General features: G+C 47.7%; 1 protein-coding gene across 2 annotated transcripts; it reads left to right on the top strand.

Moving 5' to 3' along the window:
• Window positions 1–17,215: 17,215 nt before the first annotated feature.
• LOC126521456 (beta-1,4-mannosyl-glycoprotein 4-beta-N-acetylglucosaminyltransferase-like) lies at window positions 17,216–49,960 on the top strand. Of its 2 annotated transcripts, none has more exons than XM_055066026.2 (3): window positions 17,216–17,367; window positions 39,142–39,602; window positions 42,083–49,960. In XM_055066026.2, exons 2-3 carry the CDS (start codon window positions 39,207–39,209, stop codon window positions 43,040–43,042), a joined length of 1,356 nt encoding a protein of 451 aa, XP_054922001.1. In that variant the 5' UTR covers window positions 17,216–17,367; window positions 39,142–39,206; the 3' UTR covers window positions 43,043–49,960. The 2 variants fall into 2 exon arrangements, with proteins under 2 accessions (XP_054922001.1, XP_050026116.2); XM_050170159.3 differs by lacking the exon at window positions 17,216–17,367 and adding an exon at window positions 28,719–29,090.
• The last annotated feature ends 22,129 nt before the right edge of the window (window positions 49,961–72,089 follow it).

Here is a 72,089-nt window from a genome sequence, read left to right as displayed (position 1 = left end):
CCCGGCAAAGCAAGAGAAGACTGGTAACAGAACAACTTGTTTATTCTAACATAGCAAAAGAGCGGCCGGTCAGTTCGACCGAAGTGGAGAGACGGGAGAGCACGTAACTCAACAGTACAAATCGGAGCCTCTCTCCTGGCGTCCGGGGGCAGCTGCTCTTATACTCTCGGCGTCGCGGGCCAGAAGGAAGGTCACGGGATGAGCCCACGCGACGGCGGAGCATGAGCCCACGACGGCGCGCACGGTCGAGCCGAGAGACATGGTGAGCCGAGTGTAGTGACGCATCGCCAACCCGCCGACGGACAGACCTCCTGGCACCTCACTTGGGGAGCTCCGCTCCCCGGCTGCCGCGCTTTGACAAGCGTGGGCACACACACACACACGCACATACGAAGACACGTGGCACTGAAACACGCCTGGACACGCTTGGCGGGGAGGCGTTGCGGCGGCGTCAAACGGGCCAAAATGTCCGCCGCTTTGAACGAAGCCCCGGCGTCCGTTGCATCCGCGCCGGCATTACCGCGCGTTGTAGGCGAAACGTAACAGACCGCCCCGCCGGGGGAAGGAGATCCCGATGGTCAGGGGACTGCATCCGCTGTCCGGAGGGATGTCGCTCGATGATGCTCATAACCGAAGTCGGGCGTCCTTTGGCGTTTCTTGAGCGCAGCGCACAGAGAAGGCCTCGTTCTCACGTTCAGGTGCACACAGGACACTGCAAAGTGACTTCGGGAGAGTTGACATTTCTCGTTTCCGGCAAGCGTTAGAACTACGCCGAAAGTCAACCGCTCAGTCAGCAAGCACGGCACAACCCTCACTAAGCCCTGCCAGGCTCTTTCCCCTTTTATACTGCTGCCTAGTTCCTTACAGTAGTTTAGCAGCACTCAGAACGCGTCCACAAATCGGAAAATTGCACTAGAAAGCACATCATCACTTTGAAACACTACACGAAAGCAATAGGTTAAAAAAAATCCTGCCTCAGGAAGAAAAACATCAGTAACAAGCAATTTTGAGGCTGATTCCCACGTTAGGGGCTTCGACTTAAGCCATCGGCGTTACCGTTGAGACTCCCCTTTTTGTAACGCACCTCAAAGGAATATTGTTGCAAAGCGAGGCTCCAGCGCAGGAGGCGGCCATTTTTGGGAGAGATGGTCTGCAGCCATTGGAGAGGGCAGTGATCCGTCTCAATGATAAACCTCGAGCCAGCTAGGTAACATGACAATTTCTGAACGGCCCACACGATACACGCACACTCTTTCTCGGTGGCGCTATACGCCTGCTCACGACTCGTCAGCTTACGACTAGCATACAGGACGGGGTGTTCTACTTCTCCATTTTCCCGTTGGCACAGTACAACGCCCATGCCTCGCTCACTAGCATCACACTGAACAACGAACCCTTTTGTGTAGTCGGGCGATCGTAGCACAGGCTGGCTTGTTAGGGCGCTCTTTAGGGCGCTAAAAGCTCTTTCCTTTGTCTCATCCCAGACGACTGTTTGCGGCTCTGTCTTTCTTAGAGCATCCGTCAAGGGAGCCGCGATATCAGAGTACCTGGGGATGTACCTCTGATAGTAGCCGGCGACACCTAAGAACGACCGAATATCGGTCTTCGTGCGCGGTTGCGGGAAGTCTCGCACAGCGGCCACCTTTATTTCAGAGGGGCGGCGACGACCCCGACCAATCACGTGTCCGAGGTAGACAACCTCGGCCTGTGCTAACTGGCACTTGGGAGCCTTGACTGTCAAGCCCGCATCGCGCAGGCGGGTTAGCACTGCCCGCAAGTGGGCCATATGCTCAGGCCAGGATGCGGAGAATATCGCTACGTCGTCTAGATACGGTAAAGCGAATTCTTGCTGTCCCCGCAACACTTTATCCATGAGGCTTGAAAAGCAGTATGGCGCGTTCTTCAAACCAAAACTCAAAACTTTAGGACGGAATGTCCCCATTGGTGAAATGAACGCCGCATACCTACTAGCCTCTTCTGTAAGTGGAACCTGCCAATAACCCCTGACAAGATCTAGGGTGGAAATAAACTGAGCGCTACTCACTCTCTCAAGGCGCTCCTCGATGTTAGGGATCGGATAAATTTGATCCTTAGTGATGGAATTAAGCCTGCGGTAGTCGACGCAAGGACGAGGTTCCTTGCCCGGTACCTCAGCTAAAATCGAAGGGGAGGTATAATCACTCTCACCCGCCTCAATAACACCGAGCTGTAGCATTTTCTTTACCTCAGCCTCCATAATATCGCTCTGGCGGGGTGACACCCGGTACGCCTTGGATCGTACTGGCTCTGGGGAGGTAAGTTCTATGTCATGAGTAAGGACAGAAGTCCTACCAGGCCTCTCAGAGAACAGACCTTGAAACTCTTGTAAGAGCTGGTGTAGTTCGGTTTTCTGCTCAGGCGACAGCGATGCTTTACTTATTAAGTCACTAATGACTTGATCGGTGTCTTTCCTGTTCGTCACTGAGCCTAGTCCCGGAAGCTCTACCGGAAGCTCTTCGGGAACGTTTACCATCATGCACACCACTGCTTCCCGTTGCTTATAGGGTTTGAGCAGATTACAGTGGTAAACTTGCTGTGCTTTCCGCTTTCCTGGCAGACTCACCACGTAGTTAACGTCCGACAGTTTTTGAACAATCCGTGCTGGGCCCTCCCACTGCACGTCGAGTTTGTTCTTTAGCGATGTGCGCAATATCATGACCTCATCGCCCACCTCAAAACGACGGGCCCTGGCTGTCCGATCATAATAAACCTTGGCCCTCTGCTGGGCCTCTGCCATTGCTTCACCTGACAACTCCTGTGCCCTTCTTAAGCGTTCGAGGAGCTTAAGCACGTACTCTACCACTACTGGGTCGTCGCCCCTGCCTTCCCATGATTCTCGAAGCATGCGAAGCGGAGATCGCAGCGAGCGACCGTACACCAGTTCAGCTGGCGAAAACCCCGTAGCCGCATGCGGTGCGGTCCTTAATGCAAACATCACTCCAGGCAGACACAGCTCCCAGTCAGTTTGATGTTCAAAACACAATGCTCTCAACACGCGCTTCATGACGGAGTGGAGCTTCTCAACGGAATTCGACTGGGGGTGGTGCACTGAGCTGTGTAACAGCTTTACCCCGCACCTTTCGAGAAAGGCTGTCGTCAAAGCGCTAGTAAACACTGTACCCTGATCTGACTGGATTTCTGCAGGAAAACCAACTCGCGCAAATATGGACAGTAGTGCATTGACTATCTCAACTGAGCTGAGTTCTTTAAGCGGCACTGCTTCAGGGAACTTTGTCGCTGGGCAGATCACAGTCAAAATGTGTCGGTACCCCGTGGCTGTTACCGGCAGAGGTCCCACTGTATCAATAACGAGCCGTCTAAAAGGCTCCGTAATGATAGGTACCAACTTCAACGGCGCCCTCGATTTGTCCCCTGGCTTGCCCACCCGCTGACAGGTGTCGCATGTCTTCACAAAGCGGTCTGCGTCCCGAAAACACCCTGGCCAATAGTACTCTTGCAAGAGACGGTCCTTAGTTTTCTTAACTCCTAGGTGTCCGGACCACGAACCCCCATGCGACAAACGCAACAGATCCTGACGATAGCATTGAGGCACGATCAGCTGATCGAACTCCACTCCCCTGCGGTCTAGATACTTCCGGTACAGGACCCCACCTCTTTCCACAAAGCGAGCATTTTTCTTGGCGATACCTTCCTTGATAACGCAGCGTATGTTTTCTAGGCTGCCATCCTTCTTTTGCTCGGCTATCAAAGCCGACCGGCTGACTTTTAGCAACCTGTTAAGTCCGTCTGACGTAGGCGCGATGAGCAAATCTGGAGACAGCTCTTCTAACTTTCCCGTGTCGGGATTTTCCTCTCCAGTATCTGGTGCCTTTAATGCTACAGGCTCAATTTTATTCAGTTCGGGCGTGCTCTGAATACCAGCTTGCTGCGCCTCTGACCCTTTCTCATCGTTCAACAACGTCGGTCCCGCAACTACCGCCTTTGCAGCGAGCTCCCGAACCTTCGATCTGGTTAAGGCCTGAACGCTAGCCTCACCAAACAAAAGCCCCTTCTCGCGCAGGAGGTGATCGGACCTGTTCGAAAATAGGTACGGGTACTGGGGGGGCAGCATAGATGACACTGCGGCCTCCGTCTCAAGTGCTCCGAAAGGTCCTTCAATAAGCACTTTTGCTACCGGCAGACACACGCTATGAGCTTCCACTGCTTGCTTGATCCATGCGCACTCGCCCGTGAACATATCGGGTTCTACGTAAGAGGGGTGAACTACATCCATCGTAGCTGCGGAATCGCGAAGCACTCGGCACTCTTTCCCGTTCACGAGGAGGTCTCGCATGTAAGGCTCGAGAAGCTTGATGTTCTCGTCAGTGCTGCATAAAGACAAAAACACGACTTTTGTTTTTGTTTCTGGACACTGCGCCGAAAAGTGACCCGGCTTCTGGCACGTATAACAAACGCGCGCTTGCCTCGTCTCGAACCGCTTTCTGCGTTCGGCTTCGGTTGCCGCCATCTCCTTACGTTCGGTCGGACTGCTTTCACTTGCATCCGAACTACGTGTGTCCCCCTTTGCTCTCATGGGTGTGAACTTCGGCCTCTCAAACTTGGAGCCAAATTCACCCTTTTGACCGTCCTTAGCTCCGCGAGCCCGACGCGTCACAAACTCCTCGGCTAACTCAGCGGCTCTAGCCACCGTACTAACGTCTGGCCTATCCAAGACCCAGTACCGCACGTTCTCAGGTAACCGACTATAAAACTGTTCTAGCCCGAAACACTGCAGAACTTTCTCGTGGTCACCAAACGCTTTCTCTTCTTTGAGCCACTCCTGCATGTTTGACATAAGCCTGTACGCAAACTCTGTATATGACTCACTTCTGCCTTTCTCGTTTTCCCGAAACTTCCGACGGAACGCCTCCGCTGACAGCCTGTACTTTTTTAGCAGACTCGATTTCACTTTGTCGAAATCCTCTGCCTCCTCTCTATTCAAGCGAGCGACTACGTCGGCCGCCTCGCCGGGTAGCAAAGTGAGCAAGCGCTGTGGCCACGTTTCCCGAGAGAACCCCTGCTTCTCGCACGTTCGCTCAAAGTTAACCAGGAACAAACCAATGTCCTCTCCAAGCTTAAACGGCCGCATCAGGTCAGTCATTTTGAACAATACTCGTTCTCCTGCACCGTGTGCCTGACTTCCATTACGAGCGCGTTCCATCTCTAGCTCGAGACGCTTCATTTCCAAAGCGTGTTGACGGTCGCGCTCTTCTTTTTCTTTCTCTTTTTGTTCTTTTAGTTCGCGCTCCTGTTTCTCTTTTTGCTCTTTAAGTTCGCGCTCCTGTTTCTCTTTTTGCTCTTTAAGTTCGCGCTCCTGTCTTTTTGCCGTCTCCCTCTCCTCAATGGTCTCAAGGCATTCCGACAGCTCGTCATCCTCAGCTTCTAACTCAAGAATAGCCCTTAGCAGTTCTGGTTTTCTGAGTTTGTCTGAGACATCCAGACCCAACTCTCTTGCAAGCTCCAGCAATTTCGGTTTGCGCAACGACTTCAAATCCATGGCTGCTCTGAATGCTGCTTTCTCTACTGCCTACTATTGTCTTGCCGCAAACTAACCCGGCAGCAACGACAACCACAATTACCAGCTCTGTTTCTGACACTAACAAAAGCCTGGCAAAACTCAGAAGAAGAAAGTCCCGCACTCACCAAACCTCGCAGCCAAGAATTCAGCGCAGTCGTTCCGCTGCAGGCAACCAGTCATCACACAGGGCTCGTTGCACTGCTCCCGGATGGTCGTTGTGCTGCTCAGCATACATTCAACCGCATCTCTTCGCTGCTGGCCTCCGTTGTCGCGATCTCACCGCTGGCAACCAGTTGTTGGGGTCTCGGTGCTGACGCCCGTTATTGCCAATGGGTCGCAAGCCCCAAGGGTAGCGTTGGCCTGGCGGCCTGGGGCACTGGAAGCATCCGAAGGTCCCGGCAAAGCAAGAGAAGACTGGTAACAGAACAACTTGTTTATTCTAACATAGCAAAAGAGCGGCCGGTCAGTTCGACCGAAGTGGAGAGACGGGAGAGCACGTAACTCAACAGTACAAATCGGAGCCTCTCTCCTGGCGTCCGGGGGCAGCTGCTCTTATACTCTCGGCGTCGCGGGCCAGAAGGAAGGTCACGGGATGAGCCCACGCGACGGCGGAGCATGAGCCCACGACGGCGCGCACGGTCGAGCCGAGAGACATGGTGAGCCGAGTGTAGTGACGCATCGCCAACCCGCCGACGGACAGACCTCCTGGCACCTCACTTGGGGAGCTCCGCTCCCCGGCTGCCGCGCTTTGACAAGCGTGGGCACACACACACACACGCACATACGAAGACACGTGGCACTGAAACACGCCTGGACACGCTTGGCGGGGAGGCGTTGCGGCGGCGTCGAACGGGCCAAAATGTCCGCCGCTTTGAACGAAGCCCCGGCGTCCGTTGCATCCGCGCCGGCATTACCGCGCGTTGTAGGCGAAACGTAACAGCACCCTAAAAGACCGCAATGAAGTCTGCAATGAATTTGCTTCAGTAGAGATACCAGCAGTCATGAAATCTTTGCGTACTCAAATAGTAGAGGAGTTATACGTGAATATCTTGGGAATTATCCAAAGATTCCTCAGCTACCTTGGGTCTCCACAAGAAAAGTGCGAAATTACCTATCAAGAAAAGGGTATGGCAAGGAAACACAATCTTTCCAATGCATGCTTAGATGAAGTATTCAAGCTATTAGACTGAAAGGACTTGGTAGTAAGGAGCAACGGCTAATAACTCTCAACCTTCGAATCGCATATGGCATTGTCCTGTTCAGCAACACAGGGGATGAATTGCAACAAATGATTGAAGACTTTAACCAAAAAAGTGCAAGAGTGAAGTTGAAGACAAAGGTAATGTTACAGGAATTCATGATCGCCAGTCAGCCTCCAGAATCTCTACAGGAGTACGTTTATGTCAATTACTCACAGGGGATCTTGATCATGAGAAGGAAATTTACAGAAGAATAAGAATGTGTTGGAGTGCATACTGCAGGCATTACCAAATATTGAATGGAAGCTTACGACTGTCGTTGAAAGGAAAAGTGTGCAATCATTGGATTGTACAGGTGCTAATTAACACACGGAGCAGAAACTCGGAGGTTATTATTATTATTTGTTTTGAAAACATATATACATTTAACAGGTAAGTGAAAGCGAAGAGCAGGCTGGCAACTGCCACGGAGGTTAACAAAGAAGCTCGAGAACAAGTTAAGGACCGCATAAGGAGCGATGGAACGAAAAAACGTTAGGCGTAACGTTAAGAGACAGGAAGAGAGCGGTGTGTATCAGAGAGCAAACGGCGATAGCCGACATTCTAGTTGAGAGTAAGAGAAAGAAATGGGAGGTGAGCGTAGGGTGGATAACCGGCGGACCATTAGAGTCACTGAATGGTTGGCAAGGGTAGGGAAGCGCAGTCGAGGACGGCAGAAAATTACGTGGGGTGACGAAATTAGGAAATTTGCATGCCTAAATTGTAATCAGCTGGCGCAGGACTGGAGTAATTGGAGATCGCTGGGAGAAGCCTTTGTCCTGCAGTGGAGACAAAACTATGACGACGATGATTGTAAAGCAAAAGTCAGAGACGTACATTAGATAGATAGATAGATAGATAGATAGATAGATAGATAGATAGATAGATAGATAGATAGATAGATAGATAGATAGATAGATAGATAGATAGATAGATAGATAGATAGATAGATAGATAGATAGATAGATAGATAGATAGATAGATAGATAGATAGATAGATAGATAGATAGATAGATAGATAGATAGATAGATAATCACAGGACTAACAGGCGAGAAATTGATACGACCAAGACGGTTAAACCAGCCTAAACTTATCAGTTACGAAGAACCGACAAGGAAAGCCGGGGGCAGTCAGTAGAGAGCGGAAAACAGTGGGCAAGAAGGCAATAAAGATAGAAAGGGCGAGGAAGCATTACTCGTCCGACCGCGCCACGGCCGCCATCATCTGATGTTTGATTCATGCGACAAAGTCGCGTTTTCGCGGCAGCTGCACTCAGCCATATTCTATCGAGCGCAGCTACTATGGGAGAGGAGGGCGAAGTGAGAGTGGGGTCTCGGGCGCCGCGTAAATAAACGATTAGCCATATTTCTAGGCTGGGGCTCGGCCTAGTCCCACGTGCATTACTTTCCTGCCGCCGTGCATCTCCTGTTTCCTTCGTGCAGCCAAAGAGTGCGGCGGTTCACGCAAAACAGGCGGCTTGCACTCGCTTTCTTGTTTGTTCTCTCTTCGAGTTTTGTTTTTTTTGACGCACAGGACTATCTCTTCCTGTCACTTTCTTGGAAGTACGCTTTTATCCGCACGCTCAGTCAGGAACCACCGCGTCATGTTGGTGACGCCTTGTTTACATCATCTTTCCCGCGGCGCCGCTGGTCGCTGTTAGTCCAGGCCCAGGCATAGCACGAATTACGTTCAAGTCGTACATTGTGGGCACTGTGCGCCACCGTCCCTACGATGGCGTACGTTTGACGTGCATGAAAAGCAGTATTAATATTCGTGAAATTCATCTATGCAAAAGCTATTGTGAAAGCAAACAAACTTCAGTAGTGCATGTTCATTTCTATGCTAGGAATGCGTTGACGATATTAACTTGCTGCCACGGGGCAAGTTCCTCATAAAGTCAATTTCTTGTCAATTTACTCAAGTCAGTTTTACTTTTGGGCGTCATTACTTAGGCTTGGTGGCTTCATTTCTCTACAATAATAAGTGAACCCTCTTCAAAGACTGGCATATCCGTGTTCGGCTTGTCGCTTTTTTCTGTCGTCTTCTGTCTTCTCGCTCTTTTTGTGTTTGTGTACGTGGTCAAAGGGAGCTCGGCAAAGGGTCTTGTACATTATTTATAATAAATTATAACAAAAAATGATAACATTACTTGTTATTAGCGTCCTTCGAATCTCATAACAATTGCCAGATTTACGTTCACATTACAATTTTTAAGAATCAGAAAGAAAAACAACAGTAAGCTAATCCGGTGTCGCAACTAAAAAAAATAAATTTCACGAAAAATGAAGAAATTCCGCACTGCTCGCAGATGTCTCTCTGCTGGAAGGAGCCGGAACAGGTCAGGTGGCTGACAAGTTCTTTACATCCTACCGGCAGCGGTAAATATCCGTACTAACGGCTGTCATATTTAGAGACCGAAAAAAAAAAAACAAGTTGAAGCACACGCCATTATGACGGAGTCGTTGTGGCAGGCAAAGATTTAACGGACAGCTTCCGCCATAGAAGGCGAAACAGAACAATTTAAATGTTAGGTGTCTTCTTTATCTGGTGTTGCCTCGCTAAGCCTTCGAAGACGCTCACGATGCTTGTGAAACATTGAAGGTGCGTTGACCGCGTACATAAGTTACAGTTGTGAATCGCTCTGAGCCCTTCCTGATGACCTTGGGAATTAATTCGGAGGGTCGCATGAAAAATTAAGCTTACCTCTAAGGCACTACAGCAACTCAACAGCGGCGCACACACTTTTGTCCCGAGAGCTGGCATTCTGTTTAGCGAAGCAGATGACGTCGACGTGATTTCGATGACGTCATCACCAGCATCTCTGAAGTCAGAGCATGCATTGTTTGCACTTCATCAGCGTAGCAGCTGTGGGCAGATGGACTGCTAAGTTAGTAAAATGTGCATTATGGACAGCTGAGCTGAACAAACAAATTAATGATAAGGACATCTTTTCCTTGCAAGAACTACTACGTTAAAAAAATGAAACAAACAAACAAGCAAGCAAGCAATTAAACACATAAACCAATGCCGTATTTAAGCTATATTAAGAAAAAAATTAAGCACACCTAGAGTAACTTTTCAACATCTTCAAAATTAAGGAAGAAACATGCTCGCCTGGTTCAGTGCTACTTGCTCTTTCCAAAGCAATCGCAAATCGCCCGGCAGCACGCTCACATTGCCTGATTCAAGCAAGTAACGCATCTATTCTCTCAGGCCTAAGGAGCTTCTCTGTGTTTGAGCAAGTTCGAATAACAGGGACAGCCGTTATCCCATGGGCCCAGCTTACTACGAGAACTTGCGTACCATAAGAATAGGGATACTACATCAAAGGAATATGTCGTACGACAAAATAATAATAATAAAAAAGGCAAAGCATATGTACGCGTCACGTAACGCCAGCCGCGTGCTTCGTAATAACCATTATTTTTGCGCAGCGCTGCACCCTTCCGCTTCCTCGTCTTTTGGTTTCACGCCTGCTTGACAGTCTACAGCCTCCTGCAGGCGCGATTGGTTGGTAGTGCTCAGAGCATCTTAAAAATCGTTCTGCAATCACTACACGTCCGTAACCACGGCCGTTACCAGCGTACAGGAAGCCTCGAGCTCGCCTCTTACCGAAGCCACCGCAGCGACGCGGGGGCCTCCGGGGACCTTCTCCGTCGGCGTCGCCGCCGCTGGGAGGCGGCTTTCAAAAGTTCGGAGTTGGAAGAGCAGCGCTTTGGCCCGTCCGGCAAGCCGAAGTTGCCGCCCGAGTCCAATGACTTCGAGCCGCCACTTGAGGCCACTACAACCAAAACTGCCAGACGATTCTTTTTAATAAAGTTTATTTCCTTCTTTTGCGATTGCTCTCATCTACATGGAATGCGAGAAGCAAGTTTGACACGCAGGAACACGATTGCCTCTAGGGTATATTACACAGGGGGCATTTGCCATATAGAGTTGCTGATAAACCTTGCTAGAGTGAAAACTGACGCGGCGGTCATTGAAGCTACCATGCAAATTATGGGTATATAGGGCATTTACTTGTCTAAGTTTTGAGCTTGTGGCTTTATATATTTTTATGGCGTGAGTTGTTATGCCTTTATCTTTCTAAAATTCCCAGCAATTACACTTTTTGTTAACGGAGCAAGAAAGTAACACTCTGCGCACATGGGTAATCATTGCGAATTGTTGCATTTACAAAGCAAACCGTGTACTAACCATTGTTGCCATGTTGGACGAAGCACCAGACTTGCCGCTCACGTAGAAGACAGCGCCAGAGTTCCGTGAGGTAATATTTGCAGAAAACGTTGCGGCCTCGGTCTTCGAAGAGCTGAAGCACCTCGGCGTTGTGACGAGGGCCCTCTAAGTTTACAGATCAGATAAGCCGAGATTTATGCCGACAAAGAAGGTCTTTCGAAGCAGCGTACACGAAAAGAAAAAAAAAAATAAAGAGGATAAAAGCGTCATGGCGACGTAATGAGGTGCTGCGAGAATTTTCTTAGAATGTGATCAATACGGAGCTATGAGGAGGTCCGGGTATAATTGGTTTCAATTTGGTTCTTCAGAAGATTGCCTTCAAGAATGGCTCGTACCTACCGCTCCGCTCCAACAAGTCTATATACAGGCGGAACCATGATCCCCTGCTTCTATCTTGGGTCGTCTGGATGTCCTCCATTCTTCCGAGACATCGACCACCTAAGATTGCGGGACGCGTATTCGGGGCGAACGGGACTATAGTATGCGCGCTACCAGTTAAGGAGCCTAGCCTGCTCCCACCCGCTTGTCCCCTTGCCGCCAAGATTGATCGCCTTCTCGGCTCCTCAAGGCTCAGCCACGTGCCTTCAGCAGTGTCGCGCTAATTTGCATCGATCGAAAACCCTCGTTTCCCGTCGAACAAATGCAAATCAGAGAAAAAGAAAAAAAGAACGCACAATGAACACTTGGATAGTCCCCAGGAGCAGCCACCATCGCCGAATTGAAAACAAATTTACGTTTCACTTGCTTGCCCCTTTTCGCTTTCTTGTGACTTAATTTACGCTTCTTCGGCACGCTTGTTTCTCTTGAACCATTCGAACTCATAGAAGACGGGATGGAGGTAGGTGATTTCAGGTAATACTGCGGCTCGGCTGAAAATTATGGCCAGTGAAGGTGAGCCTTTCGCGGATGCAAACAATGTGCGTAACAGCTGCAATGAGCAACGCATTGTATGACGAGGACCCGCCGCAGCGCTTAATGAAACGAAGATTAGACGATTTATTGTGACTATAAGGGTTTAGTTATTTCTTGTTCGTTGGGTTACTTTCTTGCCCCCTTTTCGTTCGTCTTTTATCTAATTTTGAAGATAGCCACATTGTAGCTGATACGTGCTCCTCGAGTGCCCTTTGAATTACCTCTTCTGTGTATCTCTCACAACTCTCCTTAGGTGTTGCATCGTACTGTGAACATGCCGCATGAATTGCCCAGCTGAAATTTAAATCCAGATCGGGATTGCGCTGAAAGAACTTGCACACCCGTGTTGTCTTAAACTGCGAAAGGACGTCTTCTAAAGAATTGTTCAGTGTGCTTTAACCGCGGCGTTTTCCCGCCAACGAGTGGACTATTGATGTGCTTCGCAATGTTATTGCAACAGCGGTCTCAATAACGCTTCTATGTTTTCTTTAAGTTTTGGGGCAAGCGCACCGTATGCATATGCCGCGTTTTATTATGGTATCGGATTACATATGGTCCCATTCTTTTCTTATATGACGTGCACGTGTGTCGGGCCATGTCGCCACGTCGAAAGCAAATCAGCGTCATGTCTTGAATGCGGCACTTAGGCTAGCATCTCTTTGTTCATGCGCCTCTAGTTCTCCGATAAAGTTAAACCGTTTAGCACTGCACTCAGCCCAATCGAAAACCCCGAAGACACACGTTAGGCTTTATATTGCTTCCGTGAGTCGCCTAACACGCCTATATACGAAACGTACTTGGAGCCCGCCCAATAAAGATGTGGCACATCTCCAAGTTTTACCCTGACATAGCAAGCTGCGCATGTTTCTGCCTTGCTGTAAACTGACTGGGCGAGATTTCATTCTTTTTTGTGTGCATATATTCATTCTACACTGTTTGCTTTCGACGGTACGTTATCCGGCATTCGTTTCTGTATTGCAAGTATTGTCATCACTGTTTATAATCGTGATGCATGGCGAAGTTCATCGAACGCACAATTACTTCAATGTATACCAGTTGCCTTTTTTTTTTTTTTGCGGGCTGTGTTACATAAAATGCAACGACCTTAGCGTAGCGCCCGACAAAGCCGGGCCCGATCCGAGAAAGCGCAGAGCGAACGAAACGCGGCAGTCAACAACCGACGCTTATTCCTTGTGCTCAATAGTTGAAGCTCGCGTTGGAACTGTTAACGTCACTTAGACGATTCCAACAATTCGTGCGTGCAATGCACGCTCAAGTGGCATGTCTCCGTGCACAGCCCGCCCGGACGCCCGCTGCACACTGCACGCCCATTCTATATGCGGCGTCGCTCTTTTAATGCAGTGAAACTAAAAGCCTCACTTGGCATCTAAACTCTGTTTCGGTTGTGTTCCCGAAGCTTAGCAGTTTCAGAGATTGGGCAAAGTTTGGTTGTTTTGTGCCCAACACTGCAGCAGATTTAGAAAAAGCGAAGAGAGAATTCGATTCCCCGTCAATGGAAAAGCACGGACTAGCACGGTTGCACAAAAAAAGAAGAAGAAAAAAATCCGGACCGAGCAAGACAGATTTCCTGTTCGCTGCGTTGAGAAAGAGAACCCGCACGTGTCGATAACGCGGCGCCTAGTGATTACATAAAGGATCCGCTTTACGCAGGAAGCGCAGCGGATCCTCTTTCCGAATCAAATAATTTTTCTTTTCATTTCGTTCTTTACTTTTTTTCTTTTTTCATAGGTGTTTTTTTTTTGCATAGGCTTAACTATGATCAGTGCACGCCTGCTTTACTTCCCTTATTGTGTAGGAACACGTCACTCGATTTTCTTGCGATGCCCCAAGCATACAACTGCTTACAATTTGGAACACTGACTTTCATAACTTACGGCACTTTCTTTTTCCCCGATCCTTTCTCGCCCGTTTGCACGACAACGCTGCTTCGCCCATCTGAGATAAAATGTGCGTCAATACCCTGGTATACGACACAGATATTATGGGCGAATGCCTGATGCTGCTGTCGTGGGTTTAATTGAATATTGTTGTTCGTGCATTCAATAATAAAATGTACTTTTCCGCGCGTTACCTATGGCTTAATGGGCACTAAAGGGAAATGATAAATCAGTTTAGAGTGATACAGTAACCGTACACAAAACACTAATTTCGGAAAAATGTTGCAGTAATGGGTTGAATATTATAGAAGAGAAAATTAAAGTCAAAGTTCTAATTTATTTTCGCTTCAACACACCAGCGCCTCTACAACGTAGCGTCAGACATCTAAAAAATATGGCGGTGGACGAATATTTGAAGTTTCGAAATTTCTTTGCACCTTTTCAACCTAATACCAAGCCTCTCCTCACGGTAAGAGTAGCTTCTTTTTCGTCTTGTGCAAGGATAATTTACTAATAGACCAGCCGCGGTGGCTTTGTGGCTAAAGCACTAGGCTGCTTAGCACAAGGTCGCAGCGGCCGCATTTCTATGGGGGCGAAAGAAAAAGACGACCGTTAAAGAACATCATGTGTTCTACCTTACTCCGGAGCCCCCTATCCCCCTACGGCGTGCATCATAATCAGACTGTGGTTGTGGCGTTATAGTTCAATTGATTAAACGCTCAGATAGCAGAGGAGACAGAGCTTCGGCAACACAGGCACAAGGCTTCCAACCACCCATTGTCGTCGTCTTTCTCGAAGCAGTGCCTGCTGCTCGTTCTTCTCCAGTACAATCGCCTCCCCGGAGAAAAGGAGCCGTCTCGGTGACCTACGGGCAAGATAGCACAGGTGGATCAAAGTACGGCTTGAGCCGCTGAACGTACACGATTTCGCGCCCTCGGCGGCGCTTATCGGAAGGCGGCACAAGGGGTTCTACCAAATAGTTCACCGGAGACGTTTGACTGACGACACGGTAGACCCCGGTACTTGGAAACAAGCTTGTGTGAAAGTCCACGGCTGGTAACGGGAACCGAAAGCCAGACTAGTGAGTCAGGGGCATATGGTGCCAGAGAGGAGGGAATATCCCGAAGGTGTTTCTGTCACTGCTGATCTTCCGAAGTAAATGTGCGGGCAAGCTTTCGGCACTCTTTCGCGTGTGCAGCAGCTTCAGACAGGGTAGTAGCCTCCGTTGTGTCAGGGCGATACGGAAGGATGGTGTCCATCGTGCAGGAAGGCTCGCGTCGGTAAAGAAGAAAGAACAGGGGAAATCCTATAGTGGTCTGTGTGGCGGTATTATAAGCGTACGTCACGAAGGGTAGAATTCGGTCCCAATTGGTTTGGTCAGATGCGACGTGCATGGCAAACATATCGCCAAGAGTTCGGTTAAAGCGTTCAGTCATACCATTAGTTTGCGGGTGATATGCAGTAGCAGTGCGGTGAATTACGTTGCATTCCTTGAACAGGGCTTCTATAATATCAGACAGAAAGACGCGGCCTCTGTCGCTCAGCAACTCTCTGGGGGCTCCATGGCGAAGTATGATTTTACGCAGAAGGAACCCGGCAACATCCCGCGCAGATGTGTTGGACAGAGGCGAAGTTTCCGCGTAACGCGTTAGATGGTCTATCGCCACTATCACCCAGCGGTTGCCATCTGAAGTACTCGGAAGGGGCCCATAAAGATCAACTCCGACCCGGTCAAAGGCCCGTCCTGGACAAGGCAATGGTTGCAGCGGAGCAGCTAAGGCATGAGGGGTATTCTTGCGGCGTTGGCAAGCGAGGCAGGAGCGGACATATTGACGGACGAATCGGTACATCCCACGCCAGTAATAACGAATTCGCAGGCGCGCGTACGTTTTTAGTACTCCTGCATGTGCGCATTGCGGGTCATCGTGAAACGCTGTACGTATGTCCGAACGTAGATGCCGAGGAACCACAAGTAACCATTTGCGCCCGTCCGAGAGGTAGTTACGGCGGTATAGGAGCCCGTCACGAACAGCGAAGTATTGTGCTGGGCGACGCAACGCACGGCCAGTAGAAGGTGCTGATGGGTCTGACAGAAAAGCCAGCATAGCAAGAATCCATGGATCCTTCTGCTGCTCCGAAAGCGTATCCGTGGTGGTGAGGGAGGACTCTCATATTCGTACTTTCTGATAATTGGGCTGGCCTGACAGTGGGGAGCGAGACAAGGCATCCGCGTCCGAATGTTTACGGCCAGAGCGGTACAGCACTCGAATATCATACTCTTGGAGGTGAAGCGCACATCGAGCGAGGCGACCTGAGGGATCTTTAAAGGACGACAGCCAGCAGAGTGCATGGTGGTCCATGATGACGTCGAACGGGCGGCCGTAGAGGTAAGGACGAAACTTAGTTATGGCCCAAATTATAGCCAGGCATTCTTCTTCTGTAAGTTTAGCTTTGTAATCCCACTTGTTATGCGCACTCACGGGGTCGTATGACGACGTCATGGTCGTCGTTGCCGTTGAAGACCGGAGGATCTCGTTGGCGTAGAGCACCGGAGCAGACGACAGGCGATGCCATGAGAGGATCGGGCTGCGCAGCATCCTGAGGCATGGCAGAAACGGTAGGGAGCGACCGGCTGTGGAGTTCCGGGTTTGGGCAGTACAATATATATATAATATTGACGCGTGTACTTATCTTTATCGGGCGACCACGTTTCACCGCCTAACAAATGTAATCGCACAGCGCTGGATGCGCCTGCATGTTTGCGAATTTTCTGGAAAGTTATCGATGCTTCCATCCGGCTGTCTGTTGTCGCCGAACCTTGTGTTATCTGATTTCATCGCGTGACGCGAATGGTGTAGAACTTTGTGGAAGGCACGCGGGTCCGAAGGATTAGTCTGGAACATTCGATGACTGCTGTATAAAAGCCGACGCACTTGACCCGCTGATCAGATTTCCGACGATCGCCGACCTTGTTCGCCGCTATCGTTGTGCTATAAGTGTAGCCTGTTCTTGTGGGCACAGGTTCGCCCAATAAAAGTTAGTTTTTGCCTTTCACAGTATCGCTACTGTGTTCTTAACGTCACCACCACGTGACAATATAGATATTGTGCTGGAGAAGAACGGCAGCAGGCACTGCTTCGAGAAAGACGACGACAACGGGTGGTTGGAAGCCTTGTGCCTGCGTTGCCGAAGCTCTGTGTCCTCTCGCTAAGTGCTCTGCTACCTGAGCGTATATATATATATATATATATATATATATATATATATATATATATATATATATATATATATATATATATATATATATATATATATGTATGCTTGAGTGAGTGAGTGAGTGAGTGAGTGAATAAACTTTATTGCAGGTCCGGCGAGGACGCGAACTCATCGCATACCCGGCTAGTCCCACGTCGGGACCGGCAGGTCTAGCTCACCGGCCCGGTCGCAGGCACGCCGGACGGCCAGGATTTGCTTTTCTAGAACGGGGCTACGCAGAAGCGAGTCCCACTCCTTGATGAACTTGAGGTATGTCGACCCACACTCCCAGAGCATGTGGAGAGTGGAGGTCTGGCCGCAGGACGGGCAGGCGTCGTCGCGATACACGTCGGGGTAAGCCTCATGGAGAGCGGACAGACACGGATATGTGCTGGTCTGTAGAAGCCTAAGCGAAACGGCTTGCGCCCTATTCAACTTGGGGTGAGGGGGTGGAAAGACCCTTCTGGACATGTAGAAATATTTAATAATCTCGTTGTGAGTAGCGGGAGCGTCCCTGTGACCGTAGAGAGGAGGGGGAGTCAGTGCTTCTTATAGAGGAAGCGCGGTCGGTGAGGTCACGCGCAGCCTCGTGAGCAGACTCATTGAGGTTCGGGGGAGCACCCTCGAACGACCCTACGTGAGCGGGAAACCAGTGAATTGAACGGTTTGTGAGAGCATATGGACTCGAGCCGCTAAGAAGACGAACAGCTTCTTTGGCGATGCAACCCTTCTGAAAAGCCCTAACTGCCGTTTTGGAATCACTATAGATTTCGGGCCCACGACCGTCTAGCAGGGTGAGGGCGATGGAGACTTGCTCGGCGACTCCGGGGTCTGAAGTGCGAATCGAGGCGCGATTGTAAATCTTGCCGCTCGAGTCGACCACAACGACGGCAAAGGTGTTCCTGTCACTGTACTCCGCGGCGTCGACGAAGCTTGCTCTAATGTCGTGTTGCTTGATCTGTTTGAGGATGGCTGCTGCTCTGGCCTTGCGTCTGCCCTCGTTGTGGACGGCATGAACGCTTCGGGGCACAGGGGCCGAACTTGTCTCGAATGCACCTAGGGATCGGGGTACTGACCATCGGAAATTCCGCAGGGTGGTAACCCAGCTCTTCGAGGATGCGTTTACCTGCCGCTGTGGTGGTCAGGCGACTGAGTTGCGCGCGTTCTTGGGCTTCAGCGATCTCCTCGGCTGTGTTATGTAGCCCCAGCTTCAAGAGATCCTCGGTATGAGTCCTGATGGGTAGCCCGAGAGCCCTCTTGACTGCTTTGCGGATGAGAACGTTGAGCTCGTCTCGCTCCACTCTGAGCCAGTTGCGCATCGAAATCGTGTACGTGAGGTGGCAGAGTACGAAGGCATTGATCAGCCTGAGAAGATTGTTTTCTTTCACGCCTCGATGCGGATTTGCGATTCTGCGTACGAGGCGGAAAGCGTTGTCCGTCTTTGCAATGATCTTGCGGAGAGCAGTTCCGTTCCCGCTTAACGCATGCACATGGTTAAACGCACATGTGCACAAGTGCTTATAGGCGCAGAAGCAAAGCATTGCGGCCATCCCACAAGCCCATCGACCCGCACTTTCTCTTCTTCGCAGACTTCATCCTTGCATCTTTGAAACTTCCTCCATGATTGACATGCCTGCCAACGCGACGTGTGCTGCGTTGTAGGTGCTAGACAGGAAGGTTGCTGGAGAGAAGCTGAAGGAGCAATGGCCTGTAGATTTACTTTGGGCAGTGTATGCTGTTGTTGCTGTTATCTTAGACACAAAGGAAAGACATATGAGAAGAGAGGAAGGAACAAGTGGGCAACTACAACCAGAAAGGGCACAGCATCTGCATACTACTAAAGGTGAGGAGAAAGAATTAAAAAATGGAAGAAAAAAATACGATGCGTCACATGACTAAAGCGAGACAGGAACAAAGAATACAGCATGGTACTTGGAACAGAACAAGATATGTAAGAGAATATCGCAGAAAATAGACAAGGAAAGAACATGCGGTAAATGTTACGTAGTTCGTGCGCCTTCCCTTTCCCTCCACTCTTTTCGTTCGCACAGAAAGCTCTGCGGAGACGTCGATTCTTCGCAAACTGGCTGCCAAGTCGAATGCTTACTTCAGTTTGCCGAGTCAATCACGCCTTGCTTCAGGTAAGCAAGACCCAGCTAAAGCGACGAAGAAAAAAACAAAATGAGCGAAACGATTGCAAAGCGTTCAAAAAAAAAAAAAAAGGAAGAGTGCTTGCGCTGCCGGAAATAGGTGACCGTAGGAAAATAATGCCGAGTGCTGCGGGAACCAGTCCCGCAAGAACAGCGTCCGTCGTCGCCACCGCGTTCTCTCGCTGGCCTCGCGTTTGCCTCGGCTTCCTGCGGTCGGTGGGGAGGTGGCTCCACCGTGCACTCGCAGTCGGGCAGCAAGGCAGATGCGCGCGCGCGCGCGCGTTTTCTGCTCATATTGTGCCTGCGGTGAAGATTGATGGCGAGCGCGGAATGGGCAGCGCGCGCGCAAATTGCCTGGGGCGGCGGCGGCGGCCAGTCTGCAGTAACCAGGGCGCGACATCCAGTCGAATTTGGGCGAAGCGTCCGCGGCATGCCTTGGCAACCTCTGGGCCGGCCGGCCGGCTCGCTGGCGAGGATGACAAAAGGGAAAAACTCGAGGTAGAGAGAGAGAATAGGGAATTGGGGAAAGCACGTAATCTTCCGCGTCGGCCAGTTTTCGCCGATGGCGCTTCGGTGGGTCTCTGTAAAGAGAGAGAGAGAGAAAGCAATGAATGAAAGTGCAGGGGATGGAAAGGGGAGAGCTGGGGTGCCTCATATGGTGGCGTAAGCGACGGCGTCAACCGTCGGTGGCATAATGCTGGCGGACCGCGACTCGCCCTGAAATATTTCCGTCTCGGCCAGCGGGAGGCCGAGCTCTACCCTCTCAGTATACAACCGCTCGCCCGCCTTCTGTGACCCTTTTGCCGTTTCTTAGTTCCTACCCGGCCGGAACCGAAAGTGTGGCATTAAATATGCAGTGCGTCCGCCCCAAAGCGACGTCACTTTTCCTAGCTGCGAAGACGGTGCCGCACGGGCGCAGAGCTCAGGGGAGGTGGCCTGTGAAGGGCATGTGCCGCCTGGCTTTTTTTTTTTTCTCGAGGCAACAAAGCTCTGCGCGCATGGTTTCGAGATATCCTACATTGCAGTGGGACGAGAACGAATCAAAGGCTAGAGAGTTTCAGTGGGTAAACTAGAGGTACATGGCAATCGAACCTGCCTTTTTATTTGATTTCTCTTGTTTTCTTTCTATTCTCTTCGGGTATTCGTACACGGGTTTCGCAACAGATGGGCTGTCACGAGTGAAAGTTAGGACACTCCCGGTTCCATGTTGTTTCCAGATTGAAGCTCATACGCCCAGTGTTAGCCAACTCAACTCTCCATTTTTTCCTGTGACCCCCTTTGTCTTTCTCATTTTTTTTTTTAGATTCCATTGGTGCTGGTGTCACAACGAAGACGCCTCGAATAGTATAACCACACAGTCAAAAAAGACGATACCTATGCGTTCATGCTGATGTGCTCTAATTTGGCAAGCCCACACAAAAAAGCGATATATGTGCGAGAAACAATATAGAAATAAAAGCAGGAAAATATGGCATATATATATGCATTGAGTCATGAGACTATAGAAAAAGACGATATCGCATCGGAAGTATAGCCAGACATTTTGTGACAACGCCTCGTCACTTCAGTGTTAAATTATTGGTAAGTAAAGCATAGCGGGCGAAGCAGCTTTGGTAACTCACTCCGTAGTCTAGAACATTTCGATACTCCACCTCTACTAAAAAAAATTGGTATCAACGCCATTCTTCGACAAAATAAGTCACTGCGCAACATAGACACTCCAACGCAATGCTTGAGAAGCGCGGTGTCTTTATTCAGTACGGAGGATGCGCTGTGCTCAGCTTGGTGGAGTAGAGGAAGAGCCTCCAGCCAAAGATTGTCTGAGAACATAGGGGGTCAGTGATGAGCCCACAAGTTCGACGTGGGGCGGCATTGCAACAATATTTTCATGGCATTTCAATTTCTTCCCACATGCTGTGATGGGCCACTTTGGAGCGTAAGTACGCAATACGTTCCCAAAGGCTACCATCGATGTTCGAGTGATAAGCAGCGAATACAGTATCTTTCTTCGCAAACTACCGTTTTAAAGTAGCAAAACGAAAATAGACACACCGTTAAAAATAGTTGCATCATCGCACGAGGGTCCTGGTAAATGTTTACATGCCCTTAACGTTAGCGTCACATATTACGGGTCAAGGTTAGCAATGAGGAGATAAGGAGGACGGAAAAGTTACGACGGATACTTTTTTTGAAACTTATTAAAGGGTCATTCGCATAGGAAACAAAAAGTCATTCTCGCGGAACTAGCTCGCCGATGTACAGTACGCCATTAGATTAAAAGTGTGGTCTATGTATAATATGCTAGGTTCTGTTTATTGCGTTATGCATAACTAGCAATACAGCAAAATAACAATTCTGAGCCACGCTATTAGGAACGAAGCTAGCGCAATATCCATGTGATCCCAATGCCCCACCTGTTCTGTGGTGTGCGCTTTGTTGTGTTAGGCGGCGGGCGTGGGTGATCACTTTGAGAGTTTGAAGAGGACGGCGCAATCCGAGAACGCTGCCTCGCTCTGAGATTTGAACGCTTCTAACCATCGCGTGGTCAAAATTAGGTCGCGTAGCCCTCGACTCTCTGAAATACGAGTGGTTCCGTTCAGCGAAATGGTATAGAAAGCAATTTTTACGAATTTCTACCGGTATCGGCAAATCAACGGTGACATGTGCTCCACAAGATGTATACTAGGCACGCAGACATCGAAATGTTGGCACGTACCTGTTGTTTACAAACGTATACACACAATCTTTCTTTTTAACAGTACGTGACTTGGTTTGTTCCACGTTTCCTTCCCGAACTTGACACTGCGTGAAGGATGTTTAATCGACCTGTACTTGTTCGTCTTCTCTTTTCCTTTAACTTCTCTCTATCTCTAAATTTGACATCGACCGAACCCACTCGTTCGTCAACGTGAGCCTGGTGTACAAACGGGGTAACTCAATACTCTGGCCTCCTTCGGCGTTTTCCGCAGATCGGACGTAGAAGTCCGGTCACGTCGCGCTTGTCTTACAAACCACTCGGAAGATCGGTTTGTCTGTGCGCGTTCCTGTCCTTACCCATCTACACTTCCAACTTTGACTCGATTCCGGCTCTTTCTTTTCTTTTTCTCAGAGCTGCAAAGGGGGACCAGGCGCAGTGACACGAAACACTTAGGCTCATGAAAGCTTTTCTCGTTTTGGGAAACGTTCGAGAAAAAAGAGCCACGTCTAGCTTATTAGCAAGCGTGTACCACTCGCTTTAGCAACAAGATGTCTACTCGACGGCGTCTGCCTGTCCTTGCAGATGACTGTAGCAATATATATATATATATATATATATATATATATATATATATATATATATATATATCCTCTGCAGTAGTGAACTGATTCAATGAGCGTAGCGAACGTGGTGTTTTTGCACATGAATTCCTAGGCGATGTGGACATACTTTGCCACAGAAGACTAGCGAATAAAAAATCGTTCATTAAATTTTTTATTATAGCCTTGTGGGTAGTTGTTTATATGACAAACCTGAACACACACACACAGACACACACACACACACACATATGTATATATATATATATATATATATATATATATATATATATATATATATATATATATATATATATATATATATATATATATATATATATATATATATATATATATATATATATATATATATACACGAGGTAAGCGAAGACGAATACGAATAGTTAGACTGTTATATTTCATTGTTATTCTGAAATCTATTCGTTAAAAGGAAATATTTCACAACAACCGACTGTTACAGTCTGGTTACTCTTCTCTGTCTGCTGAACGAAGTGTCGTAAATTATAAGACTTAAAACAAGGACAATACCTTTCGAAGCAATGCAGAAACAATATCCGTAATGCAAGCTTTGTTTTCGGTGTTGCGGGGAATATGGTGGCGCTGGCTAACACACCTTGGGCTAGATCTTGTACACACGCATGACTACTCAAGAATGTCGGAAGGGCCGTCGCCATAGCACAATTGCTAGTGCAACAAGCACGTAACGCGGAGGAGGTGTGTTGGGTTCCCATCTGCAGCAAAATGTTTCCTTTTTCCCTGCACTTTAATTTCACTTTAGCTTATATTTCGACATTTCAATCAGAAACTACAAATAATTTCTCGTATGCTTTTCTTTTCCTTATTATATGTTGGCTTTATATGGATGTTAGTCATGTGACTAACCAAAATCAGGCCCCTCGGTTCCCCTTCTTCTCGTCTATTACATGACAACCGGTTATCTTTTGCTTGTGGTTTTTTCCCTTGGTGTTTCTTGCGGTCTCTAAAACTCTTTCTTTTATGCTAAAACCATTGATGTTTCCTTGTAACAGGCCCTTTTTTGTGTCTGCAACACTGAAATGCCTAATTAGCTTTGTTTATTTTCTTTTCTTTTCACTTTTGATAGTTTTTCCACGACCATTTGTTTAGCGTTTGCAAAGCCAGTCATTCAGCACCCCGTCATTCTTGGCAAGCCCGTTTTCAACCTGGCTCTAAATATGTTGAGTGGCTATTCGTGCAGTTCTTTTAAGTACAATTATAGTGATCATTAGTTTAAAATAAATCTACATTTTGACTGTTATCAAATTATACCGAAAGAAAGGTTCTTGCTGTAAGTAAATGCATGTGAGATTGACTACTCGATTCTACATTGAATACTTACTATTTGTATTCGATTCGTATTCGAAAATAGTTTTTATTCGCCCACCTCTAATATATATATTCGCGTGTGCGTGTTCATGCGTGTGTTCGTGTGTGTTTGTTGTCCCCGTTTGTGATTATTGCAGCTTCTGCACACGGTTCACGCAAGAAACATAACGAGAATCTAGACCAAAGAACTATGGTTTCCTCTGCGACGATGGAAACAAGCATAAGATAAAGTGAACTGGAGGAAAATAATCACCATATTTTTGCTCGCCCGCTAAATATTTGCTGCAATGTGAAGCTGGTTTACTGAAAAAATGTACATATAAATATTTCACTAAATTCTAAGCCTATTGTTTCCGCGGGCGGTGCAACGCCGCAAGAAGTTGCTGATGAGAGAGCACTTGTGAGGCTTTAAGATTCTAAATGTGTCCATTGTTAGCATACATACTGATGCACATGTTGCCCTGCGCCACAACGAGATCCACGCTATTGAGTATCTGCTCGCATTCGCCCTTTGTCGTGCGTCCTTTCCAAGGCGGCCTGGTGTATAATGATTCACAATTCTGTTATGCACCACAGTTTGTTCAGTTTCGTACAATAGGTGGTGTCGAAGTCCACCTCGCAGCAACCGCTTCCTCGGAGTAACGGAAACACATCTCGAAAGCTATGCTCCTGGAGGCTGCATAGACCGGAAGCGATTGCATGAGCCGGAAACACGTGTTGACCGCCACGTTTCGCACACAAACTGTGATCTGTGGTAACGTCAACTAGATGCGAGTAAATTGCTGATAGATTAAGTACGTGCCGAGAGAAAGAGAGGGGCAGGAGAAGGCTGGGGAGACGGAGGTCACTAGCTGTGCATACACTCATACAATTGGTCAATGAGGCCCAGTCGATTACAAAAAATTATATTATGTAGACAAGCCGCACACTCTCCCCCTATGTACGGTAGCAAACTGAATGTTTGCCTGGTTGACCTGCCTTTTTCTCTCTCATGCTCAGAGAGACTTATACTTGAGCTCATAGAGATTTGAGCTGGTGTTGAGGACAGAAAACGATACTTAACTATTTGGCTCAAGAGTTTTAACGTCCTAAAGGCACAAAAATGCAATGGCTCCTAGCCCCGTATGGCAGAGATTACAAGCACCCAGCAAAGTGAAGCGATCAGTGCTTGAATTCTTGCTAATCACGCTAACAACATACAGAACACCATGTCAAAAATTGTCGTCATCAATGGCTCATACCCCCAAGCAAGCAAAAAGTGCGATGACTCATAGTCCCGTAAGGATCATGGCTACTCACTTTGCAGGAATTAGCTGTGATAACACTACCCCTCTTGTCATTGTCGGTTATTTCAATGTGGATGTGTCGGTACCGAAAAGGTAGCGGTTTACGCGTTCCGTGCTGCATGCAGACATATCCCTTGCGATGCCACACCGATCCGGCCCAACCGACCACCCAGCGGCGTACGTGCATCGATTTGACATTATCAAAGAATGTGATTGCAGCTGCGAGTGAAATAATGACCACCGATCAAGACAATAAATGAGTATGCGTACCTTTCGTCACAATGACCATCCATCAAGAGAATAAATGAGTTCGCACCTTTGTTCAAAATTATGTGTCACCTCCGTGGCGTGTGCTAAACAGCTTCGTTGGTCAACCACATTCACAGAGTGCTATGGCTCATGATTTTTTCTCTCGCTCGCTTCTTCTTTTTTATCTTTCTTTTTCTTTTCTTTTTCTTTTCTTCTCTCTCTCTCTCTCTCTTTTGCTGATAAACACAACCTTTGTATGATGTAGCCTGCTATTGTTGCCACAATTGTACTAACCTCCCGACAGCTTTTATTACGGGACCTCCGATTCTGGATTTATACATTACCTGTGTTTTATGTGTACTACTGATGAAATGTTCTAATGGATGAAGAGCATCGCTTTGTATTAGGGTGCTTCACACCAACGAACTTGGTCACATTTATGACCCATGCTTCCAGTGTGCTATATCTACATAGCAGGCCTCAATTAGACGCGCTCTGCTTTGACTTAAGTAAAGCATTCGATGTAGCTTGCCACGAGCTTTTCATCACAAAGCTCACGCCAATGTACATACCCTCTTCCATCACTGCCCTGGTATCTAATTAACTAAGCAATAGATAGTGCTTCGCTGACATTAATGGACAAAACCATCTTAGCTATGAGGCCACTAGAGGAGTTCCTTAACGATCCATTCTTGGTATTTTTTCCTTCCTACCATTCATTAGTGAGTTTTCGTCAGCACTTCAACACTATTCATTACTTCTATATGCTTATGACTTATTAAGATTGTCAAATGTTTTCGCGACTGCATTGACCTCCAAAAGGACATCTTTTCGCGCTCAAACTAGTGCAGAGACAATAAGTAACTATTAAATGCTTCCGAAACAATGATATTGACTTTTACATGCAGAACACACAGTGTGCAATTTTAATACACCGTGTGGGTATCCATTGCCCAGGGTCGATGAAATAAAAGATCTTGGAGTGTACTTCGACAAAACGCTAAGCTTCTCTTCACTAAATGTGCAAAGCAATGTGTCCTTCGTACTCTTGGTATTATTTGCCGTGTATGGCATGACTTCCACTCCACTGTTGCTTTTCTGAAATTGTATTTTACTGTGTGCCTTCCACCACTAGAGTATGCCTCTTTAGTTTGAGGTGGAACGTGCAAATCTAATTTTGACCTCGTTGAACGCGTGCAGAATAAATTTATATCTATTTTCAAGCACCGCTTTTGCTGTACTGGCGACTATAGTCCAGCCCACTAAAATATGCCTCAACTCACACCTCTAAAATCAAGACGTATTAAATCAGAGCTTCTGTTCCCCAATAAGGTGGTCCATGGCTATATATGCATTGTTCAAAGCTTCTTGATCATATGCAACTTTTTGCGCCGCAGTATACCAGGCAGCATTGTGCGCTTTCTACGCGGCATTATGGCGTTAGAGACTGTCCAATGGCTCGATTCCAAAAAAAAAAACAATAAGTATCATGCCTTTTTTGACATTTCAGAGCTCACTTCCTGTGTTTTGTATACATGTAGGTAATCATATTGTATGATTGCCTACCTTTTACGTCGCCTATTATGTTTCCCTATTTTTCTAGGTTTATCTCATTGATTTGTCCACCACATTTATTTGTCTTCTTTGTACATTATGTGTCGCGTATTACTCTTTAGGTGCACGAGTACGAAGGCTCCGTAGCTATTCCGCGGAACTATAACAGACATGTTATTTATTTATTTATTTATTTATTTATTTATTTATTTATTTATTTATTTATTTATTTATTTATTTATTTATTTATTGTATGTAATCGCACTGACCTGCTTATTTTCAAACTCCTTCAGGGTAACCCCACCTGCCCCAAACACATATTACGTTTCGTATTACGCGCAAGATCACCAAGGAACATATCAGACCTTTCCGTGTTCCTGCCTCTCGTCACCAAATACTCAGAGGTCCAAATACAAAGTCTTCATGATGTCGATCTCTTTTATAACTCATTGTCATTGTTATTTTCCGAGCGTGGCGTTATTTCATAGTTTCACACATTCAATTGCACTTCTCCTCCTTTTTCTCTTGTATTTCATTTACGTTTTATTGTATGTACACCATTCTTTTCATAATTGTTCTTTTTATTCATTGTGTTTGTGTCCTGTAGCTCTTTTCTTTAATGTACGTGTGCGCCAGCACCCAAACCTCAGCGTTGTTTCTAGGCAAGTTGATTGATTGATTGATTGATTGATTGATTGATTGATTGATTGATTGATTGATTGATTGATTGATTGATTGATTGATTGATTGATTGATTGATTGACTGATCGATCGATCGATCGATCGATTGATTTATAATCCACATTTCGCAGCGTTCATCTGGAGCTAAATCTCGCTGGCCACTCACCCCTGGTATGTAGTCAAGCGTTAACAAGCGTGGAACAACCTTCCTTTCGGCTCTGTCGCGTTAGCTCAGTGGCTATGTCCTTACGCTGCTGAACACGAAGTCACGCGTTCGATACCGCCCGTGGCACCCGAATTGCTATATGGGCGGAATGCAAAAATGCTCGTTTACTACATTTAGTGCGCATGAAAGAACCCCAGGTCAGCAGAATTTATACGGTGTCCATCAGATCGGGGCTTTGACACCCGTAAAGCAGCTGAAATTAATGTTTTTACGCCCCCTCCCCCCCCCCCCCCGTTCCTTCTGCATTTGAATTGAACTCCTACCGCAGTGGTCACTGAATTCATATTTGTGGCTTGTAGCTACGTTGCCGAACTGAGTGCGCGCAAATGAATCTGGATCGCGTGTCCTGTTTATGGGCGCTTAGGTTGCGGCCACATGCATGAGCTAGCGCATGAACGCTAGAAGTGAGCCAAGACTGCTAACATTTATCAGCTGTAACTGTGATCAGATGTCTCTGCGCGGAACTCCAGGAATATTACTCTAGCAATCGTGGTTTCCTGTTCCTCACAAAGCAACGTTCGGCAAGCGGGAAAATTGCTCAGGGATTCTCATTGAAAAGTCTTTCTTAATATGGCGGCAGTGCAACAGCCTCTTGCTAGCGCTCCTAGCGCGTAAATGTGAGCACAATTATCTCTCAAGCTGTGCTTTTATTATGCAATAAAACAAACTACCACATTAACATTAGGGCAAAAAATATACGAACTCCCATATTTTTACGTACTGTGATAATTACGGTGGTTAGCAGAAATGTGAAACTCACGAACATGCAGCGCCATCTGTGCACTAGGCAAAGAAACAGCGCTGCACCTGTTCTAAAGAATGCCAGAGAAATGCAAAAGGGACTCGAGCAGCGCGGTGGTCGGTGAGGTGTTTCTTCGCTGTGATTTTGTTTTCTTCCTCTCGCTAATGATCACCGTTTGATAGCCAGGTAGCCTTCCATTGTCTCTCGCTCGCAAGAATGCCGCTGGCGCAGCTTGTCGTCGCAACAACAATAGCGGCGAGGTAACCGGGTCAGCTGTGGGAAACGCGACTCCCACAGGTCCGCTACGACATGCAAGCCGAGTTCTACGTGCGAGCCACGGGCTCTTGAGTGCGGTGCCGGCTGAAAATATGCTCAAGAAACGCCGATAGCGCACGCTGCATCCACGGGTGTGGGCCACGGCCACAACAGGATGCTCTTTGCTGGTAAGTGCACCTAGCGTGGGCTGCGTTTTCTGTGCTGTAAGCCGTTCGCTTTCAAATACGATGCGGACTAGCTGAGCCGTGGCCATAGTGCGCGCAATTTTTATATACATTGTTTACTGTTTACATCCATTGTTTTTCATACATTGCATACATTGCTCATACATTGCTCGGCGCTCAGTCATTTTTGCTGCATTGTGTATGGCGATGGTCTTTTGAAGTTTGCGTGTAATGTGCGGACGTTATCGTTCACGTAAAGAGTGGTGCCGTACGGGTGGCCACCGCCCATGCACTCCACGAGTCGCAACTTTACAGCTCCGTAGCGCGCGGCATTTAATGCCTGCGGCGCCGTCAAGGGGTAGTAACCATCGCCGCGTTTTGTTGCGTGCGCAGAGGTAACTGCGGCGATAAAGCCCGTGGTTACTCGTCGGCGCTGCAATTTTAGTCGTCGGCGCTGCAATTCGTAACGACGATTTGACTGGTATAGCGATGTTTGAAAAACTAGCGCTCATCGTTTCGTAGGCGGAGGTTTTGATGGGGTAGCAAATGAACCTTGCACTTTCACTTCCAGGCCCCGGCGCCATATCTCTCTGGCGTCACGGAATTGACTGCTTCATCACCCATTTGAGCATTCCTTGGGCAGGATAAGGTCACTGTAAATCGCGATATTGGGTTTTCATTGGTTTTATAATTCAGCGAAGAATATTTTTTTTTTCAGATTGTTAGGTATTCTCGTGCGATATAGTGTAAGAGGATGACTTCACAAGTAGCTAATGAGAGAATTTCAAAGGGACGTCACCAATCGTCCTTAGGGTTAGGGACAGAGCTCACGGAATGAAGCGCGTCAGGGAGCGTTCAGTAGAACCCTGCATAGGCGCAAAGTACTCGGGAATACTGTGTCATGTCGCTAGGAATCTGGCCACCAAAGGTGACGCGGATTCCGATCTAAGTGTACGCGCCAAAATTACGTCGATGTGACACGAACCGCAGCCCTAAATCAGCCCTAAATTTAGTCAGCCCTAAATTGACGCGTTTCATTCCGTGAGCACGGTCCATCCTAACATGCTAAACGTTGTCTCATGGCAAGACTGGTGTAATCGCCAAATCTAGAATTCCAGTAGACACTTCTAAATTTTTCTAGTGTCCCTTTAAACGCAGTGCGCTCTCGAGTTGTTGCTTAGCATGGGCGATTCGCGTGACATGTTTCTCTCTGACATACTTATTGTTAAAATTCTAATCAATAGGTTCATTAGCTGTCAGCGGCGTTACTCCAGTATCGCTCTTATTTAATTAAATTGTAAAGGTTAGATGTTGCATTTATAGGGCGCCTTAGCCGGGCTATACGTCCTATGTTGCAGTCTTGTAACGAACTGTATTTGTTTGGGCAGCGATAACTAATATGTTATGGCGGGTTGATCGATCCTTGGCCTGTTTGATCGGTGTCTGTCTGCGACGCCTGTACATAGAAAACGTGTAATTGACAAATTGCCTTGGTTGAAAGGCCACCTCAAGAACTTCGAAAGATAAAGATGACCTTGTTTATTGCACCACGATATAATGATGCTTTTAACAACTTTAAAGTGTCGTGGAATTGAAGGTAGCAGGTGCTGTGTGTGGTCAGCGTTGCTATAGAGGAAGCCACATAATTGTGAAATAAAGAAAAAGATTGAAAGAACGTTTTCAACACGAATTTTTGGATGCCGCTCGCGGAGGTCCCCCAGCTGCACACTGCAGCCTATACATGTATAGACCTACATGTTGAACCGCGATCTCGCTGCCGTTAGGGAAACAGGCCTCTTCGTTGTATATATTCGCAAGCACATATATGCCTTTTGGGAGGTGGTATATATAAACGAAACTAAACGTTCTCTCGGAAGAACGCTCCCTTCACGATTATAACGAACGCCCCGACTTCCAAACCCACGTACTCACCCCGCCTGTCCCTGTTTGAATGCTCTTTCGCGAAACTAACGAGAGAGGAAGGCTTTTCAGAATCTAGTGGCCGCTCGACAACCGCCCATTCGTGGCGCGGTGCATCCGGCTAGCGCAGACGACTTTATTCCTTTGTTTGCTTGCTCTCTTTCTTTCTTTCTTTCGCGTCTGCACATTCTGCGCGCTTATGCTACATTTCATGCATAGCAGGAGCAACGCCACAAAGCAGGGCTTCGTGCGAATAGTAGTTTTTTCATGCCGAATCGAATACGAATCCAATAGTGTCAGAAGCGAGTCGAGTCAAATATCGAGTATTTTTCGAAAACTTTCCGGACATTCTACAGCCTTTCTCATCGATAATATCAAACAATTTGATATTCACAACATTAGAAAATTCCTATCATTACACTGCACATTATAGAACATGCTTTGTTTTAAGCACAGAGAGAACATTAGGAACAATTAAGCAGTTCGTTCGCTCGCTCGGTGTTCTTTGGACATAAGTGGTCGTGGATTATCATATGAAACTTAGAAAGGCAGCCTTGGTGGCATGGTTAGTATCTGTGTATACATTCGCGACCAAATCAGAAATGCGTGCTGTCTGCTGCATCTACAAAGGGCACATGTACCAAGCACTACCCACTGCTAATGGCGGGTCTTAAACGCACGCACGCACGCAAAATACATTCTGTTGCGAATGACTGTGTTCATAGTCTGAAAAATCTGGGTCTGGCTGTCTGGGCGACGCAGCGTGCCGTAGTACATTATATCCACTATAGATGGAATAAACCTTATCGCATTTTTGCTGCAATTTTGTTCGATAGTGTGCAGACGACGACGTGAATATGCGAAAACTATTTTAAAAAATTCGGATCTTTTAACATTCAATATTTGATTCGCGAACCAATTAGAATATTGACTATTCCATGCGAACACCGAAACGAATAGGACAGTGTTCGATTCGTTATTCGAAAGTTTGTAATATTCAGACGCCCCCACTACTTCTTTCACACCCGCCGTGGTTGCTCAGTGGCTATGGTGTTGGGCTGCTGAGCACGAGGTCGCGGGATCGAATCCCGGCCACGGCGGCCGCATTTTGATGGGGGCGAAATGCGAAAACACCCGTGTACTTAGATTTAGGTGCACGTTAAAGAACCCCAGGTGGTCGAAATTTCCGGAGTCCTCCACTACGGCGTGCCTCATAATCAGAGAGTGGTTTTGGCACGTAAAACCCCATAATTTTTTTACTTCTTTCACCGCACGCATTCCGACACCCTCCTACACACACACACACACACACACACACAAAATATGCTTCACTTCTAAAACGAAGATCTCTCGATCTTCGTTTCATAAGCTCTGCGTCATTTAATCCGATGTGAATGCTAAATCTCCTACTTTTCTGTCGCAAAGTATGGCCTAATTATTGCACGGAAGGCGTCGCATATCTGAACATAATATTCAGCACCGAACAGCGGACGGGTCGGCGACCAGCGCCCACAGCGCACCGCTTGCGCTCGCCACCAAAACACTGTAGGTCGCATACTGCAAACACAGAGGTGCACAAATGATGCGTGATTTGAAGTAAGCTTACGTGCGCATGTTCTAGTTATTCCTTAGAAAGCGTCGCAGATATAAAGCGAATACACTGCGAGCCAGACTGTGACCGCGCTTCACACTGTAAACTGATTTGCACCCTTAAGGATTATTAAAGGTGCAACTCAGTCTAAAGTTATCTCTATACCCGTTAGAGTGTAAGAGTTATTAGGAGTTAGGGTAGAGTTATTATTATTATTATTATTATTATTATTATTATTATTATTATTATTATTATTATTATTATTATTATTATTATTATTATTATTAAGAGTTGGTAGACTTGTAGTTACAGGCAGAAAGTACACTTAACCCGCCGTGGTTGCTCAGTGGCTATGGTGTTGGGCTGCTGAGCACGAGGTCGCGGGATCGAATCCCGGCCACGGCGACCGCATTTCGATGGGGGCGAAATGCGAAAACACCCGTGTACTTAGATTCAGGTGCACGTTAAAGAACCCCAGGTGGTCGAAATTTCCGGAGTCTTCCACTTCGGCGTGCCTCATAATCAGAAAGTGGTTTTGGCACGTAAAACCCCATAATTTTTTTTAGAAAGTACACTTAGGGGGGCAGATTGGTTTACAGTGTATACTTGCATAGATTCCGCGGCGTTGTTTGCTAAACAGGAAACCAAGTACGAGAAAGTACAGGAAGTGTATATAGTACAGACGTAGCGCCGGCAACAGGTATTATTTTGGGAAAGAGGAGCGCACATTTTTAATGCGAATCTCTGCTTCCAACTTGAGAGTACTCCATTGAAATTTTTTCATGGTGCCGACAGCCTATAGGGTTGGCTGCTTTCTCGTCTTTTTTTTTTTCTTTTTCTCAATTTTTTTAAATTTCTGCCGTACCTATGGCTGCTAACAGGAGTATTCATAAAGATTATATGCTGTTTCCCGAAAGGTTGCTTTTTCTGCTGAATCACCTTCTCATGGAGCTAGTATAACAGTTATACTGGCGGACAGCAGAGGTAAGATAAGACAAGAATGCCGCTGTCCTTTCTTGTATTGTTCGAGAGTGCTTGGCACGCACTTTCAAGTACTGAACCGCAGCTTAATGTTACTGAAAAAAAAAAACACTGTCAATGACTCCTTTTACTGCTCACCAAAGTACTGAAACTTAGTAGGCAGCAACTAACATTGAGGTCAGGAAAAGCGTATTGAACAGTGGAAAACACGACTAACGTTCAGATAGAGAGAGCAGCATTGATTCAGGGCAACACCGCTGCCTCACGATGTACTGTGCAGGATGTAAGACTGACGTGGATATTAATTTCATTTGTTTTCTTTTCTATCTTCCGTGTAGCGTTTTCTTCAGGGCAACACCGCTGCCTCACGATGCAGGATGTAAGACTGACGTGGATATTAATTTCATTTGTTTTCTTTTCTATCTTCTGTGTAGCGTTTTCTGTCGTTATCTTTCTGTACATACATTGGGCCGCCCTACGGCGTGGGGTGCCAGAGGTTTGGTGGAAGGCCTATCAGCACTAGGCAAACTGTACGAAATCATGAAAAGTGCACGCGAACACGAACTTTGACTCCTGACCGGCGATCTCTTGTCGTAGGGAGCACATATCAACGTTTCGAATGAAGCACGAGATTACAGCGTGACCACTGATTGGGGAATTTTCGCTTGTAAGAACAAACTTGGGGCAACGAGATTACAGAGAAAGGGGAAGGACCTCGGACTTTATGGGCAGAGTGAAGGCGTAAGTTGATCGTCTGCCGTGCCATGTTCCAGAGAACATCTATTTTTGGAAAAAGTTGGGTAGTTGCGACCTAGGTGTTAGCACTTGATTTGCCGTGTTTTCGCCATTGGCACTATTTTTGTTTTGCAATCTTCCGTTCCCTGATTTTGGTTTGGACAGGTTCGGGCCGCGCGTTTCAGCTTTGGAAAACTTCTCAAGGTAAGCGCGCTGTAGGCTCTTAAGGACGCATTTTTTTTCGGCAGATGCTTATTCGCGCCGTCTGCGGCGAAATTTTCGTGACATGTATGTTGTAGCATGCATGCTTTACAGCGGTGCACGAACAATTTAAATGAGCAAATTTTAGTTCATTGAAGAATTCAAGATTAAGCCTAATCCATGTACAATGCAGTCACGCTAGGTATAGCTGCCCTAGGTACGCGCGAAATGTATTGGCATTGCACTGTACTAACAAAATCGTTCGTGCTACGTGAGCCAATGATTTGTATACTTGGGGCACCAGTGTATTCGATGGCACCCCTTTTGAGCATGCTTATGTTGTAACTGGTGCCTGGCCTTCGATTTCGTCTGGCACCCCTGTGGGTGACTTCCCATTGCGAAGCACCTTTACGCTGGCACTTAAAGAAAGCGAATTCAGTGAGCTTTCGCTGTGCTAAATTCCAATTTATTGTGTAGTATCACGCAATTTTAAAAGGGATCGCATCGAGCCTGCAATGGTATTACATGCGTGCCGCTGATTTCCTCTTTATATTTTCTTGAATGGCGCATGCATGTTGAAACAAGCGGTATAACCCTGACAGTCGCTGCGAAGCTGAGCGTGAATTGAGCTGTATTCTGTGTCTGTGCGGCTGACGCTTTTCTTCAGCCTTTTCTCTCGTACCGAGCAGCAACAGAAAACACGACCTCCGAAATGTTCGGCGCGTGCCGCCCGATCTCGGAGGTAATGTATAGGTCGCTTTGTTAGGCTTGGAGCTACACAGCACCGCTGTGGCGCTCTAGACGCAAGTGTGGGAACGTCTGTACGAGGCAGAGCGTCCGTCTTCCGCCGCTTATATGGCCTACCGCATGGCGCGGCGTTGTGAGCGCGGCCTTCGGTATCAAAATAGGCCCGCAAGGTGGAGGGGAAAGAATACGTTGAAATAGCGAGAATAGGCTGGTGGAGAGTGCACGGCGGCACGAGAGAGAATGTTTGTGAGTCGTTAGAGAACGACCGCTGCGCATTATACCTGCAAAGGCGCGCCTGGAATCTTTGTTGCTGCCTCTAATGGCCGATACACGTACGCGTTCGCTCGATTCTGGCTCGTGTTAAACAGGGTTCTGAGCTGAATGGATGTAAAGGGATGCACTTTTGTGAGTTTCTCAGCTCGAGGAAGGCTTACTAAGCATCGGTAAGACGTTAGCCGAATGTAGCGGTAAAGTTAGGCGCTTGTAATGAATGTTGGTGCGGAGAGTCAGTTCGGGCATCTTAACTTGTTCCTTGCGTTTCCTCGTACTTCGAGTTTGTCCGTGAAAACTTCCCTTTCGTGTTACTAACAGTGGATGTTTCTTTCCTTTTTATGCTTTATTTCTCTAATTAGGAGTTACCTGGGAACACTCCCCAAATAGGCATCGCACTGTGTAAATTATGTTCACAACTGACGCGCACTTTTCTCTGAGGTTGACGGCACGTAGAAGTTACGTCGGTTTGAATGCTAATTAGGTGTTCTATTTGATTGCAGACAGTATACTGTGCAGCACCGTCAATGATGTGTGACTACATCTACAGAGGGAAAAGGGGAGAAATTTGCTGTGAGGAAGCTTGTTATAAAATTCCGAAAGGAGCAATGGATTAGGTCTCGGGTTTGTAAATAATTTAATACGCGTGTATTGACCCTTCTCGCGAAGCAGTTTGCTCTGGAGAAACGAGATGGCGCTATCGGCGGCGCGCCGCACGTTGCCTCGGCGAAAGAGCAGGAATACGAAACTGTTACCGCTTCTGCGCGCGCAGCTGTCGGAAATGCAACTTGGTTTTATCTGACCCAGTGTCAAAAATATGGAGCACTGCAGTAAAGACGTGTGAAGTAGTTGCCTGCAAAAATTGTGACTGACATATTAAGGCATGAAATGAACCCAAGTTCACGGACCGCCGCTACACAAGGACTGCCTCTGTTGCCGGCTCTTCGCGATGCACGGCTTCCCTTGACTATATATATATATATATATATATATATATATATATATATATATATATATACTCAAATATTTAGGATGGGAAGTAACTTGAGAGTTCTTGATAAGTTTTCTAACACACATTAATGCCGATACATGACATACTCAGGAATCAAACTCTTTATTTGAAATCACAGTTCCAATCCAAGTCGATGGCGAATTGTTGATGGAGTGCTACTAAAATGTTTAAAGAATTGTGTTCGTAAACTGGTAGAACTCATCCTTTTAAAGGTTCTACTGGACTACGTGAGCGTGCGGTGACGTCAGCGCACTTAGAGAGAATTTGCTTGCGCTACACCACCTGACCGGTGTGTACTAATCTCTGTTGGGCACATATTTACTTTCCACCTGCTGTCCCTGAACCCAAGTGCTTGAAGAAATCCAGCGCAGCCTAAACCGACAGCCGGGTAGTTATCTTCACATTTTAATGGAACGTGTTCTATCGTTTCCATAGCTCTACCGCACTAGGCACGTGCTTCTCCTTCCTTGGTGTACCTCGCTTGATAACTACGCGTTCTAAGGCATCCCGACCTCGCTTCGAATAGAGCTTCCCTTTGAGTTATCATGCATTGATTAGTTTTACTCGTAGCCGGTTGCTTTTCCATTTCCGCCACCTAGAGCAGTCCGAGCACGAGCGCCATCCGACGTTGTCGCGCGGAAGCGCCAGCTTCGCAACCTTGCTTCGTCGTTCTACAGATGGCGCCGTCAGTTCACGCTGGGTAAAACGCTGGGTTATTTCAGCCTTCGGGATTCGCGGTAGCTGGCTCGGACGTTCGTCTCAAACACCGCGCGGCTCTGCGTGGACTCGATCGTAGGCGGCGACTCAGTCTCGTAGTGTCCAAGGCAGCCCCGATTGGTGGCGGGAATTGCGTAAAAGCACTACTTGCGCTTGCGTGGCGCGCAATCGCTTGTGTGACTATTGTTGAAGCATCGGAAGCGGTGCATGCGGTCGAGCGTAAGAAAAAGGTATTCTTTGTCAATCTATGGTATACCCTAGATTGCATTTCTCTCGCATTTATAAATTCGAGAGAAACTCGCACACTCACACCGCTGCCATGTAGCCTTACTCTACCACGTGACCGGCGTCCCACACTTACGCTTTTCTTCACCGTGACACTCCTAACGCTAATGCTTAAAAATGCAGGAAAGAAAAAAAATACAATGCAGTGCGCGAAAAGGCATGGTTATAAATGGTAGAATGCATGAGAACCTGAGTGTGTAGGTAGTACAAGGGGGAGTTCTCCACTTGCTCCAAACAATAACAATGGCATTTCGATTTAAAACGTTTACGTTGCATTTCTCTTTAGTTGCGGGATTTTTGACTTGGCAGGAGGTGGAATAAAGCAGTATCGTGTTGCTCCGAAGCTTCGGCCTTTTAGCGAAGTGTTCTTATCCGAGCTAACCAAATTTTAGCTGTGTATCTGGCCGCTTTTGTGGGCCAATCCGGAAGATAGTGCAGTCTAAAGTAAACCAACCAGCAAAGAGAAAGAAACTCCGAAACAAAGTGCGTAGAACTGTATAAGTAACCATGACATAATTTCGCCTCATGACAAGCTGTTTTGCATCAAAGGGTGGGACCTCTTGTTCTAGATGTGAGGTCGCATTTTTGATACTGGGGTTACCGCGAGAATACTGTAGACTTTTTTTTTTTACTTTCTGCACAACTTGAGTGCAAAGTAAACGTCTACTTTTATAGACGCACATTGCGCGTCTCTGAAACACAAGCGCACGCACATGTACACACTCGCACAGAGAGAGAGAGAAAGAGAGGTCCACATGGATACGCATGCCTAAAAGCAGTAACCGTTCACTGCACAACGCTTCATTCATAACAACCACCCTCCGTAACCGAACCAAGTATGTTTCGCATTACATAGATGTCCACTGGAGTTGAGTCTGCTTAATTTTGTTTTTCTCTGAAACTACTTTCCAGATTCGGCTTACGCACTAATGAGATTCGCGCTTGTTTGCGAAATATTTGCTCAGGCATTATGCAAACATTATGCAAACACATTATGCAAACAGTTTTAATGCAACTGCAATGACTTTATTACGCGTCGTCGTTTCAAGTCTTGCAAGATCTGTGGAGAACTGACTGTAATGGGCTCCTGTGACAGAATGGTAAAATTATATTGAAACAAATATATGTTTTCATGGTTTCTATGTCCTATGTCATGTTTCTAACCCAACGTGTACGTAGCTAATTGTCGACAACAAAATGAAACCGACTGTGCTTTCTTTTTAGTATACGAAAGTTCTGTTATCAAAAACTAAAGTGATCAAAAACTAAACCCGTAATATCTTCCATGGTATATTTAGAGCAGGATTACTTAATTAGTTTTGTGTTCAGTTTTTAATGAATACCGCCACATTTCTTTTAAACTGTGAATACAAAGCCATTTTCCTGCTAATGTCTGAGCTCCCCATCTCCTGTCTTTAACGAAATACTTCTCTTGAGCACTCATTTTAACTTGCACAGTTATGACGGGCTGTTGCTTGTGCTCATGATGTGGTGAGTCTGCTTCATGTGATTTCTAGCTCATTTCTCTATCTCTTGTAAAAATTCAACATTGACACAGCTGGCTTGACCATACACAAGTTATTATTTGTTTTCAGGGCATTCACAATACAGCTCGGAGGCCATTGCTGGTGGAAAGCGACAGCACCTGTCAGAATTTAGCATGCCGACCTGGTGCTGCAGTGCACGCCGTATCCGGGTCATCTTGGTCTGTTTCATCGCTTTCAACGTTGTCATACTGCTGCTTGCCGCCATCAATTCGGGTACCGTGTCTCGGGTGGGACGTGGTGGCGGGCTCTGGACTGAGCTGTGCCAACACTGTGGCGGCAGCGGCCATGACCGTGATGCTTCGTACCGAGACATTGCCATGGACATCTTCCACTTGCCACTGCTCGAGAACGCGGACATGGGCACACACTACTATCCACTCCCATCAGCTGGCAATCCAGTTGGCAAGTGGTGCTTCCGCCAGGGAACACTGCCGCTTGCCGACTCTGAGAAGGCTGGAAGGTGTCTATGTGCCAATGCCTACTATGGTACTGATTGTGGGATTCCGCAGGTGAGGTCGAATTATTTCCTTGGTTACTGTAGAGCGCATATGCGCAGTTTGAAAGCACGTGTATTTTGTTGGGTCTCGGGCATGCTCTTGGGACAAAGGAACGACAACACAGTAGATAATACAAACCGAATTATATTCATTGCACATTTTGTACAGTAAGCAAGCTAGCCAAATTACAATTAATGGAACATGCCGATGGGCACTGGCAAATCGACGAAGACTACCTCAGCGCCCAAGGATATCGAGCAAATGCATGTTCACCCTTGCCAAAGCAACAAAAGCTGAATCGCTCGTGGGTGCAGTGTCGCGAACGGAGGCGCATAGGAGTGAACGGGAAGGCGTCCGCGAGATGGTCCCGTGTAGCGCCCCGCCGAGTGTGCGCGCGGTCCATCCGCAAGCGCCGAGCTTCCGCAGCCAAAGATAGGTCCGTGCCTCTCGCACCTGGATATCCCCACCGTCAGGTGGTGCTAGCAGCAGAACAATCGGACTGAGTGTTGACGTGCTATTAATTCAACAGGAAGTCATACCCATAGTCAAGCAACATAAATGTCTGGGTGTATACACAAATGAGGGAACGACCCACTCAGGCTTGTGTCAAGATAATAGAAAACTGAAAGGGAGGCAGAATGCAGCAATAATGAAACATGTAGCCTCAAAGTGCTCTAATAAATATGAGGTGGTGCAAGGAATCTGGAAATGACTAATGGTGCCAGCATTAACGTTCGCGAATGCAATTCTGTGCTATAAATAAATATCGTTGGGGTTGGAGATTAGCCAGAGGGCGGTGGGAGAGCTGACTTTGGGGGTCCACAGTAAAACCACAAATGAAGCATTGCAAGGTGACATGGGTGGGGCTTATTTTGAAGTTAGAGAAGTGCAAAACAACATTAGTTATCAAGAAAGACTAAGCAACATGGATAAAAAGAAATGGCTGACTAAAGTGCCCAATATCTGTACCTCACGAGCGTGGACACGGGTTGAAGGTAAAGGTACAGGAAGTTGGCAAACAAGAGTGTTAGACAAGTGGGGGGGGGGGGGGGGAGGGGTCTTAAAATGGAAGTGATAAAAATAGACAGTACTTTGGATGCAAAACGATGGAAACAAAAAAATACCATGGAGATTTTTAAGAACGGCAAGAAAGAAATCAGGAGGGAGAATCTGTAGGATAGCAAAAAGGGCATTGCCTTACTGTATAAGACCTGAGGTAACTGCCTGAGGGCAAAAAACATACCGGAGCAAATGTGCGCCACAGGATGAGGCATGTGTGCTGCAACAAAAGCTCGGAATGACTCGGCACATCATATAGGAATACATAGATATTCACCCAGCGAGACCATTAGGGAGTGTCCGCCTTCCAGAAGTGTTGGGATTCAAAGGAGGTTGAAGGATTAGCTGGTCAGCAGTCAAGATAAGAGACAATTAGAGTATTGGTGGGAAAAAAGCAGGGATGAGATCGTAGAACTAGTCATTGCAAGCGTAGGCAATGGTAAGATATAGTGAAATAGGTCTTAAAAACGAAAGATTAAGATTGAGATCAGATAAGCAAAAAGCTAGGTAGCGATAGGTGTAGTAAAACCTGATTAACTCAAGCAGGCTAGGTGTTTATTTCTCCCCGCCCCATTTCAAAGGGGATGCCAATAAACATCACCATCATCATGACGCTTTATCTTGTAATACTGTGAAACCACCGGCGCCGCACATGCTACGTGGTAAAGCCGGATTACAGGAGACGTGAGAGCCATGCGGGGAAGACAATATCAAGGGACGCAAAACTCTAGTTTCCCTAAAATTTGCAGCTGTTAAATTTGTGTCTGTAAATGAAACAAAGGAGCATATATGTATTTTGAAGCAGAGTTAGCAGCACTCATTTTTTGTGTTGACATAAATTTTGTTGGTGATGATTGGGCAGTGGATGATTGCAGGCCTTACGTGTGGTTGTGCACAGCTACTACCATAGTCACATGTTCGGCCATAGCTTTTCCATAGTGTAAAATAGACAGTGAACAAGTTTTCAAGAACACGACTACTTATGTTTCTAGCTTCTTCTCCAATGCTTAATGAAGAGGAATTTCAGTATTTTATTTCCTAGGTGTCCAGGCTTCTGAAGAGTTCTATTTGTGGGTTACATGGGTATAAGTATGCAATTTAGCCATTGAGTTTTAGTAGGACCATTGCATGTTCTGTTTATTTGTGGAGCAATGAAGGCTGAAAGTGACGCAAAGTAAAGAGGTTGCAAAAGTAATGTCTATTTAGCTTTGGGGAATGTCCTAGGGCAAAGCTTCTCAGGACCTTGTAACTGAAGTTTTGTCTGTCTGTCTGTTTGGTGAATGTAGGAAACGGTGAAGCTTTAATGTCTTAAGTTTAAGTGTGTTCAATGCAGTAATGTTAAAACCTTGTAGTATGCTCACTTGAATCAGCTGCATGAAGTTAAAAAGAAAATTTAGCACTCAAGCCATAATCTTGCCACAAAATTTGCACAGGTCGTGTGGAATTCAAGCTTCCTGGAAGCGGGAACAAGGCAGGGTGCCTGGGTCCGGCGTCGAGCAAAACCTAGGAGGCTCCTCAGCATTTCCACAGTGACTGGACCAGCGCAACTAGACTTTCTGCGGCTTCAAATTGCTTACTTACGGCCAATTGTAGATGTGTTTGTCATTGCGGACAAAACTAACCGTTTGTTAGCCGACATAGAACGCACTTTTGGTGGTCAAGAGGAGTACACTAAGATTGTGTACCTACCCCTGAACAACCGCAATAACTCAACAGCAACAGCAGAAGACATGCTGCAGCACCTCTTTTGGAAACGCCTCTCTGACTTTCGTCTTGATGATCTTCTTGTCTGGGCAGACCTTACCACAGTGCCACTAGCAGAAGTACTTCTCTTCTTGAAGCTTTACGATGGTTACTCAGAGCCTGTGTACTTGAATGTTCGACAGCTGGCATACAGTTTTCTGTGGAAGCAGAAGCCAGACTTGAAACTGGACAGCTTGGTGGAGCCAAATCAAAGATCTCAAACTCCATTCATCTCAAGCTTTGCTGTCTTGAGTGTGTTGTGCCGATACAACTTGACTTGTGCAATGCCGCCCAAGACAGACACTTTTAGTGCAGCACAGCTCGACGCATTTACAAAGAACCATGGTTGGGCTATACAGCATTGGACATTGGGAACAAGTGAAGAGCCTTCTGGCTGGAATTGCAAAAACTGCATTACTTTTCCAGATTCTTCGTCATTGTTTCCTGAGGGCAGCATGAATGGATCTACAGTGACCAATGAAGAGTGGGAAATAACACTTTTGAAGAAATTGAAGGAGAATGGATTCAGCCTCGAAACTGTGCAGCCTGTGGATAAAAGTGATATGAGGTACCTCGCACCCCGAATATTGTTGGAAAGGCCAGGGTCGCTATGGTACTTAGTGCCACTCCATTTGAAAACCGAAAAGTGATGTGCAAACCAGGATTTCATTTTTTAAAGCTCACCTCTTTACAGGCAGCAAAGCTGAAAGCGAAACTGACTTTCGGAGATTACTTCTTAACTGAGAAAACTTTTGTCACTGATTTTTTTGTTTGTCTTCACATGACATAATGTTGTGGTTTGCTGCAATAATGAGCATTTAGGAGGTGCAGTTTATCACTAGTGTTAGTGATACAGTGAACTTTTTTTGTCAATGTTGTGAGTTGCTTGGAGTTGCATCGAGAATTGCAGTTAAAGTTTGACTGCTGAAAAGCCATTTTCTTGGCAGTGATACCATACATTTGAACAAGAAATGACAAGCTATCTTGTGTTACCTTCACAGTTAATTTCTTTGTTAGAAATGTATGCAAGCGAGTGTATTTGGAGCTCTGTAGTTGTGCTTTCTTATGAATTATCTTGATGGTGATGTCTTCAGTTGGGCAGAGTCAAATTTCTGCTTTAACTAAGGAGTGCCTTCAACTTGTGAGCTGCATGGAAGGTCCCTAGTGTGATTATCTGGTCATAGCAGGAGCATCCATGTTATAGTTCTGTGCACCGGTGAAACCAAAAATTGTTAAGTGTGATATATCTTACGTGCACACGTAAGTGCAGAGTGTTTTCTTGTTGCATTAGACCTATTGTGATAGGTGATTATTGCCTGTCATTTAAGTACTGAGAAACTAGAATATAACACCAGGCTGCTGTGCCAGTGCTTCCCACCAACACATTATTCTATTTTTCATTGTAGCATTATATAGTCTGTTGATGTACTGTTATTTTGTCATGCTAAGAATAGCCACCTCAATGACAGTGTGACAGGTATTTGGCATTATGGTTAGATGTTTGCAGTTTATCAGCATGTTCAGTCTTTTCTGTTTCATAAAAGAATATTTCGTTTGCTTAAATGACACTGCAGGGGTGGTATAGCAGTTTAACACTTAAGTCAGATAACATGGGTTTTCGTAAATTCTGTGCTGTGGTGATATGTACATACTTCAGGCAACAGTAAGATGTGACTACCTTATATGTTGAAGTCTTTCATACTGTAACATCCCTAATTGCAAATTTTCTTATGTCTTCGGAGAACACAAATTGTTTCTAAGGCCATGCTGCCAAAATATCGCATTTGTTCATTGGTGACATCGTTTTGTACTGTAAGCATCACATTTTGACACACCAGTTTCCAAATGCATCTGCAATGTAACTTGATTTTTATGCTGCCTTGTTTGATGGTGGTTTGATGGTATTGTATCTTGGCGGGACTGCAGCAGTAATTAATTTTAAAATGGCTTGTTATGTGTAATATACATGCTTGGCTGAGCTGCTGCCAAAAAAGGGGTGTTTCACAAAAAACTTTTATTTCTTACATAGAGGGAAGCATTTGAACAATAATGAGGTTCTAATGAAAACGTGTATATTCATAGAAAATGGCTGGGCTTACACCAGCAAAATGACTCTACTTTTTGTTATTGGTAGCAAGGACTGAGATGAGTCTATCTTGTGATAGGGGGCATGTTTGTGACAGAAGTGAGACGAAAACATAGCTCTGGGCTGCAAGATTACGCTTCATGAAGTTGCATTTAAAAGTTGAGCATTTAATGGGATCTAACTAAACTTATGGTGAATCTGGGGGTGAAAGGCTTCCTAGAGCAGCTAGAAAAAAGTATGTTTTGGGAACATGCAAAACTGAGTGACTAAGTAAAAGACTGCAAAAACTACAACCAAACTTTTATTTAAAAAAATGACGTTAGGAGTCAGACCAGCTCGTCCTTCAGGGGTGAGATGGCAAGGAGTAAAGCAGTGCTTATATGTATTTGTGGTGGTTAGGCAGGCTTGCGGTGGCCTTGTGCAAATCTTGGAAATATAGAGCAGGAAAATGAGTTGTTGTTGTCCTTTGTTTTTATCAAATGTGCCGCGACTGCAAACAAAAGGCTGCCTCTGATGGTTGTATTAAGCGCAAGCTTTCCACACGCCTGTCTAGCCATGACAAAGGCATAGAAGCACTGCTACAGCTTCTTGCCCATGAAGGAGCCGGTCTGGCTTTGAAGCAGTGGGATTTAAAATAAAATATTGGTCGGGGTTTTCTCAGTCTTTCAATCGACTGTTCCCTACCAGGCAGATGGGATGATCTGAGATAGGATAGATCTGTTGGATGTCTATCTTTTATCCTTAAAATTAGGTAATACTTGTTTTAGTGCACTTGTTATGCCACAAAAGGAGAAAACTTATTAAAGTGTGGGAGGTCTTTGTATGAAACAGTCTTAGAGCTTCCTTTTCTAGCAGTATTAAGATCTCAAAGACAAAGTTGTGTATCCTCCAAGATGGAAGGTGTGGTGCCGAAGTTATGCTTATAGTTTCTTAGCTAAAAAATAGGTCTATGTGTTATCTGTAGAATAAAAAGAACATGAGTACATACGCCGATAAACTAATTTTCTTTGAATTTCTGGTAATATTTTTTAACCCAAGCTATTGTTCAGAACAACCCATGTCTCATTTTTGTATTCAATGTGCAAGTGAAAAAACAAATGTTTGAAGTTACTTGTTCCAACTAAACAATTTTCTGTAGCAAACAAACCAAATTTAATTTCTGCAGATCAGCACCACCCATACTCCACTTTATTGAATAATATACGTGACATTGTAACCTCTTGCTTTTTCCTGTACAGCAGTTGTGCAATATCTAACACAACCAGCAGGTTTTAATGAATTACACTTGTTTATTCTTGGCAAATGATTGCTTCACACTTTGTCGACACCAGACCCACAATGTGCGAAATTGTTTGTTGGCATGTTTTAATTGGTAAGAAATGACAAATTCTGTCACTCTAAACTGATGTTCCCCTACCTTCCTGAGCATTGAAAACGCATCCCTTCTATTTATTTCTTTATGCACTATGTGTTTTGTTTTACGGCGCAGTGTAACTCGCGTTAATAGTTTGTGGCAAGGAGTCACAGCTTTCTGTTATTTATGTATTCTTTGGTGTACTATGTTCACCATAACTTAAAGGTTCATTTCCTATTATGCTTCTTTCGGCCGTTTTTCTTGCTACAGGTGTAACAAATGCTGTGATGGGAATTGTTAAGTTTGGGTGCTTCAGAAGCATAGAATTTGAACCCAGTTTTGGAGTACCTTTACTAGTGTTTTGCATCAGGTTGTGAATAGTGCATTCCTCATTGGCGGAAATGTCCCCTTTGTAACAGATAAGTCCATTATATCTGTGCAGTCTTCCCTGAGTCAAGTGTAGTACGTGTTGTGGTCCTTGCACAATTTCAAGGCTAAGCATTTTCTGCTGGTTGAAGCTGGCCTTTGCCAATTGGTTGCCAATTTCAGGCCATTATACTGTCTCCTGAATATAACAAATATATGCGTGTATAAGGAACAGCTGCACTTAACTTCCCCTGATATTTACAGCTTGTAGCCATTGTATAGGAAGGCAGACGTACGCCGAGTGATAAGTTGGTCTGTAAGCTGAGAAAAAGAAAGTAAAATACCTAAATCTGGGGCTTCTCTGGACTGGGTTTCCACGATTTCGCAAGGCAAGCTTATACCTGGGACAGTTCCGTCACAGCACCAATCTGCTTTTTTTTTTTTTTCATTGAATGAGTCTTTGTGCGTCACGCTTACCGACTGTTTGACGGCTGTGCCTTATAGATTCTGACGGCTGTGCGCTTGTGTATCTGCCGGCTTCATCGAAGGATGTCTTGAGACAAGTTGCATTGTCATGAGTAAATAGTGAAAAAAATTTATAGTGACAAGAAGGCTGATAGGAGTGCTTACGTAAATTCTCACCACACCCGTTTAGTGGTACCGATCGAGGCAGTGGAAACTAGAGCTGGTAGCTAGCTCATAGGCGCCATAGCGCAGCAGCGCAATGCCGAAGGAGAAAACCTTCCCAGGACTTCTTGCACCGAAAATATCGTCGAGCATTGTAGGAACCGGGAACTCTAGAAGAGTAGAATTTTGGACTAGAACTCCCTTCCGTGTTACTTAGCATTAAAGAGTCCTATGACGTTGGCACAGTTTCGCGCAAGATGGACCGCAGGAGAAATATTAACCGTGGTGATGGCGACGCGCTGTTGCCAACTCGTGAGGCGCAACGTGAATGGTATAACCAGTTCATCCTTTTCAAGCCTCGGATCTCCTCTTCCGCTGTGACGTAATTCTAGATTACTTCCGCAAAACAGTAGAAGTGAATTCACCATCCAGCCTGAGGTGGCTCTGTCCGACGCGACAAATACTATTGAGGAACTCTGCCCGAACTTGCCTAGTTCACGTAAACTGCACGAAAGTTTAATTACGCGGTCTTTGCTCTCGTGTTGCCCCTTTTCCCGTTCGCATCGCGTGCGCTTGTCAGGAAGCGGTGTGCTGGAGGCAAATTTAAGGAATCGCACGACGCGCGGTAAACTTATTACAGAAATAGCCCTTAATTGAACTTTTTTGTGAGCTGGACGCCGTTGTCGTGCATTGGTAAATTATGCGGAAGAAAACACAGGCATATAGTGTCGTCTGTTGATCCTGCACGTACTGATAGTGTAGAAGCATTGACCTCGGAGGTATGCAGATATGTACAGGTAGGAAGAGAGCTTGTGGAACAGGCACGCAATAAATGGTCTACTTGATGTGGGTCGTGGCGCTGAACTTATGGAATTGTGCTTTATGCAGACTGCTGCGTCTCATATTGGCTCGAAACAAGCTTTCTTGAAAGGCATACCCGCCGTGGTTGCTCAGTGGCTATGGTGTTAGGCTGCTGAGCACGAGGTCGCGGGATCGAATCCCGGCCACGGCAGCCGCATTTCGATGAGGGCGAAATGCGAAAACACCCGTGTACTTAGATTTAGGTGCACGTTAAAGAACCCCAGGTGGTCGAAATTTCCGCAGTCCTCCACTACGGCGTGCCTCATAATCAGAAAGTGGTTTTGGCACGTAAAACCCCATAATTTTTTTTTTGAAAGGCATGGAAAAGTTATGAAGGCCCAGTTGTATAGTAAGCCCAAGTGGCTTCGTCGCCGTTTTGAAAAGCACAGTCGAAAGGGCGGGAGGCTGTGTTGCGAGTGTTGAACTAGTGGACGTCCATTTACCGCCGTCGCTGACAGGCTGGAGCAGTGTGATTGAGAACGAGGCAGGCTGGAGGTGCCTGCCTCGTTCTCGCGTGCCCCAGTCCAGCCAGTCGGCGCTTCAGCAGCAGCCGGAATGGGCAGTCTCCTCGGTGGACACTTGCAGAACACTTCCACAGTGTTGAGCGAAAATTCTATGTTCCTGTCATAAAAGTAAACTGGAACTGTAAGAAGGGTAGTGATCGACTAATATTTTAAACTGTTGCGGTGGCTTAGCGGCTATGGAGTGCGCTGCTAAGCACTAGGTCGCAGGTTCAAATTCCGGCCGCGGCGACCGCATTTCGATGGGGGCGTAACGCAAATACGCCTGTGTCCCGGCCATGTTAAAGATACTCTGATGGTCAAAATTAATCCGGTGCCCCCCCGACTACGGCGTGCGTCATAATAAGATCGGGTTTTTAGCGCGTAAAACCCCAGAATTCAATTCAAATAACGAATATTTTATGAATGAGGCTTTCAGAAAAGACCACTGCGGAATGACGAGCCCTTCTTCGTTCTGGTGCCATCTCCCGACCACTTAAAACTTCCAGTTTCCAAAGTCTCAAGAAAGTCAAAGGCGTAGAGCTAAGCCTCGATAGACTTTTTTTCCAAATATGACTCTGCTGCTACCGATATTTACGCACATTAATGAACGCGGCGCTGAAAACTCCGGTGTTGTGGCGACTCATGCCTAGACGATAGCGTCAAGGAATAAACATGAGCTACGACGTAGTTTTTACCGTCAAGTGAAAATAGTTTGGGCTGCTCGTTGATTCTGACGTTCGCCAAAAGATCATTTCAAGGAAAACTATCCTTGAAGTTATGTTCATGAGGCTGCGGTACGCAGGTGATAAATGACCTCGAGAAGAAAAAATAAGCTTCCAAGCCTACGGTTTTCTTATTTGCCTGCTTTCTTTATGATGTTGGTGTGGCGTAGCATTTCTTGCAGTATTACCTAAAGGGAAAATTTGGTGCCACCGTCTATGCGAGTATCCTAACGGACGCTGTGCCATTATGAAAACGACTGTATATAGGTGTGTGTGCAAGGCTCGTTTGCTTGCGTTGAGCGAGCCTTGGCCTGAAACGTGGATATGGCTGCACAGATCGATTTCTTGAAATGAAGTCTTTCTAAGTGGTTTTTGTTTCTTGTAAAGTTTACTCACCTGCAGTGCATAATCAAGCGATGGAAAGCAAGAACAGACGACAAATAGTCACCAAGCGAGCGCAGACCTCATCATCTGTCCTGCAACTTTAGCGGCTCACCGATAGTTCTTACGTCTCATAATTGTACATCCTAGCACAAGTCCTAATGATTGAGCAAAACATGTTGCGTAATGTAAAATAAAGGAAAATAGCTTTTCCCGTGCTGTTTGAGAAGAAAATGGGCCATTGTGACAGACGGAACGGTGCTAATCAAGCGCACCTTCAAGGTTTTCTGGTTCTGGAGAACGACGCCAATCCGAAGTCGCCACAACCGGGCGTGGGTGGCGTTACCATGCATACAACAGCGTCGCAGTGCCAGTTTTCCCTCTTGGTAATATTAAGAAACTATGCTTGAAGAGCCTGAAGTTGTCTTGACATGGAAGGCTTGTTGGCTAGGTGCTAACAGCTACTTTGAATTCACGTACTGTGGCGCTTTGCATCGGGTTACATCACACCTGAACAAAAATGAGCGTCTCGCCTGTCGTACAACTGTCTGGATGTATATGCATTCTATGCACAATTGCCGGTTGCATTCGTGGTGCCACTGCCGCGAAAGATTTTCTGATGTACAAAATATGTGGCGCCTTGTTCACAGAAAAAAAAATTCGTTTCATGTGTGTGTCTTGCGTCCTTTATTTGTGTAATTTTGCATTCATTGAGTATTTGTGTTCACGCTTGGCTTGTGCCGTTGTAGCACAAGCTAAAAAATTATATTCAGTTGGCATGAAACGTTTACGAATCGCGGTATCTGAGAAGACGTTAAACTTCCGCGAAGTCTATAACCGTAGCTACTAAAACTGCTGTTGTTCGCATGTATTCGTTCAGGCTGGAAGTCCGATTACCAGGCTGCGAGAATATTCAGCTTTTGTTCCCAAGTAATACCGCGGTCGGTGAAAATTTTGAAGCCGATTCACGTATTCTTTCGGTGATTCACGTAGTGCCTTTGTATCAGCGTGCCTTCGACGTGACACTCGAGTCTGGCTGTTCTTACGTATACTGTGTGTTCTCAACCGTGCTCTTGGGACAAAGGAACGTCAACATAGTAGTGTAAAGGCTCACAAGGGTATTCATTGCACATTTCACAAACTAATGCCTGCTAGCCGAGTTGCTATCCACAAAACATGCCGATTGGCGCGCGACAAATCGCGGAAGTCCGACTCGCCGCGACTGGATAGCGAACGAATACGTTTCCCCTATGCTGGACACCTACGCCTGGTCGCATTTTTACAATTTCTAATAGGTACAGCAGGGAGCGGCATTTCTCGCGGCGCTCGACGTTTCTGCGCAGGCGCAAGTAAAAGCGGGCGCGAGCGAGAAAATCTGCAACGACTGGTGTAGTGAATGTATATTATTTGCGGATGTAAAAAAATGCTATATTGACACGTGTACTTATCTTTATCAGGCGACCACGTTTCGCCGCGTAAACATAAACGTACTTCTGGATACAAACGAATCGTACTTAGCAAAATGTTGAATTCTGTGCCAGTTGCAGTTGTGCGAGTTCTTGAACCAGCAAAACCAACGTTGCACTACGCCATAACGAAACTACTGAAGTGCGAAAGCGTGGGCGGCTCGGAGTCGAGCGAAAACGAAACATTTCAACCGCGCGCGTCATTGTGAAGGGTAATCTAAATTAGTTCTTTCTTCTAAAAGTGGAATAGAAACGGACAAGTAGCGTTTCATTTCATCTTATTATACAACACAAGGATGATGTTTGCAACGAGTGATTGAGTACTAGTGACAGAATTTAACTGAGGAGTGCTTTCGTCATCAGGCAAGTACTTGAATGTCCCGGGGTAGTCTCTAATCATATCGTGCATTTACCTCAATTTCTCGATTATTAAGGCTCTGTTCACAATAATATTGAAACCTTAGAGACTCTCGAGCACTAATCTATCAATTTAGATTAAGTAAATGTTTGACTTTCATCATCATCATCATCAGCCTAGTTACGCCCACTGCAGGGCAAAGGCCTCTCCCATACTTCTCCAACTACCCCGGTCATGTACTAATTGTGGCCATGTTGTCCCTGCAAACGTCTTAATGTCATCCGCCCACCTAACTTTCTGCCGCCCCCTACTACGCTTTCCTTCCCTTGGAATCCAGTCCGTAACCCTTAATGACCATCGGTTATCTTCCCTCCTCATTACATGTCCGGCACATGCCCATTTCTTTTTCTTGATTTCAACTAAGATGTCATTTACCCGCGTTTGTTCCCTCACCCAATCTGCTCTTTTCTTATCCCTTAACGTTACACCTATCATTCTTCTTTCCATGGCTCGTTGCGTCGTCCTCAATTTCAGCAGAACCCTTTTCGTAAGCCTCCAGATTTCTGCCCCGTAGGTGAGTACTGGTAAGACACAGCTGTTATACACTTTCCTCTTGAGGGATAGTGGCAACCTGCTGTTCATGACTTGAGAATGCCTGCCAAACGCCCCCCAGCCCATTCTTATTCTTCTGGTTATTTCAGTCTCATGATCCGGATCCGTGGTCACTACCTGCCCTAAGTAGATGTATTCCCTTACCACTTCCAGTGCCTCGCTACCTATCGTAAACTGCTGTTCTCTTCCGAGACTGTTAAACATTACTTTAGTTTTCTGTAGATTAATTTTCAGACCCACCCTTCTGCTTTGCCTCTCCAGGTCAGTGAGCATGCATTGCAATTGGTCTCCTGAGTTACTAAGCAAGGCAATATCATCAGCGAATCGCAAGTTGCTAAGGTATTCTCCATCAACTTTTATCCCCAATTCTTCCCACTCCAGGTCTCTGAATACCTCCTGTAAACACGCTGTGAATAGCATTGGAGATATCGTATCTCCCTGTCTGACGCCTTTCTTTATTGGGATTTTGTTGCTTTCTTTGTGGAGGATTACGGTGGCTGTGGAACCGCTATAGATAGCTTCCAGTATTTTTACATATGGCTCATCTACACCCTGATTCCGTAGTGCCTCCATGACTGCTGAGGTTTCGACTGAATCAAATGCTTTTTCGTAATCAATGAAGGCTATATATAAGGGTTGGTTATATTCCGCACATTTCTCTATCACCTGATTGATAGTGTGAATATGGTCTATTGTTGAGTATCCTTTACGGAATCCTGCCTGGTCCTTTGGTTGACAGAAGTCTAAGGTATTCCTGATTCTATTTGCGATTACCTTAGTAAATACTCTGTAGGCAACGGACAGTAAGCTGATCGGTCTATAATTTTTCAAGTCTTTGGCGTCCCCTTTCTTATGGATTAGGATTATGTTAGCGTTCTTCCAAGATTCCGGTACGTTCGAGGTCATGAGGCATTGTGTATATAGGGCGGCCAACCTTTCTAGGACAGTGTTCCCACCATCCTTCAACAAATCTGCTGTTACCTGATCCTCCCCAGCTGCCTTCCCCCTTTGCATAGCTCCCAAGGCGTTCTTTACCTCTTCCGGTGTTACTTGTGGGATTTCAAGTTCCTCTAGACTATTCTCTCTCACCTTATCGTCGTGGGTGTTACTGGTACTGTATAAATCTCTATAAAACTATTCAGCCACTTGAACTATCTCATCCATATTAGTAACGATATTGCTGGCTTTGTCTCTTAACGCACACATCTGATTCTTGCCTATTCCTAGTTTCTTCTGTACTGCTTTTAGGCTTCCTCCGTTCCTGAGAGCCTGTTCAATTCTATCCATATTATAGTTCCTTATGTCCGCTGTCTTACGCTTGTTGATTAACTTAGAAAGTTCTGCCAGTTCTATTCTAGCTGTAGGGTTAGAGGCTTTCATACATTGGCGTTTCTTGATCAGATCTTTCGTCTCCTGCGATAGCTTACTGGTTTCCTGTTTAACGGCGTTACCACCGACTTCTATTGCGCACTCCTTAATGATGCCCATAAGATTGTCATTCATTGCTTCAACACTATGGTCCTCTTCCTGGGTTAAAGCCGAATACCTGTTCTGTAGCTTGATCCGGAATTCCTCTAGTTTCCCTCTTACTGCTAACTCATTGATTGGTTTCTTATGTACCAGTTTCTTCCGTTCCCTCCTCAAGTCAAGGCTAATTCGAGTTCTTACCATCCTATGGTCACTGCAGCGCACCTTGCCGAGCACGTCTACATCTTGTATGATGCCGGGGTTCGCGCAGAGTATAAAGTCGATTTCATTTCTAGTCTCACCATTCGGGCTCCTCCATGTCCACTTTCGGCTAACCCGCTTGCGGAAAAAGGTATTCATTATCCGCATATTATTCTGTTCTGCAAACTCTACTAATAACTCTCCTCTGCTATTCCTAGAGCCTATGCCATATTCCCCCACTGACTTGTCTCCGGCCTGCTTCTTGCCTACCCTGGCATTGAAATCGCCCATCAGTATACTGTATTTTGTTTTGACTTTACCCATCGCCGATTCCACGTCTTCATAGAAGCTTTCGACTTCCTGGTCATCATGACTAGATGTAGGGACGTAGACCTGTATAACCTTCATTTTGTACCTCTTATTAAGTTTCACAACAAGACATGCCACCCTCTTGTTAATGCTATAGAATTCCTGTATGTTACCAGCTATATTCTTATTAATCAGGAATCCGACTCCTAGTTCTCGTCTCTCTGCTAAGCCCCGGTAGCACAAGACGTGCCCGCTTTTTAGTACTGTATATGCTTCTTTTGGCCTCCTAACTTCACTGAGCCCTATTATATCCCATTTACTGCCCTCTAATTCCTCCAATAGCACTGCTAGACTCGCCTCACTAGATAACGTTCTAGCGTTAAACGTTGCCAGGTTCATATTCCAATGGCGGCCTGTCCGGAGCCAGGCATTCTTAGCACCCTCTGCAGCGTCGCAGGTCTGACCGCCGCCGTGGTCAGTTGCTTCGCAGCTGCTGGGGACTGAGGGCCGGGGTTTGATTGTTGTGTTCATATAGGAGGTTGTGGCCAAGTACTGCACCAGGGTGGCCAATCCTGCTCTGGTGAGAGAGTGCGTTACCGGTTCTGGTCCCCGGGATCAGGCCGCACTCCAGGCCTGTTTGTGCAATTTTCTCAACACACGGTTTTTTTTCTGGTATTTTCCGGCGGAGAATTCTGCGGTCCGGGATTTGAATGTCTTTAGTGCCCCTTTATTAAAAATTGCGCTTCCATATCAACTTCCGCCCTCCAGTTTAGAGTGATGTAGCAGTGCACGTATAAACAACAAATCAATTCTCAAGAAACATGTGCAGTCTCGCCAAAAGCCTAGTCCTGAATCCGCATTGTGCTTCTGCATTGAAAGTGAATAACGCATTCCATAATTGCGAATGTGCTTTAGTAATTTTCCCTGCAATACGAATTTGTAATATAGTGAAACTTATTACAACAAAGGATTGTCAATAAAGCTTACCACGAGCGCAGGTGAACTTGCAAATTATATCACAATTGAAAATAATGAGCACGGTGTAAACCTACGTGCTCATTTTTAGTATGCTTTACTGCACGATGCTAATTTCCACCGCCGACACACTATCAATACGCTTCACGCATCACACTGTACTGCGGTGTAGCAAGCTACAAAAGATACGTTGCATAATTGGGCTTTCTAAAGTTACCTTCCTCGCAGTACACCAATGTTTCGCGGTGAAGGCTAAGTACTGCGGTGAAACATACTAAAAGTGTAAAGGGGCCTCTGTCACTGTACGGAATGACTGTTCTTTAATTATACACTCGCGCACCCTCTGCCTTCTGTCACAATGCGCACACCAGGTCGCCTAATAAATGGACATACTATGCTGGGTAATAGCAGCCCCCTCGCAATTTTTAGTATGCTTCACCGCAATACATTCGCAGGCTTCACCGCGTAACTAAGATGTACTGCAGTAAAGCAGAACATTTGTATTGAGTGAATGAAGATAAATGTTTTTTTTTTTACAACAGTACAAATATAAACGCGTACCATGCATCAGTCTACCACACGGAAGAGCGTTACAACCAAAGGTAGCTGATTCACACAGGCCGTGTAGCCCACTTATCAGTCGTAAAGGGTATTATGGGTAATTAAACATTTCAGACATACACAGAAATGTTTATATATTTGCGTTCGTACTCCCTTCGCAATAAGACTGCCAGAACTTCCACAATAGAAAGTAACTTACAACACACAAACGCAAAGAGCACAGGCATATGCCTCGTTTTCAACTCTGTCGTCATGCAAATGACATCTCGCACGGAAGAACGTGAACAAGCTCTGTGTTAGTATCGGCACTTCATACTAGGCAAGGAACACACAACAATCCCACGACAGCCGCTAATGAGACCAAAACGGGAGTACATATCTGTGAACTCGCAAATGGAGCCCCCTCCGCTCCTCCACCTCCCCCGCTGCACAGCTGCACCACTCGTTTCATGCACAGCACATCAACCACACATTCAGCGCTGAACAGAAGGCCGTCGACGCAGTCGCATTTACATGACTTGTAGCGAGCAGCACATCCCTCGATGTCCGCTATGCAAAGGCGGACACGACAAGGCCACATCGCGGTTCGCTGAACTGTGCTGCCGAGGCGCTAGGCGACTTCGACATTTCAATCGTCACCACCGCCGGCTTCTCAAGGAAGCACGGGCCACACAACGCAGATTCTGTACTGCCAGAGCTCACCGAGGCCAAAGCCGCACCTTTATTCTATGGCCGCACTGCCGCACCACCACTACTCACGGCTTTCAGCAAAGTAACACAGAACCTACAACCAACACACAAGCAACACAAACACAATGACATAAACAACGTTGAACAACGCGCGGTCCGCGCGGGCCCGACATCAGGCCGAGAACGAACACGCCTCGATGTCACTTGGCGCCACCATCGCGCCTTCTCAAAAATCCCGAAACGATCCTGTCCCTAGGCGCCTAGGATCAGGTCACGTGTGGGATTTTTGTGCGACATTTTTGTTACGATTTTTTGTAGCGCCAGCTTTGCAACATTGCTTCGTCGTGCCACAGATGGCGCCGTCGTTTCGCGCTAGGTTATTTTAGCCTTCGGGATTCGTGGTAGCTGGGTCTGACGTTCGTCTCAAACACCGTGCGGTTCTGCGTGGATTCGATCATAGGCGGCGACTCAATCTCAGAGTGTCCGAGGCAGCCTAGATTGGTGGCGGGAATTACGTAAAAGCACTACTTGTGCTTGCGTGGCAATTGTTAAAGCATCGGAACAGCTAGAAACGGAGCTTTCGGCCGAACCAAAGAAAAAAATAAGTATTGTGTGGCAATCTATGGTATACCCTAGATTGCTTTTCTACACACGCACACGCGCGCGCGCACACACACACACACACACACACACACACACACACACACACACACACACACACACACACACACACACACACACACACACACACACACACACACACACACACACGCACGCACGCACGCATCTCTGCCATGTGACTTTACCACATGACCGGCGTCCCGCACTTAACATGCGCTTCTTCCCACTGTGACACTTCTAATGCTAATGCATAAAAAAGCCGCAAAGAAGAAAACAAATACAATGCAGTGCGCGGGAAGGCTTGGGTATAAACGGTACAATGCATGTGAACCTGAGTGTGTAGGTAATACAAAGTGTGATTTATGTATTTTAAGTGTCGCTACGGTGGAGCAATTGCCGGCAGCAGCTGCAAGGCTACTCCCACCAGTAGCCTACAACCACTCAACTCGACTCAACTACAAAGTGGAGTTGTTCACTTGTTCCAATCAATCCCAATGGCATTTCAATTTAAAAACTTTACGTGACATTTCTCTTTAGCTGCGGGATTTTCGACTTGGAGCTTGAAGCGAGTTCTGTACTTGAGACATTCTTCCCCCTACATAATAATAAGATACTGTGCTTAATTTTGGGCATCTGACCTAGTATTGCTTGTGGCACATCCCTCTGTATTTGACATTTTTTTTTTGTCTGTGCGCGCATGTGCATCGCAGGCATTATATTTAGCGTGCCTCCGTACAATTAATTAGTCCCGAGTGCATAGTTCGTCCATGTGTTTGTGTTCTCAATGTGAAAGTAGCTTTTGCGCTGTGGTTTCTAAACTGAATAGCACGGTTGCGCAATCTCAGTGCAAGCAAGCGTGTGCGATCATGTGAACATCCTCCGCACATTGCCTGTATCTGTGAGAAAACCAAATAGTAATCGTCACCCACGCATGTGCGCGTGACAGCCCAATTCAAGGTGAATTCAAGAACGGAAAATGAATTCAGACTCCACTGGAGTTGTCTAAGTATGCATAAGCGTATCCCCAAATATCAATTGGCCCACCTCCAAGTTTCCTTTGACCCAATCCCAAATTTCAAGTCGACCCATCCGTACTATAATCTTCCCCAAGCAAATTTTAAGGAATTCTATGTATCAATATAGGTATTCTCTCTTTATTTTATATTTAGGGGGCTATATTGTTCCTTATGGCTTACAAAGCTACCGATCATCAACATTTACATTCTTATAACGATTAAATGCCATAAGTTTGCAAATTACGTATTTTTGTGCAGAGGCAAGTCATTACATTGTTCGCATGACGGGGGTGTGGTGCTCGCCAAAGAACGCTCACGCATTAAAGACGCAATGTAGACTAGCTAGCGCTCATCACCCGCAATACGACGGGTATACTTGCCATTAATTTTTTCAGGGCGTGCTCTCATTGTATCGAAGTTACTGGCGCACACATAGAGGAGGAGGAAGAGGAAAGAGATAAGTAGAAGGCAGGGAGGTTAACCAGAATAACGTCCGGTTGGCTACCCTACACCGGCGGAATGGGAAAGGGGGAAGCAAACATAACACGGAGAGAGAGGAGGGAAGGAAATCGCGGTGAGTTCGCTCACGTGTGTGGTTTTACAGAAATTGCATGAATAAACACAGATGGTCGCACAAGCCCGTCGTCCTTAAGAAGCACAAAAGCGCCTTCACCGCTTTATGGGCCGACGGGCGATGGGGGCGGTGTTCCAGCAGCACCTGCTCAGAAAGCGGCCGATTGTCCAGTTTTTGGAAAGCTTTGGCAAGTTCTTGCCTCTCTGGGGTGTAACGTGGACAGTGGCACAGCAGGTGGTCGATGTTTTCTTCGGTGCCACAGACCTCGCATGCTGCACTGTCAGTCACTCCAAGTAATGTAGAGTATGCCTTTGTGAAGGCAACTCCTAACCAAAGGCGACAGAGAAGCGTAGCTTCATGTCGAGGAAGTCCGAGTGGAGGTTGGAGTTGCAAGGAGGGGTTTAGTCGATGCAGTCGTGTAAGTCGTAAGTTTGGCGAGTTCCACTCGGTCAGTGTGAGACTGCGTGCCAGGTGTCGAAGCTGCTTTGCGGCGTCTGTCCTAGAAAGCGGAATTGAAACGCTGTGCTTTTCTTGATGTGCTGTGCGAGCAGCGTTATCGGCGGAACCATTGCCACTGATTCCACGCCAGGTACCCATTGAAAAACGACCTCGTGACCTTTTTGTTGGACGTGATGGTAAAGTTTCGCGATTTCGTATCTCAATTGGTCATGGCATCCGTGTCGGAGAACCGACTGCGTGCACTGTAGTGCCGGTTTTGAATCACAGAACACAGCCCATTTTCTAGGTCTTTCAGAATCAATGAATTCCAGTGCTCGACGCAGGGTCGTTAGTTCTGCCGCCGTTGAGGTCGTGACATGCGATGTCTTGAACCGCAGTGTCATTCCTCGCGTTGGTATAACCACGGTACCACTAGAACAAGAACTAGAACTAGAACGGCACACATAGAAGTAATCTGGAAAGAACGCTCCCTACAAGCCGCTATATCGATTTCCAATAAAACAGGCAACGTATCCTAACAATAACGAAAAGTGCGATCGAACTAAAAGCCGAGTCTTCGCACATAATTGTTCACAACGGAAAGCAGAACCTATAGTGCTGCACTTCCGACTGTGCAACAGTTGACGACGTGCAAGGTGATGGACTCCTAGCATAATATTCGGCATACTGAGGCTAACCCCATTTTTATGCAACGTACAAATTGTCCCAGCAAAAACGCTGATGAGCAGGCTGGAAGAATAAAAAAATGAAGCATTAAGGGATGCTTTGATACGAGCAATAAGAAAGGCGCCTTACTTCGCTAACACTTGACACTGTTGTTTGTCCGAACAAAGTTCTTTCGGCCAATGTTGTGCAGCACTGCTTCTGGCGCAAGCCGTCACGCTTTTCTTGTGGTATAAAAACTGCAGAACCATTTCAAGCTTCTTGCTGCAGTTATATGCGCTACAGCACGACATAGTGCTAGCACAACACCGCATAAAACACAGCGTGCAACGTTCGCTGCACCGAGACAACCGAGCTAAGGAGAAAAATGGCTCCATCGAAAAAAAAAAAGCACGAGCAAAACGCAAGACCTGCGTATTTCCAAGCGCAACAGCAGAGAGATCAATCGTCGTGCAAAAAAAAAAAAAAAAAAAAAAAATGAGAAGGGAAGAGAAGAGGGCGCAAAACTTATTTCCGCGGAGGGGATGCAAGGGCGGAAGAGGAGGCGAGGAGATCGTGCGGTGGTTGCAGAGTTGAAAGAGTGGCAGTGCTTTGAGATTATGAAGCCGGAAGTGCCACCTCGTTTCTCTAGAGCGAACTGCTCAGCGAAATCTTCGCGGAGCAGTTTGTTTTAGACACTAGATGGTGCTTTCAGCGCCGCGCCGCTAAACGCGCCGCGCGTAGCATGAGCGACAGCTTGCGAATACGAAACTATTGTCGCTTACACCTTGCTTCTGTGTGTATAAGACGAGGTGGACATTTGCGGGATCGCCCGACGTTTGTGCGCAAGGCGCTAGAGAAAAAATCTGGAGGTTTTTGCTCCTTGAATATGACTCTGCCTAGGCAGTACGGAGGAGGTTTCTGAGCGCGTGTTGTATGCGTTTGCCCCTAGGCGTGCGGGCATTGCGGAGTGGGGTCGAGTTTGTTTACGCTCGGACCCTGGCTGTTGGTGCGGTGAAATTTGTGAAGCAGCGGGCATTGACGCCCCATTTGGCGACCACTGTGTCGGATAGACTGTATCGCACCTGAGGAGGTCGTGCTAAGTCAGTCGTGCCGGATCATACCTTTCTCGCGCCTTACGGCGATGTACCTTGGAAATAACATCAGAGATGTTTCCGTGGGAACAGTAGGTAAGGTAGTAGATGACGGGTTGTATATATTCAAAATCTAGAAGTCAGATCGCCTTAGCAACAGCGTTTAAGTGACAGTGGCTGAAAGGCCGCCGGTGACGCTCGACGCCCCTGCAACCGCTGTGAAAATACGCCGCGCTACCCTAACGCCTTTACGCTAACAACCTAACCTAACCTAACGTTAACCTAACTTAACGAGGCCGAGACGCAAAGACAAAAATCCGCACGGCATCACCGCTCTGAGAATACGCCACTCTACCTTAGCGACTTTTACGCTAACCTAACCTAACATAAGGTAACCTAAACCTAAGTAACCTAACCTAACGTGGGCGAGACGCCAAGCCAATAATCCTCACGGCGTGACGTCAGGCAGTGGCGTTCAACTGTGGTTGCTAAGGCGCTGCACGTTTATTTCACTCAAAAGGAACCACTCAAAAATGCTCCTGAAAAGTCACAGACAATAGCATAAGAAAAGCCTGTCAAGAGCGAAGATACTGCACCAGGACAGCAGGCCGGGCCTCTACTACTACTACCCGTGCCCCTCCCCTGTAAAAATCAGCGACATTTTTTTGAAGCTTGAGAGCCATATAGGGTAAGAAAGGTTTAATCCGGCAAGACTGACTCAGCACCAGCACCGTAGGCGCGAGAAAGGCGGTCCGAGGTACCTTCAGACACAGCGATCACCAACTGGGGCGTCCGTGCCCACTGCCTCATCGCGTGGGCAGCCAGCGTCTGAGCGTAAATAAACTCGACTCCACTCCGCAATACCGGCATGCCTAGGGGACAAACGCATACACGAGCACAGAAGCTTCTCCTACGTAGTACCTAGACGAAATCAGATATTAAAGGAGCAAAAGCCCCAAGATTTTTTAACTTGCACTCGCTTTTACTCGCGCCTGTGCAGAAACTTCGGGCGCCTCTGAAAGTGCCACGCCCCGCTGTACTTGCTGTATTGTACTTGCTGTACTGTACTTGCAGCGGGATGTGACACTTGCGGAGATGCCGGACGTTTGCGCGCATGCGCAAGAGTAAGAGTAAGTGCGAGAGAGAAAATGTGAGGAGGACTTTTGCTCCTTGAATATATGACTCTGCCTAGGTACTACGGAGGAGTTTCTTAGAGCGTATTGTATGCGTTTGTCCCTAGGCGTGCCGGCAGAAGTCACGGGGTGCGGTAGTGCTGAACTTAGCATGGCAAGTTGGCCGCTGGACGTAATTATGTTTATTCAATCGTGTTTCTCACTAATTGAAACAACGTATAATTATTTCGCATTATTGGTGGCGCCTTCAGGACACCAAAGCGGCAACGGGAACATCAAAGCTAGGACCCGGACTGGCCCGTGGGTTGGGGCCGCAGAGGCGGAAGCGTGCCAGGGGGTGTTCGCATACAAAATTGACTGTCCGCGATAGTGGACCGCCGATCTTATACACCCCTGGCCCTCATTCCAGCTTTGATCCCCCCGTTACCCCTTGGGTGCCCTGGAGATCCTGCGCCGCCTGCTTTATTGTAACCTCAGGTGCTCTCCTGAGGCCTCCGTTTGCCGGTTATATGTGCCCTCCTGGAGCAGCGCTTGTAAAAAATGTGATCTATCGTCGCGACGAAAAAAGCGACCCGCGACTTATACAACATCAGTCAGAACCTTGCCCCTTCAGATACAGCGATCACCGAATGGGGCGTCCGTGCCCACTTCCTCACCGCGCGGGCAGTCAGCGGCGTAGCGTAAACCAACTCGACCCCACTCCGCAATGCCGGCATGTCTAGGGGACAAGCGCATACAACACGCGCTAAGAAATCTCCTTCGTAGTGCCTAGGCAGAGTCACATATTCAAGGAGCAAAGGCCCCCAGATTTTCTCTCTCGCACCCTCTCGTACTACAGCGCCTGCGCACAAACGTCGGGCGATCCCTCAAATGACCGTCTTGTGTGGGATAAGCTGTCGGAAATGCAACCGAGTTTTCACTAAGGCACTGCGCTTCAGTCATGCTGGATTGAATAACTTGGTTGACGACGTTTGCAGTAAGTGGTTGCAAAAATAGTGACTGGCGTGCTAAGGAGTGAAATGAAGCTGTGTGGCCAAGTTTGCGGACGGCTGCTGCAACTGTCCGTACGTGTTACCGGCACTTCAAGAAGTACGGCTCTTGAGGACACAGAAATTGGCTCATCCACCAGCGTTGTATCGCTAACCTTCAAAGAAAGTGCTTCAGCCTCGGAACGTCGGCAAGAGTGAGTACCACTCGTTAAACAATGATAAAGAGAGTAGCGCCGCGTGCGGTCATAATAAGTTTCGCTCACAGTATCAACACACGTCTACTCGAACTGGCACGAAAACTTCCGCCTACTCTATCGCCAACGTGTCAATGAGTGAATGCGTGCACTTGATTATATGCGCACCACATACGCACAATAATCGACGAACTACAGCGATAGCGCGCGAATCCTTGAAGCTGAATGTTTCGTGACGTTCCACAAGAGTAAGCGACTTACTACCTATAATACCTCGTTGCTACAAGGTATTACAACGTACAAAACAGTTACATTTCAAGCCTTGCGCGCAGCAAGAACGAATCTGTCGGAACTGAGCACACCTGTGAGCGATTAGGCAGACAATAATCAGATAGCGACCGCACCGAGGAAATTTACAGAGTCAGAAATGTCAGAAGCCGCTGCTTCAAGATATTTGCCAAATAAAGAAGGAAAAGCAAGATGCATTAACCCTGATTCAGTTCATGAGCGGAAAGTTCAGATAGCATGAAATACATATTGAGCCTCACCTTTAGAACAAGCACCATACAGGCTGCTCGCGCCGTTTGGGCATAGCTTAATCACTTCCGATAGCGCTTTTGCATGCTCTCTGAAGCTGTGGCCAAAGCTTCGTGTCGTCCACCCAGTCACCGTCTACGATATCTCCCGAAATAGGTTCGCTAAGCCGCACCGGTGTCATACACACTCATTCCAAACATAGAGGCAACGGAGACATTTGACGCAAACAATGGACGAATCACCATGTGATCAAACATGGCAGCGACCACGGGATCGCCGCGAAAAGGGTCAATAGGCGGGTTAGAATTACATGCTGCGGCCATGTCACATCGGACCATAAAACAGATCGCCGCACGGCTTATAAATTGCCCAAATGATGTAACTGGTCGCCGCCAATCGTATATTTTCTTTGTGCGTATGTGTGTTTGCTCATTGTGCACATCAGCTGTTGCGACCAAAGGTGGACAAATGACCCAACAAGGCTAGACCTCTCCTCAACCGCCAATAAAATTTGACGACCTCATTCAACGTCAGCTCCACCCGTTGAAGTTGAGGTTGTTTTAGGAGACTTCGCCAAGTTTTAGCAGCCACCAGCGGCCTCATAATTTACCTTAACCTTGTCATTGAGGTTGAAGTCGGTTCCTGAAGCTCAACCGCAACTCTAGGATGGATGTTCAGTATGAACGTAGCGCAAAATTTTGTTTCCTGTGCGTAAACTCATGCGAACATGTTCTGACATTTTCTACTCATGAGGCTCGAAGTCATGACACAGCGATTTAAATGTAATGCATCATTAAAACGTTCGGTATGGTTACTGCGTATGGTCGCCAATCATGCTATGGCATCTTTGTTAGTTTAGTAAACTATATTGAAATCTAGACATTATGATGTAACAGTTTACGCCATAGGTAAGTACTAAATACCACCGACTCATTCGTTGAATAAAAACTAACGTTGTCACAATCCACTCCGGGTCGTGAACAAGGGAGGGCTTCTCAGCGTGGTGGTGCTGAAGATTACTGACCGGCGAGCTGCCGTGCTCGTCGGTGTTTATTGTGGTGCGGGTGACCACTGTTGCCTGCCGAGCTATAGCAGGCCGCCGAGCTTGGCGGGCGAACCAAGATTATGTCCGAGGGGGCGTCACCTACTTGCTACAACCCCTCACCCCCAGTTTGTTTGTTAAAATAAAAAACAAACGTCCAAGTTCACACTATGAGGCTCTGCCTCTACCCTAGCTGGGTCGACGGTGCCTGCTACCCAGGCGAGTAACGGTCTGGTGGCCTCCGCTGTCAAGTACTCCGCCTGGGCACCGGTGTCGACGGGTCGGGTCGGGTGTGGCAACGCCGGGTGCTGCCTGGACCAGCCTCGCTCTATCCGGAGGGTCCGTAGTGGTCGGCCTCGTGAGTGGTGCCGAGTTCGACACCGGTCCAACGGTGAACTTGGACGTTTGTTTTTTATTTTAACAAACAAACTGGGGGTGAGGGGTTGTAGCAAGTAGGTGACGCCCCCTCGGACATAATCTTGGTTCGCCCGCCAAGCTCGGCGGCCTGCTATAGCTCGGCAGGCAACAGTGGTCACCCGCACCACAATAAACACCGGCGAGCTGCCGTGCTCGTCGGTGTTTATTGTGGTGCGGGTGACCACTGTTGCCTGCCGAGCTATAGCAGGCCGCCGAGCTTGGCGGGCGAACCAAGATTATGTCCGAGGGGGCGTCACCTACTTGCTACAACCCCTCACCCCCAGTTTGTTTGTTAAAACAAAAAACAAACGTCCAAGTTCACACTATGAGGCTCTGCCTCTACCCTAGCTGGGTCGACGGTGCCTGCTACCCAGGCGAGTAACGGTCTGGTGGCCTCCGCTGTCAAGTACTCCGCCTGGGCACCGGTGTCGACGGGTCGGGTCGGGTGTGGCGACGCCGGGTGCTGCCTGGACCAGCCTCGCTCTATCCGGTCCGTAGTGGTCGGCCTCGTGAGTGGTGCCGAGTTCGACACCGGTCCAACGGTGAACTTGGACGTTTGTTTTTTATTTTAACAAACAAACTGGGGGTGAGGGGTTGTAGCAAGTAGGTGACGCCCCCTCGGACATAATCTTGGTTCGCCCGCCAAGCTCGGCGGCCTGCTATAGCTCGGCAGGCAACAGTGGTCACCCGCACCACAATAAACACCGGCGAGCTGCCGTGCTCGTCGGTGTTTATTGTGGTGCGGGTGACCACTGTTGCCTGCCGAGCTATAGCAGGCCGCCGAGCTTGGCGGGCGAACCAAGATTATGTCCGAGGGGGCGTCACCTACTTGCTACAACCCCTCACCCCCAGTTTGTTTGTTAAAATAAAAAACAAACGTCCAAGTTCACACTATGAGGCTCTGCCTCTACCCTAGCTGGGTCGACGGTGCCTGCTACCCAGGCGAGTAACGGTCTGGTGGCCTCCGCTGTCAAGTACTCCGCCTGGGCACCGGTGTCGACGGGTCGGGTCGGGTGTGGCAACGCCGGGTGCTGCCTGGACCAGCCTCGCTCTATCCGGAGGGTCCGTAGTGGTCGGCCTCGTGAGTGGTGCCGAGTTCGACACCGGTCCAACGGGTGCCGCACCACTGGCTACAGTTGCCGCCTCCGAGGTAGGTGGTACTCCACTGGAAGCGACTGGTGCTGCCGCTAGTCCTCCTGCGGGCTGGAACTCAGTGGCAGTCGAGGGTGCTGGCCAGGTCCCGAGGCGAGGTCTGACATGGTGGGCGTGTCTGTGCCACATGGCCCCATCTGGCATGCGGACAAGCAGCGATGAGGCGCTGGCAGGAGACACCACCTGTCCGGCAGACCAGGGTGGGCCAGGACGGAAGTTCCTGGCGACAACTGGAGCTCCCGGCTCTGGCAGATGCCCGGGACGGCACCCTTGGTCAGCAGCCAGCTTCTGCTTCAGCTTCTGCGTCTCTGATTGAGCCTTGTGCAGCTTGCGCTTGCTGCGGGAGACCTCGCTCTTGAGCTGCCTGTTGCGGCTCTGCAGGCTCGTTATAATGTGCCGCATCTCCCGGTTGATTGGCTGAGCCTGCTCGCTGGACACCGACGACGCCTCAAACTCAGTGCGTAGATTCTCGTACTCTCGACGAATCTGCACGATGTTGTCCTCGAGGCGAATGACCTCCGAGCGAAGCTTCTTCTGGACAACGAGCTCCTCGCTTTCCATCTGCTCAATGTGGCGAAGGTGTGAGTTTTTGGCTGTCGACAGCAAGGAGCGACACTCGTCCAGCTGAGTCTTGAGTTGCATGCTCTCGTTGTACAGCACGGAGAACTGGCTCTGCAGGCCCTTGTACTCTGCCGTGCTCACCACCAGGCTCTTGGGCAGCGACCGCAGCTCTATCCGCAGCCGCTCCACCGTCTTCAGGGCCTCCTTGTGGTCAAGCTGGAGCTGCTCTAGCTCCAACAGCCGTGCCGATGCCAGCTCCCTCTGTTCCTCGAGCTGGCTCTGCAGGTCCTCCAAGCGCAGGGAGGCTGCTCCGCCACCACCGCCACAGCCCCCAAAATCCACATGTAGGCGGGACCAGGGTCTCTGTGGGAACGGCCAGGGGGTGCTTTCCACATTACGCGAGGCTCGCTGATGCTCCTGGCAGATTTGGCAGCTCTGCATCACATGCAGGCTGGCTTCCGGGTACTCTGGCAGACGAATGTCCAGTACATGAATCCAGTTTCGGCCCAGCAGCGTCGGCGACGACCCCTTCGTTAAGTAAAGGGGAAGGGTTGCCTCCCTGTCGCCAAAACGAACGCTGACCTGTGCCTGACCCTGGGCCTGGGAGAGTTGCCCGGAGGAGCTGCGCAGCATCACGCCCGAAGCCTCGAAGGACACGCCGGGGAAAGTCCGCTTGAAGAGCTTCCCGGCCATTACAGACACGCTGGCCCCCGTGTCCAGCTCCATGGAAATGGGGTGCCCGCATATTTCGACGGTCAGCATGTATGGCGGCACAGACGACGGTACAAAGCCTGTGTGCCACATGTCGAAAATCGGCGGGTCCTCGGCCACGACGTGGAGCCTGGCCGCGGAAGAGCTTGAGCTTGCTGCCGCATGCCTCCGCCGCGTACCCTTGCGACGGCTACCCTGGCCGCGGGCTTGTGTTGTACCTGGGCTTGAATCCGGCTGCTGCTTGCTGTTCGTCCTCCCACTTCGGCATACACGTGCCAGGTGCCCAGTTTTCCCGCACGTAAAGCATTGTGCTTGAGAGAACTGGCACTGTGAAGGGGAGTGGGCACCACCACAGCGACCGCAGGTACTGCCCTTTGTCGCGAATTTGTTGACCGCCGCTTCCGCCGACGGTGAGCCAGTCGCACGGGAAATCTCGCCGGCGTCCTTGGCGGCAGCTTCCATTGCCAGCGCTGCCTTCACGGCGTCGTCCAGCGACGGGTCGGGAAGCTCCAGGAGTCGCGTCTGCATGGCGGGGTTGTTGATTCCGCAGACGAAACGGTCCCGGAGCAGCGAGTCCAGTTGGTCCCCGAAGGCGCAGGCACTCGCTAACCCTCGTAGCGCAGCAACGAATTGCCCGAGGGTCTCTCCTTCCCGGCGGCTCCGGTTGTTGAAGCGGAAACGCTCCATTAGTGTGGACGGTGCTGGGTTAAAATGCGAGCGCAGTATGGCAAGCAGCTCACCCAGCGTCTTAACGTGCGGCGTGGCTGGCTTGAGAAGGTCGAGCAGGAGGCTGAAGACGCGGGTCCCGCAGCTGGCCAGGAAAATGTCCCGCTGTTTGGCCTCGGGTGTGTCGTTTGCCCGGAAGAACACGTGGACTTGCTCCTCGTAAATTTGCCAGGCGGACCCATCTCCCTCGAACGGCTCGAGCCTTCCGTACAGCGGCATGGCGACAGCAACGGGGGGCGGTGTTTCGCCGCTCGCGGCGGCGTGGGACGCTCCGTAGGTACTCGTCGCCAGCTTCTTCGCCAGAGTCACAAGGATCCCATCTTCGTCGCCAGTGTCACAATCCACTCCGGGTCGTGAACAAGGGAGGGCTTCTCAGCGTGGTGGTGCTGAAGATTACTGACCGGCGAGCTGCCGTGCTCGTCGGTGTTTATTGTGGTGCGGGTGACCACTGTTGCCTGCCGAGCTATAGCAGGCCGCCGAGCTTGGCGGGCGAACCAAGATTATGTCCGAGGGGGCGTCACCTACTTGCTACAAACGTGTCCCTAAGCAGTTGCGGAAAAGTAACCTCGATACTCGGCTTAGCTATAGGCATTGTACCTTGCTCAACTTATACCTTGCTTACCCGACTAGAGCCCGGCCCGCGGGCCGGGCTGGAGTCGGGTAAGTTGCCTCTATTGCGGGCTCGGACCGGGCTCGGGCCAAGGAGCTTCGGTGTAGGGTAGGGCCCGGACCTCATTCAGGCCCATTATAGGCCAGGGTCTCCGTCAGGCCCGTAATATGCCGGATATGCTATTGGTGACTTTTGAAAACTGCCTGCTGTAGGTGGCAAAACTTTATTTCGTCAGTTGGACGTAGTGGTTCTGCGGAAACTTGCAAGGTGGAGGGAAGTAGTTAATTAAGGGAGAATGAGACATCCACCCAATCGATTGGATGGATGCATCCTTTTCTCTTAATTATTTCGTCAGTGTTAGGTGGGGTGACTAGGCGTGATTTCTTCAGGCGGGGCAGATGGCCATCAATCTATGTTTTAGGGCAACCTCTTCAGCTCTTTCTATGACCTGGAGTTGGGTGTCCAGGCTAGAGCTGGGCAGCACCGCCTCCCGTGCCTCAGTTGAGGGAGAGGCCATCGGCTTAGTAGGAGGCTTGTCCTCCTCGCAGTCCCATATAATGTGATTCACTGTTGCTAGTTCCCCACAGCATCTACAGGGTGGGCTCAACCGTGGGGCAGCGATGCGCAGCCTGTGCTACGGGCGAGAAGGAGAGGCGCGCTTGCCTCGTCGTCCCTCCACCTAGTGCGCGCTAATTTCTCCACCCTCCCTCCACTTCCGCGCCCGCTATAGGTATCTTTTGATCACGTGACCTGCAACATCGTACCCGCTGGGGGACGGCGCAACTATCTGGCAAATGTAGCACAGACTTTCCAGCGCACGTTAACGCATGAGTATAATGGGTTCATTATATAGTCTTTCTTTCCATTTTACGTGTTCATTTATTAGCAACAACATCAGACCATGTCCTGACGCAGTCGAAACTACCTCTAGAAGATGTCCTGTGTCGCGGATGGTATCTTCACAATTACCGAGAATTGGACCATGCTTCGCTTGCGCTCAAGGGCTGACGACTAAGCCGGGCCGGGCCGGGTGCGGGTAAGGTTTGAAACTACCGAGTCGGGCTCGGGCAGGCCGCCGCATAGCCCTTCTGGGCTCGGCCTGGACCCGGGCTTGAAAAAATGGTCCGTGCAGTCCTCTAACCAGTGCCTTCAAGCTTTTTGTTAGATGACGAGCAGCGAGGTTATTGTTTAGACATCATCTCGGTGAGCACTTGGGAAGAGAGCACAATCTTACTATACTGACATGACATCGCCTGGCTGAAACACTAATTTACTAATTCTAATTTGTTAATAGAAATGTATTTTGTATAAATGCAACCACGTTACCGCTACCGGCGTCCGGTCACAACGAGAAACGGGTGATTGAAAATGTCCCAGGCTGTCGGGCCTTCACACTCGCACACGAGCCTTGTGCACCACCGCTCTATGATTTGGTAGCACCACGTGTCGCAAAGCTTTGGAGATGACACGTACCATGAGGACGGACAAGGCTTTTATCGCAGCCATCAGCGGGACAAGAGGAGGATATATACTCAGATCCCATGAAGCCGCGTCACCGAGATTGACGATACCGAAAACCGACGTCGATTGGTATTTCTTGTCTACTCCATTCTATTTGCTCTATTTTATGTTGCACCTTTGCCGCACGGTACATTTCTCTTCGCTCCAACCTCAGCTGAAGAGCGGCTTCCGTAGGCACTGCGCGGGCTTCGTATAGAGCTTGCGAGATCAAATCTGCTGTCCACTTTACACGCAGCAGCCGGAAACCTGTTGATAACAGTGTGTACATAATATTTCACTGTGGCTATTTGTTTTCTCATATTACAGGCCCATTCGCATGCAGTGTGTGTGTGTGTGTGTGTGTGTGTGTGTGTGTGTGTGTGTGTGTGTGTGTGTGTGTGTGTGTGTGCGTGTGCGTGTGCGTGTGCGTGTGTGTGTGTGTGTGTGTGTGTGTGTGTATGTGTGTGTGTGTGTGTGTGTGTTATAGGTGGGGCGGACACGTAGTTCACGCACCCGAAGAACAATATGCGTAGGAGGAGCGCCGGAGGGAACGGCAACGACGGCGCCGGTGCGAAACGACCATCGACGAAGAACGTTCCCGCGATGCTGCACCAAAACGACAATCGCGAGCCCAGGCACTTCCGAACAAAGAATGACGCCAGACTCGCAACGCAAAAGAGACAACCAGCGAAAGCACTTTGCTTTTTGTTTGAGAGTTCTGACTGTCGTCAGCATTCACTGCCATTCGTGTCGAGTGGAATGGGTGTCTTTTTTTTTTCAATGCATCTGTGCGCAGCAATTAATTACTAATAAAGCGCGACAGCGTGCTAATAGCATTCGAATGGAGTATATTGCAGACATCTTATATCGTTCTGTAATTCCACCTTTCCCTTGCGAAGTATATTTATTGTGAACTCTCGCATTATCAGGAACTCCAGTCGTGTGAACGTGGCTAACCGAACAAAATAAATGAAAGGCCGAAAATTGAAATGAGAAAGAAGAGGAAGGTTTAATGCGAACAACTCTTAAACATCTACACTCCTATGCCTCGAGAGTGCGTGTAGCTGTCGCATTGACCTCACATGGTGGGCGCTGTTGTTCGAGAAAATTGTGCACTATAGCCTTTCGCTTGATCCGCTTCACCAACTCCCACAAAAAAAAGAAAAGAAAAACCATGACAATCACTGGTTTCCTTACGTGATTTGAATGCGAAAGCATTATAACTTCTCTAATTGGTTACGTTTATGATACGTGGCGTCATACATTGTCACGTTCCCTTCACAACTCTACTTTAGTCCAAAGTCCCTAGATATTTTTTGCTTTTTTTATGTAGCGAGATGCTTTGAAGCGCCGGCGACCAATCTAATTGGGCGGTGCTCATTTCCGGCAGCCATGTTGTTCGTAACGCTGTTCCCCCCTCCCCCCTCGCAGTCACTTGCATGCTGCTGCGAGCAAACTTAAGGGCGGCTGAAGACGCATTTAGTGAGCAGTGTTTCTGTGTCCATTTATCTGTTAATATTTTCCTTGTGCGAAACATTATCTGCGGTCGGCGCGACCAGACTCGGAAATGTGTTGCAGCGCCTGGAACGTGCGGAGACGCATCGCAGCGGTTTACGCTTTCAGCCGTTCGCACTTCCTAGCAGGTGCTTCAGTTTTGGCACATTTAATATGTTTAGTTGTGCATATCTGCCGCGATCGCCTTTTGACACCTTGTATTCACGCGAAGCATGGTTTCCACCTTCAGTGCATAGCTTCCTAAGTACCTATAACGCGCGTGCTCGATTCGGACTGCGGTGGCAGCGTGTCAGTACAGAAGCAGCGGAGACGCCGCTTCAGGATGTTAGGAAGAACACGGCGGACGACGCCGGCTGCGTGTAAGAGGGGGTCGTGATAGGAGGCGGATATCGCTACATTAAAGAAAGCAGAAAATTTAGGGACTTTATCTTAATCTACATTGCTGTGATTTGTACCGCTCATACTCCATCCTAAAACACTTTGATCCGCCTTATTCCACTCTAGCGCCGCCGCAAGATGGCTGCGACGGCACGTGTGCAATGAAGCACGGACTGGGCACTGCTTTAGTGAGCCAGAACCATGGCGCCGTTGAGGCTTCGGAGGCGCGTGCTCATCGAACCCGGCGGGCCGGGTTCGATTCTCAACCAGACCCAAACGCACACAAT

Source organism: Dermacentor andersoni, chromosome 6 (genome assembly GCF_023375885.2).
Source record: "Dermacentor andersoni chromosome 6, qqDerAnde1_hic_scaffold, whole genome shotgun sequence".
Classification (NCBI taxonomy): Eukaryota; Metazoa; Arthropoda; class Arachnida; order Ixodida; family Ixodidae; genus Dermacentor; species Dermacentor andersoni.
Note: the sequence above shows the minus strand (reverse complement) of the source record. Positions and strands in the feature narration are given on the sequence as shown.

Excerpts from the sequence above, each read along its gene's own strand:
- LOC126521456 (XM_050170159.3), top strand. Across the intron at positions 39,603-42,082 it reads CTGATTGTGGGATTCCGCAG|GTCGTGTGGAATTCAAGCTT; the intron begins GTGAGGTCGAAT and ends AAATTTGCACAG.